The sequence below is a fragment of the Pinus tabuliformis genome, chromosome 7 (genome assembly GCF_031772625.1).
Source record: "Pinus tabuliformis cultivar Carrire ecotype Pingquan chromosome 7, CPIR1, whole genome shotgun sequence".
Taxonomy (NCBI): domain Eukaryota; kingdom Viridiplantae; phylum Streptophyta; class Pinopsida; order Pinales; family Pinaceae; genus Pinus; species Pinus tabuliformis.
The window spans coordinates 1,163,944,995-1,164,017,083 of NC_142293.1; the positions used below are offsets into that span (position 1 = coordinate 1,163,944,995).

Here is a 72,089-nt window from a genome sequence, read left to right on the forward strand (position 1 = left end):
CTGAACATTCTATGACACCAAAACTTCCAGCCATGTTAGCATTGCAACTCCCTGAAAACTCAGTGATTTTCTCAACATCATTCCCTTTGGATTGATTTACTGATGTCCTCATAGCAGGGTAAATTTTATCATCATGGTCCAATGTTGTCTTCTGAACAACCCTATTTGTCTCATGTGACCTCTCACTAATATGAGAATTAAGAGAAGGTTATTCATCTACATTCTATCCATTCACTTGTTTATCTTTATCCTCTTGTAGTCCAAAAAATATGGGTTCACCTCTATTGACCTCATGAACAGTTTGACTTTATCCAGCACCCATATATTGTTGATCTTGGAACAACATAAATCTTATTTGTGATGGGTTTGATTTAGAATATGAAGGAATTATTCGTAATGAAATTTTTGAGTGATGACCTTGAGAAAAAATAATTCCTTCAAACCTAGGATGGCTTGAATTCATGACAAGTGTTTTTCGCACAGGATTAGAAAGCACATGAGGCAATGTTTGTCAATGAATTGACTATTCATCCATATCTAGAATTTTTTCTTTGGGAATGGTCTGTTGATAAGAAAATTTTCATCGAGATGAGACACCTTCTCATGAAGCAAAGCCTATTGATAAACAACATCTTGAGGAAATTTTTCATTATAATTATGAGATGTTGAAGAGAGAAAATATATGTTATTTAGTAAGGGCTATGTACGAATGTTAATGATTTCGTACAAGGAAACACATGGGAAGAGATGGAATTGTGGAGATTCACTACAACTCTTTTCCCAATGTGACATGTGAGCATGTATGGTTATTACACAGCTATATTTTAGAACATGTGCCAATTTGGAGGAAAGACTATTTTGGATGTAGGCGCAAGAAGTGCTAATTTGGCAATCTAGTATGCACAAGATGATGTAAGGAAAGTTTATGTTGTTGAAGCAACCAAAATGTTAGAACATGTATGTCCACATGTAATTAGAAATGGTGTTAGCCACATTGTTGATGGAAATGAAGGATCTATGGAGGATGTCATGTTTCTTGAAAAGTTGATGTCATTATCTTAGAGTGGATGGTGTATTTCTGTATACATGAATCCATGTTTTGGTGATCCATAGACGTGATCAATTTTTGAAGATGGCTATAATCATGGAATCTATGTGTACACTTAGTTCTCATTATTGTTGTTGTAGTCACATGGTGGCCTTGTTGCATGCAATAGTGACATGATACATGTTGATGAATGAACTCAAGCATTGACTATAGTTTAGTTATTGATTTTGGATTATGAAGTTGATTTTGTGAATTGGAAATATTAGAAGAGAGAATTCTCAAAGCTTCAATTTATAAATTTTATATCGTCTTGTTTCTTTCACTTGTCCAATGCACTAGGGGTAAAGTTCCCCACAACCACTAAATTGGAGCCAACTATGGAATATAAGAATCATTTCTTAGCCTACATTAGTTCTCCGCACAGTACCATGTTGAGGGCTCTTGAGAGGAATCAATATATTTGGGAGTGTCCAAATGCTTGAAGAAAAGGTTTGTTCTGATTTACATGGAAAAGATTGTACACACTCTCTTTGATGTTCCTTCTTTGAAGATTCATACCAAGAGAGGCAACATCATTTAGAAATTGCAATTGAAAAGCACTCTAAGACCTAATTTGGATTGTTTTGATGTAATATGTTTTGCCAACCATCGAAGAATTTTTTTTACAAGCCTTTGTTTTTTAACTCCAAAAATATAAATTTCCAATGACATGCAACATTTTGTCACATTTTAAGTAGTAATAGCACAATTTTTTGCTCCCTTTGAATGGTTATGGAAAATAAATGGCATACTCTATTCACATTGCAATTGAAATGCACTCTAAGAACTACTTTGGATTTTTTTGAGGTAATATGGCTTGTTATCCATCGAAGGAAAACACTCTTCATTTAGAGAAGAAGAATATTTGATGACAAAAGATGACATGTTTGTTGCACGTTTAGGTAGTGGCTTAATGATAGTAATACTAGCACTTCAGGAATCTGGCATTTCGGAAGCACACAGAATGTGAGCCTTTGACTTAAGATGTCGAGCATGTTCCCTGACACTTATTTTCCACAAACTGAGTAGCTATACAACATCTAATTTCTTTTCAAACTCTTTTGTTCCTCATCCAATGGTCGTTGTATTGCCTTATTTTCCTAAACTATACTTAGACTAAGTTACAATATCAAATTACTCAATGTTTGAGAAAGTTTCCTAAGGAAACATTTTGTGACTTTTGCATATCTAGACATGTAGACCTTTGTCGACCTAGCTACAAACATCAACAACACAATATCCTATCTATTGGAAAATAAACTACCTGAATCGAGAATATTTAGACTCTCCTTCAAGCCTTCTTTGATCACAAATCATGAGTCACTCACTTCAATAATTTGATGGTTAAACCTCTCATATGCTTTGGCTTCCAAGTAGTTTCCTATCTATAAATAAGATTTTTTTCTTGTTTAAAAGAAATGATTTTCTTCTTAAAGAATCATGATTTTTTAAAATATTTTTCTCTATGATGTTTGGTGTTTTTTCGAATTATTAGAGTCAACCAAATTAATTTTCACATAAATTTGAGCAATAGAATATCAATAGTAGTCTACCTAAATAAAAAAGGGCATTTTGATGTCTAAGATTTACACACTCTTATTTTAGTCAAACATCCCCTGGGAAGTCGAGCAGTAGATTTAGGAAAAAATCATATGCATTTAGGAATTATTACTCCTTCTATAAAATGCTAGTAAATCTAATACCTTACAACATGTAACTTCCAGGGATGTTTTCCCTCCAACAACACCAAACTTTACTCACATTTTGCAAAATGGTGTGAGCTTTGTTTTATTTGATTCCTCTATCACAATATGATCGAGTATGTCAGCAATCAGATAAGAGAATCACTAAGAGACTTAGAAATTGCATAACACTAAAATAAAATAGAGGGAGAAATAGGGATGTATAAACTTCAAAGAAAACAAACAAATTAATCATTACAAAATGGGCTAGAAAGAGGAGAAATAACATTCCAATTAAGGGTTGAACATATATAGAACATAATAACTCAGACCTCTTTAATATTAGCATTAAAGAAATTTCAATATAATTGATGCATTCCAAACAACAAAAACATCCATTTCTTTCCATTTATTAGAGAAGGAAAAAATTAAAATCACCTAGCATTGCATCAAGAACATCATGCATGATAGTTTCTCTAAATTTATCCAAATCAAGATGAGTTTCAAACCTTTGTTTCATCAAAATTTCTTTCCACTAACTTTGAATGACAACCATCAAATTGTCATGCAAGAAGGTTTCCAAGCCACCTTTCTAGTAGTTGTACTATACCACGTATGGAAAACAACAACACTTTCCACATTGGAGCCTAAAATCCACATTCAGTTCCTTTCCCAACAAGCACAGTGTTAAAGAAATAATAAATCAAATGATTCAGATATTTACACATTCTTATTTGTGGCATAATCATATATACTTGTAACGATACATACTAGTTAACTTCCCTACATGTGAAAATGTATATTGTAATCTATCTGCCAACTAGAAAGTATCTACATTTATGAGTCAAAATTGGATATCTGCATCGACAAGTAGTTTTGTTAGTCACAAAATTTCACAACGTAAATGGAAAGCATTTCCAAAACATCACTTCTTACACTCCTTTGTTGTGAGTGTCTTCATAGGCTTCGTATTGAAATTGTAATCAACATGAAGATAATTCAAGTTCTTTTGGTGAAGAATAATTTCGACATATTGTAACCCTACCTACAAACTTGAATCCCAGCCTCTACCTAATCTAGTTTAGTTGTCTGGAAACTTTTGGTAGCTTGCAGGGAAAAAAACAAGTATTTATTCTTTTTATCCTTTAGAGTCTTGTGATGAATTTCATTCAACACATAACTTTTTAGGAGCTTCTAATAGCTCACACGAACCTTCATTGGATATGTGGGGGAGATGCATGACATGAAACACTCAAGAAATCAAATCCATCACCCGTGCATCACAACTAAAGATCATAAAGAACATGAATATGTGTCATGCATCATAAAAATGCATACCACTATTCCTTGTACCAATTGGAAACAAGAGGAATATATTTTTCTCGATGCATAAGACCTAGTTGCCTATTGAATTGATGTGGAGCAAACAATAATGAGATACCAGAAATTTTTGTATCTGTGTAAAGTGGTGTATGGTACAACAAAGGTTCCATACCATCTAGAACAAAAAAATAATCGTCATAATCCTTGTAATTTTTCCTCTCATGGAGATTAGTCTTATGAAAAGAAGTTGGACGAATCATAGGATCAAAATAAAATGTTGGTAAATCTATATCTTAAGTTTTTATGTACAACACCTTGGACTATGATATACAGAAATCTTAAATTTCTTATGCATGTTGTTGTAGAGATGAGGAAATGAAATTCTATACTCTGTATGAAGTGGAGAGTGGTTAATAAGATTATTAATATCATTGAAATCTTTCCACTCTTCATCACCCTTCTCCATATATTGGTAAAAAGGATCAAACTTTGGCCCTACCATTGTTAAAATAAACATGTCAGTAAAAGTTTGAACTTGATTGCAACAATAAACATTATGAGAAGAGAAAACAAAATAGATGACCAATGATTGACCCAACAATTTCCTAAGCATAGGCCTCATAATACCTAGTATGCACATGTTCAATGCTTTTGTTTTGAAAAATTACTCCATATCGAAGAGATAGAAATAGTTTTTATCAATCAAGTCATAAAGCAGTTGTCCTATGAGATAATCCAAAGTTTCCATCTTGGGAACTGATAATTGGAACCTTCTATAACTAGGCCGATTTATGAGTTTTGTTTTCAACTTTTCACTATGGGCTTGTTGACATAAAGCCATGTGTATATAGCAAAATCTTCTTCCTCATACAACTCCAACTCGATAGGTTCAAGGGGGTACACATTTAACAAATTGTCTGTATAATTTAAAGGAGGTTCCTCATCATAAAATGGTTGAAAGAACATTGTTTTAAAATGTCACTAGTCTCTTTTTACTCTACACATCATGATCCACATTATACCCCACTGCAAGCAAGCTTCCAATTAGGCACAATTATTCATCATAAGTCTAAAAAAATGAAGAACATAATCCAAATGCCAAAAGAACATGAACTTTACATGTGCCGTATATATGGGCTCAACAACCCATGGTATTTAATTAGCAAAAGTGATAGCCCGAGTTACGTGATAGAGTATGTTCATATCCTGAACCTGAATAGGAAACATTCATCAAATATAGAAAGCATAATGCATTAAATGCACTCCTCTATTGCCAAAATAGGACAGTAAATAATATAAATATACACAAGGATTATAGTTTAGCAAAAATAGATTACGATAACGCATTAAATAAGTTTAATTTTTTCTCCAAGGGCATGGGCATGTTTTCAAGAATTTTTTACACTGCATGAGGTACAAATTTAAGTGCTCCTACATAAACATGCTTGTGATGGTAATCTTTTCTGAATACATCTCTTTATGATATTTGTTCATAGTCACAAACACATATCACTGCATAATTCATAAATAGAAATGTTGCAATGGCATCAAATACCTACAACCAAAAATATATGTAACTATGTAATATCATTGACTATAGAAATCACATACACAATAATATCAAAATTCCACTTCTCAAAGAGGAAGATGAAGTAAATTCTCTTAGGCTTCCAGAAGTGTAAGATATAGCACATCCAATACATCACCTAAAAAGGCCCCATTATAGAAATGGATGACTAGTAACCTCCCATCAGCTAATTGTATTTTACGATTGTAATATAGTAGAATGAGAAGGTTATGGAAAAAGGTTTCTTTAATCCACTTGGTGCTGCCAAAATCTAAATAGAAAGTTTATTGCCATGAACTTGATGTTATGACATAATATATCTATATCTTTCTAGACATAGAGAATTTTCTTATCATGTGGTGAAAGATGAATATGCTCCACATGACACCCATAAGTGACTTGGGTAGAGTCCCCTTAAATTTTTTCACATCTACAGTAAGGTATTTAGAATAAAATTCAAGCAAGATACATCTCTAGTTAAACTCCATCTCAAGGCTGACAATAAACATAAAGCAAGTACTGGATTTGTACATCAAACAACATACCTAGTGTGAATTCAAAGCCCAATCATGTGAAGGTTCCACAAGCAAAGGTTGCCAAATATTCAAATAGGGCACAAGTAATAATTAGATGTAGTAGCTTCTTGGTAGTAGGTGGAAATCTACAAATGAGCATAAATAAATAAATAAATAACAAAAAACAAAAAAAAAAATCATTATATTTTCCAATGTAGAATGAAAATAAATACAAACCACTCTAGAACAATGAGTGGATGAATATATGATTATCTCTGCCCAGAAATATAAACCATTTGAGGTGTTATTGAAAATATCTACAAATAGTAAAGATATTTTACCCAGATCTAATGATGAATCCTAACGCAGTTGCTACTAAGAGAAACAAAAGGCATGTTCAAGCATAAGTTCCAAATGCATGGGGTGAAAGAACAGTCAAAATAAATGAAACTGGAAAGATGATAGTCCAGAACCAAATCTCTTTTCTTGAAAACAGAGAAGGCTTTGGCATGGGCTCTGCAACTATCATTTTTGTTCTAACCATCTTTCTTACAACAATGGTTGTACATCCCGCAACATAGAGTGATGTTGCCCAGCCTCCAACTATATAAATGAACACAAAAAAGATGTGAATATATCCATTTAAATAGTCTGAAGCTTACCACTATCTTAAACTTTACTAAGATATTTCCTTACAGTCTTCCAGTTATGTTATTTCATGATCCTAATTATTTATCTACCTTTTTCTAAATCTCATGCAAGGTGCATTAATGAAATTAATAGAGTAGAGTTTTTTGGATAATAAGAGAATTAAGTGACCTCACCTAATATGGTTATTATATATAGATCCAATTCCACTTACAATAGTGTAATTTTAATGTCAACTAGGCATCAAGAATCCAAACACCAAAAAAGAAATCAATGCCAAACTATCAAGTGTTGATCTAATTTCCAACTATCAAGTGTCCACCCATTAAGAGATCCTAGCATGGATGAGGATGATGGCACTCCAATTTCAGGAACCTAAACAACTTCAACTCTAAGTTCCATCTTCTTCCTCCTAATGCCCTTTTCTCTTGCGAGCATTTTCTGATTCAATGGATTGCAAAATTCATATTCTTCAACTGTCCTTCCCAAGAGCTTATTCAAGGGAAATGAAGATCTTGTGATAGACATTTATGAAGATTCATCTGTAACAAATCCTCCTCTTGCTACCATAAACTTCTTTCATTTCTTGTCCCAAGCTGCAATGTCGATAATTGGATGTAACCAAAATGCTAGAAACCAATGTGTTGTGACCACCTTTCACTACAAATGCTAAATGGAGGGTTGCTTTTACAACCACATAATTTCCCTATTTTTTCCCATTAATAATACAAAATGACACCACTGAGATAGAACTAGGAAGAGAAATTGGGGTGGAAACCTAGTGCTAAAGCCTAAATAATGTTTTTGTCACCCTTTGTCTACCATGATAGAAACTGGTGATTTTCTTTTACACTCAATTATTCAACAAGATGGGAATTTGGGTGAAATTATAGATTCAATCCTAATATACGAAGGGGATCTTCTAGATATTTTAAAATGGATACGTGAATTTAGAGAATGGAAGAAGGCCTTGGATGTATTTGAATGGATGAGAAACCATGAGGATCACAAGCCAAATGCACAAACAATTGCAGTCATGATCGAGATTTTAGGCATAGAAGCTCAATTCTCTAAAGAAACTTATTTGTTTCATAATATTCCCCTAGAAGGTTATCCTATGAATGCCTATGCCTATACCTCTTTAATTTCTACTTATTCCAAGAATTATATGTATCGATAAGTGAAATCTCTATTCAAGATAATGGAGGAAGGTTGGATCTAAACTGACTATTATCACCTACAATGTAATGCTTGATGTATATGGCAAGATGGGTAATTCTTGGAACAAAGTTGTATTACTTTTTGAGGAGATGAAAACTTGGGGAATTAGACCTAATGAATGCACCTACAATACCATTATAGCTACCTATGGCAGAGGAGAGTTGTATGAAGAAGCATCCAATATTTTCAAAAATATGAAGGAATAGGGATGTTGCTTAGGTAGAATCACATAAAATGATATTCTGAATGTCTATTGGAAATCAAGGTTCATGGAGAAAATATCGGTATTTGACAAAAATGGAGAACAAAAAAGAGTGCCAACCTGATACTTTCACCTATAATGAATTGATTTCAGCTTACTATACTGTTGGATTCTGTAATGAAGTTGTTTCTTTGGTGGATACAATGTTAAGAAAAGGAGTGGAGCTTGATGTTTTTACATACACAATCTTGATATATGCATTTAGGAAAGAAGGAAGAGAGGAGAAAGACTTGGAGTTCTTCACACAGATGAAGAATGTAGGTTGTCATCCTAATCTATGCACTTTCAATGCTATCATTACAATGTATGGAAAATTGGCGAGATTACAAAAGATGATGTTAATGCTTGATAAAATGAATCATAGTGGCTATAACCTTGATCAAGTCATGTGGAATACTATGGTAGTTGTGTGTGGTAAAAATGGTATGCATAATCATGTTGCTAGACTTTTTAAGGAAAAGAAGAAAGTTGGACATATTCTAGGTAAATACACTTATAATACCATGATTGGGGCTTATGGATGGTGTGGATCAATTAATATGGATCTAAAACATATATCCAAGTGATAAAAGAAGGATTTTTTTCCTAATTCCTCTACTTACAATGCTCGTTTTAATGCATTAGCTAGGAAAGGGTAGTGGAAGGAAGCAAAATTTGTTTTAGCAGATATGAAGGGTGGAGGTTATAAATCAAATGAAAATGCTTTTTCTTCCCTATTTCATGCTTATGGAAATGGTAATTTTATAGTGGAGTTGAAGGACCTTGCAGAAGATATATATTTGGAAGTCATTTATCCCAGTTGGATACTCCTAAAAGCACTTGTGCTTGTATTTAGCAAGTGTAATTTCTTATAGGAGAGAAAATGCCTTTATGGAGTTGAAAAGATGGGGTTTTTCCCCAGACTTAGTGACCTACAATACCATGATTGGCATCTATGTAAAGCATGGGTGCACTGATCAAGCCCTTGACATGTTAAACAACATGAAACAAAATAGGTGGGAACCAAATTTATTTACATACAACTCCTTGATAAACATGTATAATAGAGAAGGAAATTGCAGGAAATCAGAAGCTATACTAAGAGATATGTAAGTGGTTGGCGAGAAGCCAAATATCATGTCATAAAACATTGTCATCAAATCATACTGCAAATAGGGTCTTATGCAGGATGCTTCAAGGATTTTCTCAGAAATGATGGATTCAGGAATAAGTCCTTCCATTGTCACCTACAATGCCTTTGTTGCAGGTTATTCAAACCTTGTAATGTTTGAGGAGGCTATGAATGTCATCAGCTATATGAAGAAACATGGTTGCATGCCTAATGAGTGCACCTATAATGCCATTGTAGATAGTTATTGTAAGCTAGGTAGATTCCAAGTAGCATATAATTTTATTCACAAAATTATAGAAATTGATAACAATTTTGACCACAAAGAAATATGTAGACTTTCTCAATGCATAACAGAGTGTTGAAAAACCATTTTCTCTCAATCGCTCTCTTTTTTCATGCATTGAGAGCCACTTGTATATAACTAGATTTTTTGGTTCTTCAAATGTTTTTATTTGGCAAGAAGCATTGTGAGCCTTAGCGGTGCATGTCAGAATTCCAACAAATGTCGTTATATATATGTTTATGCCTACTTATACCCATTTTTTGAGGATTTTGTAAATATAGAGAATTGTCTGCAATTTTTACTTAATTTAAATATATTCATGTATCACCATGGACATGGTGATCAAAATAACCTTTGGCTTTATTACAAAAGGTTTTCAGTACCATCACCTTTGCACTCAATATTTGTTGTTAGGATTCAATCGTATTTTGTTAGAAATGTTAATTGATTCAAACCATAAATGTGAAAGAGACTCTGATTGAATGTCAATACTCTTCTTGCATCGTGTCTAAAACTAAGAGGTATAGTATAATCCATATTCTACACGCTTGGCCACCATTCCTAGTCAATAAGGTGTGAGATTAATAGAGTCAATGCATAATACAGGTACTTTGGTTAAAAGGATGCATCTTAAAGAAATTAAATTTAGTTGTTTATCAATAGGTTGTTGAAACTTGAAACAAAGCAAGGTTGTCAATACACTGTGAAGCAAGTGTTTTCTTTATCCACATTTTCTGGAATCTACATAGCTTTGTGTGCTCTTGTTGGGTGTGTGGAGTTTGCCCTTGACACATGTAGTCCTTGGTCTATATTCTTATTCTTACAATAACTATCATGTTTTAAATATTTGTTTCATTTTGAATTAACTAATTTTAAGCTTAAATTCTGGTCCATGTGGAGGTTATGACTGAGTAATCATGGAATTTGTGGTGTGGTGATTCTGAGTCCATTGTTGGTGGAGTGTATGTTGATGCAGACCCTGTTGTTGCAGGGCCTATTGGTGGGCACTTCTAGGAGAGATAACTAGGCTCTGAAAATAATTCACAAGCAACACCACCCCACTTTCATCCCTCTGACTCCTATAGTTTCTTCTATTATTACTGTTATTATGGGTCTTTTCTATATGTTGTGCTATGCCATGAGAATATGACTTACTTGAAATTTGATCCATTGGACGATTATTGGAAGCAGAAGGATCCTTCAAGGCATTCATTCCAGAATATTTATCCCTTTGCTATTATTGTGAGGACGAGGCTCAAATAGGATGGTCCTCATTCTGTGCAATACTGCTATTTTTGGATTCAGATTGTGAGACTCCAAAAACACTGAGGACTAGCTATTGTTTAGCCATGGCTCATAACCACATCAAATTCATCAACCACACCTCACACCCACATATAAACAACAAAAAGGCCAATTGTCCATAGCTCAAACCCACATCAAATCATCAAAAAAATTTGACCCAAATCACATAAGATCCACTTTTGCAATCAAACATGGCTTGAAACCATAGCAACACACGAGAAATTTGTCATTCTTGCAAACCTATAGGCGATCAAGACAGACATAACTAGTGATAGTGAAAGGATCCAATGATGTTGATGTGAAATTTAAAAAATAGGTAGTTGAAGCTATGCCAGAAAATTTATAGAAAGCAATGCACAAACCCAAAGAAGCAGGAACTCCAAAGGAAGCGACTCTAACTCTTGAGTTTGTCACTGGTCAGTGGAAGAAGTGGGATTCCGAGAATGAGAAAAGGATCCATACTAAAGATGAGGGTTGTATTAAGAAATTAATGACTTTAGTCGGTCTCCTCTGTTCACATGAAGTCCACCACAAAGAATTTGATGGGCTTCATTTATTTAAGCAAATATTTACTTGATCTATCCAACCTTGTACCAGTGGCATATCACATGAATGAGTTATACTGGATATATTTCAGTCTCCCAAACAAATTTATACAGTCTCCTGAACAATATTATAGATAGCAATAACTATCTCTGCACTTATCAATATTATGATAAGCCACTCCAAGAAGTCAAACTTTATGTTTTGCAGTATTTCCAGGAAATAGCGAACATTATGCTCTACAAACTTGAGTTTAAAGTCCAAACTACCAAACCACTGGGTTAGCTCATATTCATCTCGAAGATACTCCCAAATTTGTGCATAGTTTGCATTTTTCTAGGCAATATCTGACCTTTCAAAAAGACCAAGATTGGAATTTTCCTTTCCTACAAGTTGAAAGAGTTTCTCTTGCTTCATGGTAAATGTGCCAGTTTTTTCCATTCTTCGATTTAAATTGTAAACTCTGCCACCATACCATCAACCTGTCGAACAAAATGGTCAAGAGCAATACTTTGTCCAAGCACACTTCCAATGATACAAATTCCATCAATATCAAATCTCTTCAGAACTATATAGTCTGGACCACCTTGCATCCATGTCTCCAAAGATGGCTTCTCCACTACAACATAATCATCCTTTCTTTCCTCAGAAAGTAAACCTGAAGCATATTTTTTAGCAATTTATAAATATCCTTCTTCTTCATGATCAACAATGTTGAACAATACAATAGATCCATATTGGAAGACTACCATATAATGGCAATTGCTCCAAGACTCCCTTCTCTCTTTAGTGTCGTTCATAGGTACATGTGATGTATGGTGTTGTAAAGTGTTGTTGTACTTGAGTATGACATAGTTTTCATTTCGTGTAGTAGGGGGCATAATGTCGAAAAAATGCTCCACCTACAAGCTCTTCAAATCCACACTAGTGGAAAAGAAGAAGGCCTTGACGAGAATATATTTAGTGTGTTCTTCATGCTGGAGTCCAGTTACAGACTCGCAGATCACTTCAATGACTAATTTATTCTCTCCCTTGGAATCCAGTGGACCTCGTTTGTGGCTGGGAAATAATACGAGAACTTGACATGGCTGACCCACAAATTTTCATGCCAAGCACTGTAATTTCCCTGGCGCAAGAAATAACATCTATGGAGTTATTTTTTGGGGGCACGAATCGAACATATGTTATTGATAATGATGAATAATTTAAAGCACTTAAGCCCTTTGTTATCATGACATGTGACCAAATGCATGAGGGAGAAGGCATCAAGTGCTGGCCTCAGTCTGATACTTGCAGAGTAAGCAATCATGCCTCTAGGTTCACAATGCTAGCCTTCTCTGTTGCATATGCCCTTCAACACAAGAGGAACATGAACACAAGGACTTTGTTAGGAATGTGTTTCACAAGATACATGCCTGTGCCTGTAAGTAATTATGGGACACTGGGAGTCCGAGTGAGAGCCCCTCCCAAAGAATAGCTCTCAAATCTGGCAACCATGCGAAGCCGAAAGTGGCCTCAACCATCGACCCTTCAGATTTTTTTATCTGTGAGGCGCCGCATACTGCCAGCCTATATATATATATATATATATATATATATATATATATATATATATATATATATATATATATATATATATATATATATATATATATATATATAGATATGTATATGAAACTCGTGATTTTTTCATATGTCAATCATTCATTATGACATTTTTTAAAAGCTTTTATCAATGATGAAATTGTATTTCACTGGTAAAAATGCAAAAAACGTGCAAACTGGCGTAAATTTTTAAAACTTGTGTGTGATGGCATGGTTGCGCCCTTCCTTCTCCTTCTTCCCCATGGACAAACCTTTAAACCTATGTGTGATGGCATGGTCATGCCTTTCCTTCTCCTTCCTGCCCACACACAAACCTTTCAACCCGCGTGCGATGGCATGGCTGCACCATTCCTTCTCCTTCTTCCCCATGGACAAACCTTTCAAATGGAGGGAAATAAAAAATTTGATCCTTCCCATGCACAAACCTTTCAAATGGAGGGAAATAAACAATTATGATATTTGAAAGAAACAAATAAATAAAACCTTGAATGAAACTTAAATGAAATGCTCCTATGAAATGCTCTTGTGTTTTTCAAGGGGAATTAAATTCCAATTGAAGCTTAAATGAAATGTTCTCGTGTTTTTCAAGGGGAATTAAATTCCATTAAATAAAAGGTTGAGTCTTTTCCTTTATTTTCTTTTTTTTAATGGGAGGTATTTTTTATTATATATACTTATTAATTTATGAAAAAATTTAGGTTTTTGTGTCACCGAATATTATTTGAAGGGATTTTTGGTTGATTTATCGAAAATGAATTCTAGTGATATTAAAAGAACTTTTGTGTGGTTAAAAAGTGTAGAAAAATAGTAATGTCATTGTAATGATCAATCATCATTTCCAATTAAATGTTTGGTTTAATAAGGATAATTAATTTATAAAGATTTTTCATGATGTTTAATAAAGGGAGTCAACATGGGAGAGGTAATGCTTTGGCTCTCACATGTTTTAGAAATTTGATATCTCTTTGTCCATAAACATTAGGGGTGGAAAAATAACATAGCTTCTAGAGCTAAGTTTTTTCCAACTTAGTTATATCTTGAACCAAAAATTGGTGTTCACCTCATGGATATGATAGAAATTTGATAGCTTGTAGGGTAGTTTTGTCATGAAATAAGAAGGGTAGACATCAAAATAATCTCTCTGTGGTCAAAAGGTATAGTGAAGTAGTAATGTCATAGGATTAATGATCATTTCCAATGAAATGTTTGTTTTAGTAAGGATAACTAGTCTATGGAGATTTTCCATGATGTTCAGTAGAGGGATTCAACATGGGAAAGGTGATAGTTTGGCTGCCAAATTCTTTAGAAATTGATCTCTTTTTCCATAAACATTAGAGATGGAAAGAAATCCTAGGCTCTAGAGCCAAGTTTTTTCCAAATTAGCTATATCTTGAACCAAAAATTGTTGTTGAACTCATGGATATGATAGAAATTTTGTGGCTTGTAGGGTAGTCTCATCATGAAATAATTTTTTCACTTATTATTTAGTCATATTTTTTAATCCTAGACTAAAATAGTCATTTAAGTTAGTTTCTTTTAGTTTAGTCACTTATTAGCTAGTCATATATTTTATTGCTAGACTAAATTAGTCATTTAAGTTAGTCATTTTTAGTTTTGTCACTTAAAATTGCTCAAATTTAGTAGTAATTCACTTGAAAAAATTGTGGTGGCTAACCTTTTTATTCACCTAGTCGTTAATTTCATCGTTTCCTACTAGTGTATATTTAAGTGCAAGGTCTCAATATTTTAGGTAGTATTGGTTCAGCATGTAAATTTCCCTAACTTTTCCACTCATCCTTATTAAATATATAGTCTCTTATATTCCTAGCTCAACTAGAAACACAATTACATAAGATTAGTCTACTTCAATTGTCCCGATAGGGGGGAAGGATAATAAATATACCGAGATTTTGATGATCAGAGTTAAGCACATTCCCTGATGTTGCTCCATTGCCACCGAGCCTATTTAGTACCATGATGGAGTCACCTAAAGGAATCACAAGCATCGCTTAATTGCCACCAAGCTTATTCAATACCCTAGCGAAGTTTCTTTCTTCACCTCTCTGTGCAAGAAGTCATTCTCTTCTTCCCCCTTAATTTAATTTTCTTAAAGATATGATTGAAGAATTTATTAAACATTTGTAACATGGGTGGAAGAGAGATCCCAACATACTGAGAGTAGGCGAGGTTGGTCCTTGTTTAAGGGATTTGAAAGATAACTAAACTTAACATGCTCACTTTAAAAATTTTCTATTTTCCCTTCTCTACTTGGTTGGGTCGACATGTCAAAACTCCATTCAATAAAATGGTGAGTTATAATTGATGATATTAGTAAAGATATGAGTCTCATGTTTGGAAAAGGGATTTATATCCAAAACAGATCATATCTTTCGTCCACACATCATCAAATTTAAATATATGTAAACTCAAATAGAGAAGAGGTAACAGATAATCCAACCATTGTTTTTCATCACAATTCACTTTTCAAGTTTTTCCACATTTTATTTTGCACCAAAATAACCATCAACTTTCATGCAAAGTATTATTAAAGAAAATACACAATAAAATATGTGTCAAAACAAGGAAAGAATATCAAAGAAAAAATCAAATATAAAACTAAATTTCCAAGAAACGTGCTTAACATAAAGTAAGAAAACAACACAAATGTAGAGACTACATGGAGAGAAAATGCGGGATGAGTGTGCAAGGGAAATTAGCATGCAACTAGACCTACTCCTAACCTAAATGGATATAAGGTCAAGGCTGAGTGTAATTGGATTTCCAATGTAACCAGCGTAGTACCTGACCTGTGAACACAAAGTTAGAAGTGATTAAAACTAATATAAAATCATGTCCAATGAAAAATATAAAAACTCTAATAGATTTCATAGAGTATAGAAGGTTTTTTCCATCGCAAGAAAGATGTGCCCTATCAACTGACCTATACCTACTCACCAACTGTTATCAGGAAATCTAGTGTCTATTCAGAGCTGCTAGTCCCACTAAGACGCGTAGCTATCTTAGAAACAAATAGATTAAAGTCACTTGTTTTTCCTTTACGAGAGAGAGATGGGAATGAAGCAGAGAGGACCAACCTCAGTCTTCCGATTGGCTCCTTGCTTGTTTCCTTTCCCCTTTGACAGAATCTCGCCACTGCTTCCTTACTTGTCCAACTTCAAAGAGCACCTGTAGATTCATAGCAGCATAATACCATTAAAGCATAGATATCTTTCACTGTAAACAATATAGGACAGATATATATTGACCATATAAATGCATATAACAACACACCATTCAAAGGTACACAAGAATATGGAGGAAAACTCGAATAGCTTTATTAGTGAAAAGTCATAGAAGAGAGGATTACAACCACTTGGTCTGACCCAGCACCATCCTCCCAGATTGAAAGCCCTCTTCACCTCACACAAAGCAAGATCACCCAACAATGTCTTTAAAGAGAAACCAGTAGCACCTCTTTGCAAATTACCAAATTCCAACCTTTGGATCTCTTGGATGAGGGATCCATTTATAGATATTTGCAGGGGGGTGAGTCAGCTTCTAGGATTTTGATTAGTGTCATCTCTCTTATAGTTACTGGTTCCACATGGAGATTTTAGATCTCTTACTCATCCCTGGGCGAACTCAAAGAGGTAAATGTCAAATGAGCAGTTTCTAGAAGATTCTCTGGGTTTCCACCTAGCAAACTGCTTGTGCCATCTGTCTGCTCTCGCTCATCGAACCCTATGAAAGGTCTTTCCAGTGTGCATCGCACTTTTTGCATGTGGCAGGTGAGATGCATCGCACCTTTAGCACTGAGCAATATGTATGCTCCTCCTTTGACCAGTTCTGAGTATATTTTCATGGGAAACTTCTGGGAGGTGATGTAATCAGTTGACCTTGCTCCTTTAGGGTATGAAACAACACTTTTAGGGACTTAGAAGCCCTTGGTTTATGGAAATATGTGATTGGGGTTGCAGTGCCCAAATATGTCTATAACAGTTGCCCCTAAAGCATGAAGTCATAAATCCTTTGATGTCGGGTGAAATGCTTTATAGTGAGGATCCGAGGTTTCTCGCACTGGAAGGTGACCTGTAATAAGATACAATACAATACATTATCTTCATAATATTTTCATGATCTGGTTGAGGCGGGCATTCCCATGCTCAGCTTGATAAATTCATTTTCATGTACATAGGATAGACAATCGTCTGTGTGTAGACTGATGATTCTGGTAGAGCCATCATCCCTTAGTTTGGATCATTACCTATGCAGCAATGATGTACATTTGATGTATTTATTTTCCTAAATATATTGCAGCCCGGATGGATGAAACTAGATCCGGGGTCTTCAAAACTCGTCAATCTTCACCCAAAGTATAAATCGATCCATGTGAATAGGTATCCTAATCTTGAACATGGATAGACATCGCCTGATTACCAGCCAATGATGAAATCTGTTAACAGACGCGAGAGGAATCACCGATAATGATGATGACCCTCAAGGTACTACAATACAATTCATGTGGTGTGAATACATGAGTTGATGTCGAACACCACGCAAAATATTTTGGTTGAAGGCCATTAGTGTAGACCTGTCGCCGGAAGTGATAAACTTGCCATTGAGGCATGCAAGCTTCAAAGTACTGGAAGGGTTGTCCCTAGGTAGGCTTCCTGGATAATGACCTGATGTCGACAAGAAGTGACCCGTCGTAGGAGGGTATTAATGGATCCCACATCTACGACACAGAACGGAGAAAATTATTTTGTAGAGGTGAAAACGATCTGATGATACAACGTTCAGGGTGGCGGTCATGAAAGAATGAAGCGTGAAGGTATTGTAGCGGATGAGACACAAGCTGGGTAGGTGAATTCTCCGAGCGACTTTTGTTGAACATATTGGTGACATTGAAATGGACTGGTAGCATTAACCCCAAAAGTGGATGGTACGGTGGACCAATGGTGATATGACCGGTGAATGGAGTAACCCAACCTGACTCAATCATGGTGATGGAGTGAAAGTGTCATGTTCAAGAGCGACCTGCTACTAATAAAGTTTCTTCAAGTTTTCTTCCCAATTTTCCCCAGTGATTCCTAGCCAGTACCTCTTTATTTTTTTCAAGCTTAAGGAGGATAACATATGCTTGTTCTATAATTTGCCCTTCGGTAAAACCTGTCGCTATGTTTTAACGAGCGTAGGGACAGTGATACTCGGTCTTGTCTGAATGGACAAGTTTGTCGCTATTGTTTTAATGAGTTTAATGACAAGGATAACTCGGTCCTTTTCAATTTTAGAGAGTCTAAAAAGAGACGGAAAGAAGACTACAATATTCCTTTTTCGTAACATAATCCCTTAAGTACGAAAATGTATAAAACAATGCGAAAGGGATGACTTTTCGATAGTTTTAACGAGCCAAACAAGACAAACGCTCGATCTTTTTGTGTAATAATCCATCAGGTCCAAAAATATTAAAATCTAGAGGAGGGATAGCACTTCCAATCACTTTAACAAGATGGAGAGGCCAATCGCTCGACAATATTTTCATATTTTACGAGTCAGATGAAAAGAGCTTAAAGGAGACTCATTTTTTGACGAACGAGTGATGTTTTTAGATAGCAGCTAGTTCCAGGTAAGGTTTGGAACTTTCCAATCATGGAAGTGTAAAAAGGCAGCAAATAGGATCATTCGTTGTAGCTGTTCCTCAAAAGCAGTAAACAATCAAATGGAGGTGAATGAACGGCAACAATGGAGTGGAGGTGATGGTTAGAACATGACCAAGGCTCAAAAGCTGATGATAATGCATTCACAATGGTTATTTACAGAGGTGGGTTCATTTTTTAATGAGCTTAAACTCTGGTGGAACATATGCTCATTGCTAGGTTTAATTTTTAACAAGCTTGAACTTCATGTAAAATTGCTCGTGCCAGTCGTATAATAAGGATGTCTCATCGATAGGTTCATTTTTTAGGGAGCTTGCACCATTTGAAATTATGCTCCAACTCCTTTCATTATGTAAGCTAGGAATGACCAATCCTACGAGTTTAAAGGGTTAAGAACCTACAAACTAAGAAAATAAATGGTTGCTTTTCACTTTCACACAAAATGTTTGCATGCCCCCAGGTATACCGAAGTAGAGTTTCCCCAGGTTACCCCTCAATTTGCACACAAAACACTTGTTTTATCGAGAGAGGCCTACCTTTCCAGGTTACCCTTCAATTTGCAGACAAAACATTTATTTTATCGGGAAAGGCCTAACTTTCCAGGTTACCCTTCGATTTGCAGACAAAACATTTGTTCTATCAGGAAAGGCCTACCTTCTGACAGAGGTATCTTATTCCATTCTAATCCCATTTTCCTAAATGGACAGGTATGTCAGACCAGTCATATATCCTCTGTGGAAACCTACCCTATACCCGAGGTTTTCCTGCCGAAGCAGGCCAAGGTGCATGCCCCCTGGGTTTCAGCCTTGAACATCGAATCACTCATGCTCATCAGGTGGACGGACTGGAGATTGACGAGACATTCCTTATGCGAAAAGACCTGTTAGGGATGGAATTTTACTATTAGCTACGTGTGAACTGGGGAATGAAAGTTGGTCTATGAGCTGGACCACTCTGCCTTCATTCGGAAAACACATTACTCGAAAGAGTGAGGAGACGATGGCTCCCATGCTATAAGTGTAGTCGCGTCCTAGGAGTAGATTGTAACCTAAAGGTCCTTGGACTACCATTACATTTAGATAATTGGTTTTCCTTCTCAACGTTATAGGAAAATTTGGAAGGATCCCTAATGGCCGACTGGTTCCTTTATCAAAGCCTGTCAGATAGCGCATCTCAGGCAAAAGCTATGGCGAACCAAGCACTTTCCAAGCAGTTGAGGAAAGGATACTCATAGAAGCCCCTTCATCTATGACGGTACCAACCATGACCATTTTGTAATTTTGCACTATGATTTGAAATGGTACATTAGATGGTAAACGGGGTTTGCCTAGTAGATTCCAATTGAAGGAAATGACTAGGTTGCTTGGAGGTGGGACCGAATAAACGACCGGATACAACTATGATGAATTTCCTTCCTGTGGTAAATGAATGGGAAGACTGCCCCCATGTTCACTGGATTATGTGTTTATGAAAAAAATTTGAATGGTGTCATTCTCATTCTCTTCGGTGACTGTATCATCTGAAGGTAAATCTTTTGAAGTCAAGATGGGGTCGACTGCCGTCTCGACCTATTGACTTTGATCCGATGTGGACTCAGAGGGTCTATCTTCCATGATAGGTGCTTCAACTGACTCCAAAGGTGGGTCAATAGGATTTTCAACTAGCAATGGATTCAACAGCAGTTTATTGTACCCAGGAGGGAGTCGCTGTGGTGTTACAAGACGATTATCCAACACTCTTTTAGCATCGTCCAGGAAGGGACAACGGTGGAGGGCATGGTTTCCTTCACACAGTCTGCAGGGAAATTTAGATTTTCCTTTTTGTCTGGTGACTTCGCTTTCACTAGTTGATGGTGTACTTTCAACATGATCGTCAGAGGTTGACGACACCAAATTGTGCAAGCGGGGAGACTAGTCCCTTAGGATCCGTGGGATGCAAGGAAATCTCAGTGATAGTGGTCTCCTTTGCAGATGACACATGGAGATTTAGGTTTGGACGATGCAGTGTGTGGATTTTCGCTAGACGATGCATGGTTGCCCCTTTTTTCCATTGGCTCCTTCTTCTTCTTCTCCTTCCCCTTCTTCTTCTTCCCAGTTAATTGGATTTTAGTTTTATTGTCTTTACCAAGCGAAGAGGAAGAAGGAGAGGGAGAGACAAACAAAGTAGAAGGTTGGGGGGGAACTTTGGTATCATCTAGTTGTTGATTCGATTGTTCAGGAATCACAGTGCTTTGAATGACAGAGGTCGAGAAAGGCCATACAGGCAAGCCAATTTTCAGTCCTGGAAGGGACAATGTGGCCATATGAGGTGCACCAACATTTCCCCAAGAGGAGAAAGGACTAGGACTTCCCCCAAGGGGAAATCCTTAGTTGGTGGACTCCATTTTCTCAACCTAAGACCAATAAGGGAAAAGTGATGTTATTCTAATTAAAATAAATTTTAGACGCTTTGACACAACTTGCTTTTTCAATTTTTAAGAGTCGAGAAAAAGCTAAAGATGACTCTAGTCGCCTTCGACTTTTAATGAGCCTGAAGTGACAAGTGCTCAGATGGACCTTTTCCTTTAAGGAGTCTGAAAAGGAACGAAAGAGACTACTCTAAAAATCTAGACAGAGGGATTACCAAACCAATCACAAAATTGTAGAATACTTTTTACGGTACGACAGTCAATCTTCTGAAATGCTATGTTCAGTGCATTGCAATTGATAGGGCGGTAGACACGGCTTCCTAAGGATAAAGGATATATCCTATTGTGGTCTCCCAATATATACTCAACGGTATGTGGGAGCACAAGTCCGTACTGGGACTTATCGTCTCAAAGAGGAGGAATCACCCAACCTACGATGAAAGCGCCAGTTACCAGGCTTTACGATGCCGGAATACGTATCTAGCCTAGACTTCTAGATGTTGTGCGTTAGGTTCCAAATGATTTTTATGTTCATTAAATTTATTTTACAGTTGATCTTTCTTAAGAAATTTTCCTTTTAGGTTCACCGTGTGATGTAGATATACAATTCCTAAAATGCAACCTAAGATGCTAAATAGTCGTTTAATCTTCTTTTTGCAATGAAAATCCTAGCTACTAAGGAAAGAGAAATGAAATCCTTTCAACATAGAGCAGAGAGCACACACTAGATGCACTGTCCTAAATCAAAATAAACAAGCAGTCTAAATTCAAATGCACACGCATGTATTTGTTTTCCACTTTCTTAATGTGTGAATGAAAAAAAGAAAGCTAAATACAAATCTGAATTATCTCTTCTTTCAAAGTGACAGTACTAACAATTTTCTTTTCAAAAAACGAAAAAGAGACAAGACGACACTTCATGATTTTGAATTGAAAACTGCTTTCGACACTTGAAATACTTATAAATTCAGATAAAATACAAGAGTAACAGTGTAATCGACTATCAAAAAGAGAAGTATTCTTTTCCTTGACTGAAAACGACACTTGCGACACTTCCAGATCAAGAGATGACAGTTCGATCAAGCTGCTATTTTGTAAAAGAGAACTATAAATGGTGCACAATACATAAAAACATTCACAATTCTTTGTACAATAGAGGTTGGGTAATGCAAAGAAGGAGGTTTCAATAGTGGTCTACTGATCACAGACAGCAAAACTCCTTAATAAAACTGAAGAAAATGAAGAAAAAACCAAAATCTGGAGGCAGATCTAGTCTTGTCTGATCATCGCACCTGTAACACAGGGAAACAGGGATGCATCCCACCTACTGCACACAGGAGGTGCGACCCATCCAGATTGCCAAGGAGACAGGATGCGATGGTCAAGGAACGAGACTTTAACTTGGTTTTTGGTCACAGTTTGCAGTTTAGTTCAGGGATTTAGGCTGAGCAAATGATAGTTAGTAACTATAAAGTATAGGGCTGATCTAATGAGGTTACTCAAGCTACCTCTAGGGCACTTAGGATGTTTGCAAGTCAATTGTTCATTTCATAAACAAACCGAAGATTGACTGAAGCAGCGTTGATCTACTTTGCACTTGCATAGCAAATGCAGTTCGAAGGCTAGCTGGCTTGACTTTAGGCTCCGTCTATGGTTTATGAATCAAACAAATAGAGACAAACAATCAAACTAATCGCTCCCCAGTGGAGTCGCCATTTTGTTATCGGGAAATCTAGTGTCTATTTAGAGCTGCTATTCCCACTAAGATGGGTAGCTATCTTAGAAACAAATAGATTAAAGTCACTTGTTTTTCCTTTATGAGAGAGAGATGGGAAAAGAAGCAGAGAGTACCAACCTCAGTATTCCTCTTGGCTCCTTGCCTGTTTCCTTTCCCCTTTGACAGAATCTCGCCACTACTTCCTTACTTGTCCAACTTCAAAGAGCACCTGTAGATTCACAGCAGCATAATACCATCAAAGCATAGAGATCTTTCATTGTAAACAATATAGGATCAGATATATATTCACCAAATAAATGCATATAACAACACAACATTCAGAGATACGCATGAATATGGGGGAAAACTCAAATAGCTTTATTAGTGAAAAGTCATAGAAGAGAGGATTACAACCACTTGGTGTGACCCAGTGCCATCCTCCCAACTTGAAAGCCCTCTTCACCTCACACAAACCAAGATCACCCAACAATGTCTTCAAAGAGAAACCAGCAACACCTCTTTTCAAATTACCAATTTCCAACCTTTGGATCTCTTGGACGAGGGATCCATTTATAGATATTTGCAGTGGGGTGAGTCAACTTTAGGGATTTTTATTAGTGTCATCTCTATGATAGTTCCTGGTTCCACATGGAGATTTTAGATCTCTTACTCATCCTTGGGTGAACTCAGAGAGGTAAGTGTCAAATGAGTAGTTTCTAGAAGATTCTCTGGGTTTCCACCTAGCAAACTTCTTGTGCCATTTGTCTACTGTCGCTCATCGCACACTATGAAATGGCTTTCCAGTATGCATCGCACTTTTTGCATGTGGCAGGTGAGATGCATCACACCTTTAGCACTGGGCAGTCTGTATGGTCCTGCTTTGACCAGTTCCGAGTAGATTTTCATGGAAAACTTCTGGGAGGTGATGTAATTAGCTGACCTTGCTCCTTTAGGGTATGAAACAACACTTTTAGGGACTCAGAAGCCCTTGGTTTATGGAAATATTTGATTGGGGTTGCAGTTCCCAAATATGTCTATAACACCAACTTACCTTTTTTATTGGAACCACAATCAAGCAAACCTTCAAAATTTCTTGTAAATGTACTTGTATTTTTGGTTTACTCCTTAGAAAACATCAGAAAATATCAAATCCTATTTATAGCACAAGGGCTTTCTAAGTAAGATGCTTGCAAACAATCATAAATTGAATCATAAAATTAAAAACAATCCTCTTGAAAACCTTGAAATCCTTGAAAAAAAAGAGTTAATGGCATGGTATTATGATGAGAGTCTTGTAATGGAAAATGACATTGATCATCTCCAGAAGGCCTGCCAATATATTAAGGGCCTAACATAACCATCAACAAAGGTTGAAGTGCATCAACTTCATTAAAAGTATCCAAATAGTGAGATGATAAACCATAAATATCTATCGATACAAAATAACTATGAATTGATATATTGGTGATGGTTAATTGAAAGACAGTTGTCGAAACCATATTTATGATCAGATGTGCCAATCAATACATACAATTCTAGGCTAGTGGAAAACGTAGATATATTGGTTTGAAAAAATTTTCAAATGATTTGAACAATAGAATATTCTTCCTTGTATGTTGAATGTGACAATCCATTTCCTTGTAACTAGTTACAATCATCGGAAAAATAAAAAACGAATGCCAGTATAGAAAACACATGAAACTAGTTAAGATACAATAGGTAAGCATAAATAGAGGAATTTGACTCTTCAGATAACTTAAGAATTCATTGACATTGAAGAATATATCTAATGCCATGAAGAAAATGATTACCATTATAATATTCAACTCAAACGCTAGGAGTTTATTACTTTCTAATGTATCTAATAGGTAGGAATCCTTCATCCAATGATAATCTTTAAAATGATCATTTCATGGCTTTGTGCTTCCATCAGAGATATACATTCCAAACCTGAGTTCGATATAAGATACTTTAATGAAGATGAAACATATGAAACAAAATATTCAATCTGATCAGAACCCAAATTTTGAAAGTTAAAAGAGCTATGTCCAAAATACCGAAGACGTTTCATGAAGGAAATTGCATTTAGTGAAACCATGCAAAGGAAAGAATTTTGTGAGAAGATCCAAACATGAATTTGTTTAGGGACCTAAAGAGAGTTTCAAGAACTTGACATAACCATAAATGGAAGTTGAAGTGCCTCGATGTCTTGACAAGTCCTGGAACTTTCAAGAATCGTAGAATTGCATTTTGAATATTAAATCAAATCATCCATGGTGTGATGAAAACTACTACCAGTAATTTTAATAAGACCACTACTATTCGAATGGAATCCATCTTTATCATTAGTTTAATTAAATTTTGCATCTTCAGAAAATAGATTACATAAGTCAAAGATTCTTCTAATTGAACATCTAAGGATGGATAGATATGATGAATGTTATCAGTAACCTAAACAGAATAATTTTATTCATGAAAAATTGGAAATGATAAGGAATGGAATGGATGCTCAATGAGTGGCATTTTTTCCTTTTCATCATGGATAACCTCACAACCCTATGTTAATTCCACACGCTTCCCATTAGGCGATGAACTTGAAGAACATGGAGTATCTTCCTCACAAGTTAGGCACAAGGGATAGTGAGTTGAGGAAGAAGTTTCCATAAGAAAATCTTCTTTAACTGAATTATATCTAAATGTAAATCTTTCAAATCAAAATCTTCTTGAGGAAATAAAATATCAGTTGATGCACTTGGGCATACATCATCACATTAATCAATGGAAACATGATCATTAGAATGATGGTTGCCTAAAAATTTAGATGTATTAAGAAAATTAAATTCGTTTGATTGACTACCAAGATCAATAAATTCAGCATTATCTACTAATGAGGGGATATTATATTGACATAGAGGACTTTGAAAAAGACAAGAATGATCGAAATAACCTTCACCTTTCTACTCCTCTACCTGTAAAATGTGACTACCTTGCAGCTAATAACTGTTTAGATTAACAAACAAAGAATCAAAGGAGTTTGCAAGAGGTTGATCAAGTAGATCAAGGGGCAAGGGGTCATGTAAATGGGATGATGAAGGAGGAAAAACATCCAAACCAGATTCAATACTGAATTTATGAGTGTTAATATCATCTTGTGGAATGGAAGGATTAGTCTTCACTTTTCATTCAAATTCCCTTGAATTAGATCTCGAACAAAGAGATTGAAAACCTGATTTATATATTTCCCAATGCTAACATCTAAAGGAGGAGGATAAGGAATAAAAGGAGTGGTATATTCTTCCTCTGATACTAGAAATGTGTCAAGATTAATGAAAGTTGAGGGAGAATTATTAGCCTAGGATTCATATTCATATTTCTTCAACGATATTTGAACTAAGTGCCGAAACTTTTCTTTAAAAAAATCCAAATTTGTATCTTCTTCAGGAAGCTAACAATTCGAATTTGTATGTTCTAACATGAAATTTTTAACAGGGTGTTAGAAGGCATATATAAATGATCCAAGTGGATTTTGGTGGCCACCTACCTATCCCATTTGGACCCCCACAACTATCTCTTTACGTTTTTTCAGTTTCCTTAATTGTAGCACAATTTACTATTTTTAGCAGTTTTTCAAGTCTTGAACTTCTGGAGCCGTTTTTAGGCCCTAAATGACATTTTTTGGAAATCTAGGAGCAACACGAGTCCAAAGACTGATGTTGCTCTTCTAAAAGTTGCAGTGCTTGGATAGATCTTTCTAATGAGCTATTGTATGCATCAAAGTAAGATCGGGTGCCAAAGTTACGACCCCAGGAAGTTGATGTACCAACTTACCCAAAACGAGGCCCACAATTTGGCATTTCATCTTCTAGGGTTAGGTTTTGGGATGTTAAGGGTTTTCCATTGTTTCTCAACAATAAATAGGCCTTTGAGCCTCATTGTAACATAGTTCAAAGTCATGTAGCTGCCACATCTCTTCTCAGAGATAAGCTACCATCGCCCTAGTTGGTTTATTTCCATTACTGTTTGTAAGTGTATTTCAATATTTTACGTTAATGAAATGAAGTATTATTTCCACTACATCTCTGTGTTTATAGCTATCTCTTTAATCTGTTGCATTCGTATTTAAATTCGGATTAGTGGTATCAAAGCTATCTGCTTTTTATTTGTTTTTCTTTGCATGTCCCTAATGAGGTCGGGATATACGGAGTTAGGGCTTGAACTGGTTCAACCTTTGCAAGACTAGCCTCACAAATCATGACAACCTCAAATGGTGGATGATAAGAAAGACAAGGGGGCAGGAGATCCTATCAAAATCTTGCTCGAAGAATCCCTCGAGCGACAAAGGAATGTGATGATGGACAACTTTGTGCAGATCCTTCAGGGGTTACCCAGAGGCAACGCATCGGCTTCCAGCAGCTACTCTGGAAACGCCACGCCCTTTAAAGTACAAGTTAATTTTGAAACCCCCATATTTGAGGGTCAGATAGATGCAGATGCCATAGATAAATGGTTAAATATGTTAGAGGGCTATTTTTCTATTCATGAATTTTCGAGTTGGGAAAAGACTATTTTCGCTCTTCTCAAAGCAGCCCCCCACGTTAGGGACTAGTAGGAAACCTATTGCAAGCAGAATGATGGAAGTAAAGGCTCACTGTTCTCAGCCACACCCACTTGGAATTCCTTCAAAGATGCATACATACAGTGGACCATGCTGCGACAAGAATGGGACCAAGATGTGCTAGAGTTCACAAACATTTTTCATACCCTTCACATAGAGTTGGGGATCAAATATTCTGAGTTGCATCTAGTACTCAAATACCGCAGCTTCCTACCTAGATACATCCAAGAACAGATGGAGTTCTTGAACATCTCCTCGCTCGGCACAACGTACCGCTACGCTGTCAAAATTGAGGAAAATTTCAAACGGAAGAAAAGAGACTTTGGATCTGCGAATCTAAATACCAAAGGACAAAGACAAGGTAGGGTGACCCAAGAAAACCCATTGAAGCCGCAAGAAAAAGAATAACACCATGAAGTCGCGAAAGGACATATGAAAGTCGTGTGAGTTCCACAGGAGTCCCCCTCATAACACAAGTGAGTGTCGTACCAAGCAATCGTTGGTGGTCGAGTTAAAGGCTTCTGAATCAGATGCATGTTCTAACCCTGACTGAGAACCCGACAAGGGGAATGGCAAAGGGAAGTAGATCATTGATGCAGATCCTAGCTTCACTGTTGACACCGCCAAGATCTAGAAGAATGAGCCCGAAGATCCAGAGGAGGGGGAGCATCTTTTCCACTCATAGATGTGGGTGAAGGGTTTGTTACTATAATTCATTATCGACAGTGGCAGCCAAATAACCGCATTTCAGCAGAGGTCGTAAAGTGGTTGGGCCTACCAACTACACCACACCCACAGCCATATAGTATCGGGTGGCTTAATGAAGGATGAGATCTCAAAGTTTGCCAGTAGTGTTGCCTTCCCTACAGCATCAAGCCCTTCATAGATGAGGTATTATGTGATGTTACACCTCTGGATGTTTGTCATGTACTATTAGGCTAGCCATACTTGTGAAGGCGACATGCTGTGTGTGATTCAAGGCCTCACGTTGTTATTATTTCTTTGGGTAATTCATTATATAGGACACCAGAGGTAGCCCCAACTACTGCCACCTCTTTGATCTCTGCCAAGAAAGGCAGTAAGCTCATCTCCCAGACTAGGAAATTCATTTTCTGTCTGGTTCACTCCCAAAGTAAGGGGAAGATCGTCACCACATCCATGACCCCCGCAAAGGGTTCCTCCATGCAGCAATAGAAGCAACGGGATACAGTCATGACAGAACAAAGGAACAACTTCTCCTCAGCCACATGGGTACCACACAAGCTTCAAGTGGGCAACAAAGTCTGGTTGCATCTGCCAAAATAACACCTTACAAGAGCCCATCAAAAGCTCCAACCACGCCGACATGGTCCTTACACCATTACCAAGGCCGTGGGAAATAATGCTTTGGAGCACGGCATTCCTCCATTCCCTCGCTGGCACCAACTGTTCAATGTGTACCACCCTCAACAATGCTTCCCACCATTACTGGACACATCCGAGATTGCAGAACAGCTCACCAAGGACCGAGTTCAGCAGATGGAGGAACTCAACGCAATGGGGACCATTGCTTCCTAAGGGGGGAGGAATGATCCAAGTGGATGTTGGTGGCCACCCACCTATCCCATTTGGACCCCCACAACTATCTCTTTCAGTTTTTTTTAGTTTCCTTAATTGTAGCACAATTTACTATTTTTACCAGTTTTTCGGGTCCTAAACTTCTGGAGCCATTTCGAGGCCCTAAACAACATTTTTTGGGAAATATGGGAGCAACATCGGTCCATGGATTGATGTTTCTCTGCCCAAAGTTGTAGTGCTCGGATAGATATTTCTAACAAGCTATTGTACGTGTCAAACGAAGATCGACTGCCAAAGTTACGACCCTAGGAAGTTGATGTACAAACTTACCCAAAACAGGGCCCACAATTTGGCATTTCGTCTTCTAGGGTTGATTTTGGGATGTTAAGGGTTTTCCATTGTTTCTTAACAATAAATAGGCCTTCGAGCCTCATGGTAACATAGTTCAAAGGCATGTAGCCACCACATCTATTCTCAAAGATTAGCTACCATCGCCCTAGCTCGTTTATTTTCATTACTATTTGTAAACATATTTCAGTATTTTACATTAATGAAATGAACTATTATTTCTGCTGCATCTCTGTGTTTATGGTTATCTCTGCAATTTTTTGCGTTCCTATTTAAATTTGGATCAATAGAGCCCCTGTGACACCACCCAAATAATTTATGATAATAAATAAACCAAATGTTTAACAATAACATAAAAATAAAACTATCCACAAAGCACAGAGGTAGATAATGAACCATTCTGCAACCTTTTTCACACACTCAATAATTGTCACACTCTTTATCTTTAATTAATTTCAAACAATGCTATATTCATATGGAACATCATTCTAGATCCATCAGGACAGGATCAAATGGGGAAAACTTGGCATAATTAAACAAATTCACAATAAATAGCTAGATCTAATGGACTGCATGGAAATAAAAGGAATTTTATCCTAACCTATCTAATAAATATCACACATTTAAGAACCAACTCCTCTACTAAAATTTTTTTACCTTCTCGGTCAATTGAGTTTTTATAGGTTCCCTTACATTAGAAAACCAATCAGCTTGGGGGAACATTTGTGGGTTCATTACAGACATAATGGCACGTTAATGAGCCTGCACCCTCCCAAAAGAGACAACTATATATGTGTAGATCACACCACCAAGACAAAATGAATCAAGGTGATAACTCCACCAATCCTTCTATTATCTAATGCTTAACCCAATGTTAGAAGTGATTCCTAGGAAACATATTGTAACTATATTTATACTCTCTAACTCAAGATTCTAGTGGCTTTTTATGGCCTTGGAGAGTTTCCTTTCCAACCTATTCCAAGGCCCTAAATCCTTAATATAATATTGGTGTGATACCATAGAAATGAAAAATGTATGATAATTTTTGTGAGATAGTATCTTTTAGTGGTTGGTTTTTAGGTCATGTGTATACGTCATGAAACTCAATGACATCTTTACTATCTTCAACAAAAGAGATCAAAAATTTCAAAGTGGGAATTTTAATTTAGATGAAACCTATCTATAGGATATTTATATATTTCCAATGAAACATGAATATATTCCTCACAACTCTCTACCTTATCACTAAGATATATAGTAACAGTTAATCATAAAAAGGCTCAAGAAATCAAAGAAAAATATGAAAAAAAAACACATGCAAAATATAAGACCCCACCTAAAAGAAAGTTTCATAAAAAAAATGAATAAAAATAGTATAACATAATAAAAACAACAGGGAGATAAGAAACATGGATAGAAGGCAATACTTATCGAGAAATACCCAACCCTCCAATGTCACTCTTGGGAATAAAAACCAATAGGATTGAAAACAATTTTGCAAAAAAATCAAACCACTTATTTAAAGTGAATTGGAGGGTGTTATGATTGAGAAGAGGACTAAAAGAATTATGTCTTAATTTTTCCTAACCTAAGGCTTAGAATTATACAAGAATAACTAAGAAATTTGTGCAAAAAACCCTACAAAATCCTACAATTATTGCTCAAACGCTTTGTAATAGAGGAGATAGAGATCCACAATTATCTATAATAATCCAAACGAAGGGTTGGAAAAGATATGGTTCTCTGTCAAGACTATAAAGTAGATTTGAGGGGTTTCTATACCCTATTTTAAAGTTTTTCAAAAAATATTTTTCCAAATAAATGAACTAAATAACCATAATGATAAATAGTAATTGATAAAAATAAAAAAGGATAAATTAAATGATAAAAAAAATACCAGAAAGAGACCCACTGCAACTCCCTAGTGGAGTCGTTAGTTCCATTTAGACGAAATTTCCTATAGAGTGATAGAGTACTTTTGACACATACGTCTGTCTAGGGCATATGAAAGATGGTATTTGTGACATCTACTTAACCCAAAAATTAATGACACATTCATGCATAATAGAAGTAAATAGGAAGAAGAAAGGGAGTGTGACTTATCATGGAAAGTAGATTCTTAGTGCTTTAAGTGGTAAAGCTCCTAGAAATCTTGTCCCTTTATCTCCTTTCACCGATAACCTGCACACAAGAAATAGAAAACCACGAATCACTATATTTATATCCATTCAAACCACGTCAGCATTAGCACTATAACTAAACTAGAAACATATATTAATAATGATATAGAAAAAACAAGTTTCGGTGAGAAAAGTCTGATCATTTTACTATACCAATAGAAGTTACCAAGTTGTTCACTTTATGTTCGTTGCATTTGGCTCCCTCTCTCACCATAACTCAAAATCATTTTTTTTGTATGTTATCTCAATCAGAAGTGGATTCCCATTTCAACAACATCACATTATCTCAAGTGATTCTCCCTTTTCACCATGGAGAGAATTTCATATATAGATTGCTTTGAAAAGTGATTAGATATATATAAACACTGTGTTGACCATTATTGATATGGTCCTTACATCCTTATCTTCAACATTTGATCTTTCTTTACCTTTTCTAACCTTCTCCAATCACTTTTGGAGCCCTTGTTGCTCCAACTCCTCTTGCTAGTATTCTAGGGGCATTGTAAAGAAAAAACTAAATTTTTAGAAGGATTTCCATGGAATTGACTTATGTTGCATCCCTCATTTCAAGGTGCTTCCCTACTAGACCCAACGGGTGTAATTTTGAGTTATGATAGACCTACGGGGTGACATTTTGAGATATAAAAAAGCCATGTCGACTTATCAACATATGCGTTTGGAATATTATGTGACACCATTTCCATTACCCCAAATTTTGTAATGTAATTAAAAAAATATAATTTTGGGGTGCCCAAATTGATGCTATGATGTAAAAACATATTATGTGATGTAATTTTCTTTTTATTTATTAAAAAATCTGAACTTGAATAAATGGGACAACCAATAGACTATGATGCATTGGGGACAAGGAAAACTTGACTTAATAAGAAAAACATACCTTGAATTACTAAATATGTTAATGTGATGTTTGGAAAGATGTAGCGACAAGGTGTGTTTATAAAAATGAAAGATAAAATCTATTTAAGAAGGTTTTTCCTATTTACTTTTTGTTCTAAGCATTACTCCTTTATTCTTCTCATACACTCATTTCTTTCCCTCTCTCACTCAGAAAGTTGAACTAGCATGAGAGTTGGTGACAAATTATGTAACAAGAATTGAATGCATTCAATTCTTCGTAGAGAGAATTGAATGCTCTCTATGCCATCATATTGGAAAATACCTTTAAAAATCACTTTATTTAACCCCCTATGAATACGAACGCAATACAACTTCCCAATTTAAGAAACCACTTCTTTCAGTATCTATTGTAGGTATCCATTTTTTCATTACATTTTTTATACCCCTTTATATTTATATCCCTACTATATAACATGATGCCTCCCTTATGTCCCCACATGCATTCTACAATGCACCGTTGTTCTTTTGATATACATTGTAGATGAATATTAACTCTCCCACAATGAAAAATTACTCAACCCACACTCAAGCTCATCTCACTATGATTTGTGGCATTTAATGGTCTAAGGCACACACATATCAACCATGTTTTAGGAATATTGATTATGTGCATGTATATAAAATGACATATAAATTGATCTATATGATGATGAAAATGAATTGATGAGCTTTTATTAATACGCTTACACCAAATAAGGTGTTCAACCATAATTTTAGACGTTCCCGATGGATTTCGAAGGCAAACAGTCTAAGGCTTATGTTCCTATAAGCGTTTTAGACTAGGAACGAAACCCATAAAGCAAAATTATGAGATGGATAGGCGATGAATTTAGGTTGAAGATAATCATGAATTCTGGTTCATGAGTTCATTTTACGTATGATTCCAATGCAAGGTGTGAATGTACAATTTTTTTATAAAAGAAATGAAAATGTTGCAAGATAATCATTTCCTTAACCAAGCAATGTAACCCAATAGGTGCATGAAGGAGAAAAATAATTGGCACAAGTAACTTCGAAAATGGTTGCATGAGAAGAACACTTGAGAGATTTTACCACAAAATGATGGAGTTGTGACAACATGTAAAACATGATCATGGGAAGAAACGTTATGGACAAAGAAGAAAGGTTAGGTTTAAGTGAAGTATTGAAATGATACAAAATACTTTGGATTAGAACATGGAGCACAATTTCATAATGTAGGTCATCTCTCTATGATAAATTATTGACAGCACAAATAAATATTAGTTCACATCAATTAGAATGAAATAAATGGAGGTTCCAAGGACTACATAGAGAGGCATCAAATAGGCATTTGATGAGCCCCAAATTTGGTAACTTGTTGGGCTCATTTGGCCTAATTATCCTTGTTCAGTCCTTGTTCAATCCTTCCTTTTTCATAGCTTATGCATTATTTTTCAGTATCTTTATGTCATTTGTACGAATAAGGGTAGTCACTCTTCCTAGGTGGCTAACACATGCTCATTTTAGGTTTTTTGACACATGTTGGAGCAAAACCGAGCAATCATGGGCTAGAAGACAACCAAACTTGAGGTGAGGATTCATAGGGGGGTTGTCTATGGCATTAAATAGCCCTTCCTCGGGATCTTCACCCCCAACTCCGAGCTCCAAAGGCCACCAAAACTGGATCTAGAAGGCAGCCAAGCAGATTTTGGAAGGGGCTATCCACTCACAGTTTGGACAGCCAAGTCCCATAGATTTAGGAGGCCAGCTAGGGCCCTCGTGGTGTATAAATGTTAAGGCCTCAGCGTTCGTAAGGGACTTTTGAAACCATTGCATATTTTGCTTCAGAGGTTTAAAATAGATTGGTAGGATAATAACAGGAAAAAAGCTCCAAGAAAAGGGTCAACAACACTATCAGTTTCACCTCATCCTTATTGGATCAGGGGCTGGAATTGAAGAAACAGTGATGCCCCAACAAAAACACTAGTTTTCTTGACCATGCAATCCTTAGTGTACTGTTTTCATTTGCAAAAGTTAGTTATGGGTTCAGATCTCTGAAATGTTTCTTTGCATGATTGATGTACATGGTTTTCTTTCCAAATAAAGCTGTTGTTCATTCGTTTTATTGAAAGTTAGATTAGATTAGCTAGGACTTTGATTATTTGTAAGACTTTGTTGATTCGGTTAAATGTACGCCGTGCAGGGCATCTCTACCACTCTCTCATCCGCCTAAGCTTCATCAGAGCCAGCTGTTCCATCTCCTAGCTAGGTTCCTCGTCTCACACCTGTCCTTTTGCCCACGTAACCCTACCTTCTTGCTCCATCATTGTCTTAGTCTTCTTTAAGCCAAGTCAGCCTTCTACACCCTCTCACCACTCCATCCACCAGTCCCTGGGTCACTCTAGGCCCCTATCCTACCTCCCTATCCATTCATGCATCTCCCCTCACTCACCCATCCTCTGAAATCCACTTTTTAAACATCCTGTAGAAATTTCTGAACATCCTGTAGAACCCCTGCAGACTTCCTGTAGAAGCTCACAAATGAGGTCTCTTGATAGCCAAACTTTGTGAAACTCTCCAGAAGGGTGTTAGGGACTCCTTAGACCCTCTCTGAACCTTCCCAACCTTTTCCAAGCATTTCTCCTCCTTGATCCACCCATGCACAGTAAAAAGCCAGTTAAAAGCACATGCATGTAATTCTAATAACTTATTCAAAAATACAAAAAGATGTTTTCTTCAGGTAGAGGTAGTCTAGACACATGTATTTTACCTTCATAGAAGTAATGGCATCCCTTCCAGTAGTTGGCACTCTCTCCTTTGCATCAGTAGGACTAGCTGGTAGAATTAGGGTTTGCTAGGGTTTGCGTTACTTTTTGGCTTTCAGTTTCTTTCCGCAAGTAGATTAGCTTCCTTTGAGTTAGATTTCATCCATCAGTTAAAAAGCTTCTTATAAGAGCTCATAGAAGTTGGCTTAAGCCCCTAGCGGACTTGTGCCAGTTGATCAAGTGACAGCTGTGGAAAGAGCTAGTACTTGTGCATACAGCACTGTCGCTTCCAAGTTTGTTACGAACACCCGGGTTGATAAAAGTAAAGAAGGGAGTCCCAGGAGTTGCAGCATTATTGCTGCAATACTGGAGCCCACCATCCTTTTTGGCGCCGTTGCCGGGGAAGCATCAGAGTATTGGTGATTGTTGATTTTCTTCTATTTTCTCCTACAACCTTCTGCTAAGTAGTTTATTTCATTTCATTTCCGCAAAAGTAGAGTTGATATTTCCTGCTTTCATAGATTAGCATTTCAATTCCACAATTTCAATTCTGCAAGCGTAGATTAGCATTTCAATTTAGCAAGTGTAGACTAGCATTTAATTCCTACAATTTCATTTGAGCAAAATAGATTAGTCCTTTCGTGCTTTCATTTCAATTCTACATTTTCATTTCAGCAAGATAGTTAGTTGCAGTTCAATCTATTTTAGTTTTGCAGGTACTAGAAGAAAAAAAAAACAAAAGAAATCAAAAGTCTTTCCATTTCATGCCTTGTCAGAATAGAGATAAAACCAGAAAATTCTTACCCAACACCCCCACCACATCACTGAGTCAACCTTCTCTCTTCTCTGGTGACAGTGAGCCAAAAGAACCTATAGGTGAACTCCCTAAGATATACGAAGATCCTATAACAGAAGAAGAGTTAGAGAACACTCCATCTGAAGCCATGGTTGAAAACCAAAATGGTAGAAGAGAAGATGAGAGAATAGAAGGTGCCTTTCCCATCCGAGAAACCAATGGAGAGATGAAAATGAAAAACATAAGCCCCTTCGCTTTACCTCACTTCTATGGATTGACTACTGAAGACCCTGATACCTTCCTGTTTGAGTCTGTTGTCCTTTGTCGAACTTATGACTATGCTGAGGATGAGAAAAAGTTGAAACTCTTTCCCTCTACCCTCAAGGACACAACATTACGTTGGTTCATGGGGTTACCTGGAAACAGTATCACCACTTGGGCTCAGATGCAGCAAGCTTTCAATACCAATTACCGGGACTACTGTAGATCCAAGGAAACTAAGGGAGAAATCTTTAGGATGACCATGGGAAGCGATGAATCTTTAGAAGACTACGAGGAAAGGTTCCAGCTCAGTTATAAACGGGCCAGGTGCACACTTGACCTGGAATCCCTGAAGTTGGTTCTGCTCTGAGGAGTCCCTAAAGACCTTCTGGACACCGTTAACATGCTGGCTGGAGGAGACATCTACCAACTACCTTATGAGGACATAAATACGGTTTTTAGAAACCATTCTAGGGCGGCCCGAAAGAGAGGTAGGGGGAATCATCTTTCAGCTAGTACCACCTTCTCCAAGCATGAGTTTGCTAACTAGATGGAAGACCTCAAGAGTGAAATGAAACAGACTATTGCCATGCAACTTGATACCTTCCGAATTCAGCAAAAGAAAGAGGAAGCTGAGAGGGCTTTGGCCATTTTTTGTCCTAGATGCACGAGGAAGCATCCCAAGAATGAGTGCCCATTGCACTGAGTAGAGGTATGTTTCGTTTGTGAGGAGGACCACCCAACCAACCAATGCCCTACCTTGCCTGGATTTAAAGCCATTTATCTAGGGGCTGAGGTGGCTACTGAACCTCTCTACTTCCTCAACCAAAAGAGGCCACATGGACCCAGACCTTACCAGCAGGGGATGCAAGGGACATCCCAAGCTTATTATAACCCCAACCAATCCGCTCAAATACCTTCTTGGGGCCCCCCTGCTCATCCTTCCTGATCCACACCTCCTTCGTGGTCTTATCCATCTCCATACCATACTCAACCTCCTTCTCATTCGTTTCACTCACATGCCCAGCCACAACCTCAGTGGAATGCACCTCAACCGGGCTGGAGGCCCCAATACAACTCTCCTCTTGCCATTTTGCCTCCACCACTGGCTCAACCACAACCATTACCTCCTACTCCTCCAAGACAACCCCAAATGCCTGCTCAACCGAACTCGAACCCCAAAAATAGACATGCCCAACAGGTATATACTAGGGAGACAACATGCCCTACCTATGTTGTGGAGATCCAGGAGATCAACCTGCGATCTGGGAAGGTCCTTCCAGAGCACCAACCTCCTCCCCTAGAGGAGGAGGAAGAGAAACAGGAAAGTGAACCCCAAGCCATTCCACCCTTTCCTGAGTGACTCACTGTAACCACACAAGCCAACCCAGAAGAGAATGAGCTTCTGGGAGAACTCAAGCAGTTGTGTGTGAAAATACCACTTCTCCAGGCCATAAAAGATGTACCGATATACAACAAATTGATTAAGGAGAAGTGTTTCAGGCACCCAGGCAGGCGAAAGAGAGATGCCTCAACCATCAATGTCATAGGACAATTGTCCGATCTCATGTTGGGGCAAGTAATCTGTCCAAAGTATTTGGACCCTGGGAGTCCTGTAGTTGATGTCCACATCAATGGCACCATCATACCCCACACCTTGATTGATCTAGGGGCCGCCATTAATGTGATGACCAGGGACACCATGCTTAAGCTCAACCTTCAGAGTTCCTTAAGGAAGACCTCGACAATGCTGCAATTGGCAGACTGCTCCACCGTGACTCCCGAAGGGATTGTGGAAGATGTCTTGGTCTCTGTTGACTCCTGGGAGTACCCTGCGGACTTTTTGGTCCTTCAGCCAAAGGCAAAACTCACGGGATATCCCCTCATTTTGGGAAGGCCTTGGCTAGCTTCTGCGAATGCTTACATCAGCTGTCGAGCAGGAAGCATGACCATAAAAAATGGGCCTATGTCCAAACAGTTGGTCCTATACCCTCTTGCCCAACCTCTGCTAGAACATGACTTACCCCTCTGGTTGGAAGAAGGAGAAGAGGATGAGGTCTACTCTGCACCATTATGCACAGTAGAGGCCACCAGGGGAGGTCCTCAAACCGAGGATGATTTGATTGAGAACTTCATCCAAAATCCTCCCCTTGGTGCACTATCCTTGGAAGAGTTAGTGGAAGATACTGAAGCCAATGCTTTAGTGGACCTATGTGCGACTGATCCGACCAATCCCAGAGTTAAGAATGTGGAGTTTGGCCCTGAAATAACTTTAAAGATCAGCTCCTCTCTCTCTCCCTCTCAGGAAAAGGAGCTATGTAGCCTCTTGACCCACCATTTGGAGGCTTTTGCCTGGAGCTACAAGGAAATGAAAGGAATCCATCCCTCGGTCTGTACCCATCATATTTACATTAAGGAGGACTGCAAGCCAATCAGGCAACCTCAGAGGAGAATGAATCCAGCCCTTAAGGACATTGTTAAAGAAGAGGTGCAAAAATTGTTGGATGCAGGATTCATCTACCCCATATCGGACAGCGAATGGGTTTCCCCTCTGGTGTTGGTACCCAAGAAAAATGGGAAGTGGAGAATCTGTGTGGACTACAGAGAACTGAACAAAGCCACCAAGAAAGACCACTTCCCTCTACCTTTCATAGATCAAGTGTTGGATGGACTGGCAGGAAAGAAGTTTTTCTCATTCCTAGATGGGTTCAGCGGTATAATCAGATCCAAATCAGCTCGGAGGACCAAGATAAGACCACCTTCACTTGTCCATGGCGTACCTTTGCCTACCGAGTCCTTCCCTTTGGGCTATGCAATGCCCCTGCCACTTTCCAGAGAGCTGTATTGAGCATCTTTGCTGAGTTGGTTCATGATTCGGTGGAAATCTATATGGATGACTTTACTCCTTATGGGTCTAGCTTCCAAGAAGCCTTGTCTAACCTGGGAAAAGTTTTAAGCAAGTGCATTGAGATGAACCTGTCCCTCAGCCCTGAAAAATGTGAATTTCTGATGACTGAAGGGACTGTGTTAGGTCATACCATTTCTCGCCAAGGATTATAGGTGGATCCTAATAAAATTGCTATCATCAAAAAGGTTCCACCTCCTTAAAGGGTAAGAGATGTTCGGAGTTTCTTAGGCTTAGCGGGATATTATAGAAGATTCATTAAAGACTTTAGTAAGCTAGCCTCGCCATTGTTTGGCCTCTTAGCAAAAGATGTTGAGTTTAAATGGATGGACGACTGTCAGAGGGCTCTGAATGAATTAAAGGATAAGTTGGTGTCCACCCCAATTTTGAGAGGCCCAAACTGGGCCCTACCTTTCCACATCCACGTTGATGCCTCGAACAAAGCCATAGGGGCAGCCTTAGGACAAGTTGAAGAAAAACTTCCATATGCCATATACTTTGTCAGCAAAAACTTATCCAAGGAAAAAATGAATTATATTGTAACTGAGAAAGAGTTCTTGGCTGTGGTCCATTCCCTGAACAAGTTCCGACACTACATCACTAGCTATCAAACATTTGTACATACTGACCATGCTGCAATTAGATATTTAATGAATAAGCCTGATGTGAATGCCCGTATTATTAGATGGTTACTTTTGTTGCAGCAGTTTGATTTGACTATCGCTGACAAACCAGGTAAAGAAAATGTTGTTGCTGACTTCTTGTCTAGATTGGATTTGCCTGCAGGTGAAGAAGGAACAGTGGATGACTAGATGCCAGATGAACATCTGTTTGCTATCTCAGTACTCTCTCCGTGGTTTGCTGATATAGCAAACTATCTGGTCTCAGCATAGTTCCCTCCACATCTATCCTCAAAGGAGAAGAGCAGAATCGTGAGGAAGAGTGCCTCATTCACTTGGATCGGGGGCAACCTGTTCAAACTTGGCCCCGATCAGATCTTAAGGCATTGTGTAAGGGAGGAGGAAGTCTTTGACATCCTCCTAACCTGTCACGATGGGCCTTGTGGAGGACATTTTGCAGCCAAGAGGACTGCCTTCAAAATTCTACAGGCAGGCTACTATTGGCCCACTCTTCATCAAGATGTCAGAAGATATATCAGCCAATGTGACCGATGCCAAAGGATGGGGAAACCGACTCCAAGGGACGAAATGCCTCTCCAACCTCAAGTGACTCTTGAGCCATTTGAGAAGTGGGGTATGGATTTTGTGGGTCCTATCAACCCTCCTTCAAGGCAAAGGTCTTACATCATTGTGTGCATAGACTATCTGACAAAGTGGGCAAAAACCAAGGCAATCAAAGCAGCAACAGAAGAAAAGGTGGCTAAGTTTTTAAGAGAAAACATCTTCTACAAATTTGGCTACCTAAGAGATTTAGTCACCGATCAAGGAATCCAGTTCACCTCCAACTTAATTGAAGACTTGCTCGCTCATCACAAGATCAAGCATGGGACTTCCACCCCATATCATCCTCAAGCAAATGGGCAGGTGGAAGTCACCAATAGAGCATTAGAAGGGATTTTGACTAAGGTGGTGAGCAGCAGCAGAAAGGATTGGGAAGATCGCCTGGTTGAGGCCACTTGGGCCTACAACACCACTTGGAAGACCACAACCAGTTTCACCCCTTACGAGCTGGTCTATGGGAAGAGAGCTTTGCTGTCAATCGAGTTTGACTACAACACATTGAGGATGGCAACTCATCTGGACCTAGATCTCAGCCATGCTCAACACGAAAGGTTATTGCAGCTGAATGGGTTAGATGAACACTGAATGCAGGCCCTCCTCCACTCAGAAGTGGTTCAACTCCAGAGGAAGATATGGCATGACCAGCACCTCAATGACAAACAATTCCAGCCGGGAGATTGGGCGCTGCTGTATGATTCCAGACATAAGGATTTCAAGGGGAAGCTGAGGAAAAGATGGCTAGGACCATATGCAGTGGAGAAGTGTAATGACAATGGTTTTGTCCTTATCCAAACCATTGATCAAGAAGCCATCCCCATGCTCGTCAATGGGCATCGACTAAAGATCTACAGGAAACCTCTTTCAAGGAAAGAGTTCATCAAAACTGTGGAAAAATCAGTGTTGGTCATAGAGAAGGGTTCTACCTCTGTTTTGAGCACACCTTGAGCATCATTATATATATATATAAAAAAAATTGCAATAAAAAAAGATCCCTGGGTGAAAACCTTTCTGAGGCGCCCAAGGCAGATGGTAGGGGTGAAAACCTCATTGAGGCGCCCCTGCTGTCTCTCTGAAAAAAGAATTGGAATAAAAAGATCCTTGGGTGAAAACCTCTCTGAGGCGCCCAAGGCAGATAGTAGGGGTGAAAACCTCATTGAGGCGCCCCTGCTGTCTCTTAAAAAAAAAAAAAAAAAAAAAAAAAAAAAAAGAAAAAAGAAGAAGGAAGAAACAAAGAAAAAAAAAAGTTTAATCTCTGGAAATTGTTGCAGGTTGCAGGAACACAATGCAAAAATGAGGCCTCTCAACTCAAGGACAAGGGTCCCTACCAAGCTACCAGGAAACCTAACATACACTCCCTCCATGAACACTCATTTTTTCCAAGGTTTGGACACAATCTGGTCATGGTTTAGCCTTCTACAGGAAGCTATAGGACTTTCTATAGGAAGTTCTGTATTTCTACAGGAAACATCCTGTAGAGCGTTTGGGTGGGGCAGGATCGATTTTGGAGAAGGATTTGAAGCTTGAAGTCCGTTGAGGAGGCATGCAACCACTCTTTTCTTCCACACTCCACTTGTTTCACCTCCTTTCACCACCATTGCTGCCATCTGGTCGAATATACCTGCACAGTCATACCAGAACCCTATTTTCTCATATAAAAAAAAAATTAAGTAGGAAATAAAGCATGCAGAGGCTCGCACACTTTACCTGTCAAGGTGACCTCAGGACCCTGCACCTGCGAACGCGACTCATTTATTTCAGCATGCACCCCAGGAGGAGAAACGGCTACAGGATGTCCTACAGGAATCTTGTAGCAGCTGATCCGGCTGGAGCACATACCATGGAGACACTAGCAGCTCATGAAGTCGGTGCATGCAGCATTCACCACCAAGAAATCAGGTCTCAAGGTCTCGTAGCCAGCAGCAGCCAATGAAGAGGAGCTCCAGCACCCATGCACGAAGTAGCAACAGGCAGATCCAGCATTCCTCGTCCCGAAACCTGAAAAAACCACGTCCACGGCTGCACTAGTAAGTGCCTAACCTTATTTCATCAAATTACATAAGCTATGCTCTAAATGTGCATGACTGTGAGAATGGACGGATTGAACGATTCTGGTAGCCATTCAACTGGCCACAACAACTGGTCAGACGGCCTCGTAGGATCCGAATGGGCTTGGTTCTACCGAAAAGATGGGCAATTGACACGTGGGAAGTGTCCAGTCGGGAAGAAGCGGCAGTATGACAGGAATGGCGGTGGTGAATGCAAAGGGAAGAATTCGGTGGTCAGGGACACGCCGAGGAATGATGGCTGTGACGTCGGCCAACGGATCGACCGGGACAGCTCACCCCCGCGCCATGAATTCCGCAGCAATTCAAAATTGGCCGGTTGAATAACTTATGATACACTGCAGTCATTTACACTCACAACCGTTTTGTAGCCGAGTACGCGTCCTCCTCCTCTGCAAGTTGTTAGCCCGAGTTCTTGGTCTGTTCCAACGTACAGCGACTGCTTAAACTCGTCCAAAACCACCGTAACGTCCTTCAGAAGCCGTGCACGATTTCTACTGGAAGTTGCGCTATAGGGAGCCTGGCATTACGAAGAATATTGGACTTTTCACGACGAGGGTGGTAATTCTCGGTGAGGTAGGCCTGAACATAACTTTCCCATGCAAATAATTCAAAAGGTGGTGAATTCGACATGTTGAGGGGGTAGGGAAAATGTGAATGCAAGTCTGTCTATGAATTCAAAAGTCATTTTCTTATCGCTGCATGAAATTGTCTTCGTAGTCTGTATGTGAGATTTTCTCCAGGGTCTTGAATTAAATTCCCTCCTGTAGAAAAATTGAGACACTGTCAAGGCTCACCAGTGAAAGATTGTGAACTTTATACGACTGTGTGCATAACGGAGATGTAGCTCTGCGCTCTGTGTAGAGAGATCCCGAAGTCCTCCTTCTGTACACAAGCAGGCAAGTTTAGAACAACAAAAACATAGTTTTTTACCATGCCGGGAGGGTTCATTAGAAAAGAACCTTTGGACTCCAAGAAATTACGGGAAACCCCTGAGGTGGTGGACTTGTTTTCCCGTGCACACTGGATGTCATTCTGTGACAAGCTTCAAGGTCATGATGACGAATTACAGAAGAATTCCTAAGGTCCTTGAAGCCGAAGTCGAAGACATTGGCCATTGTCAACTTCAGAGGATTGACCCTCAGACTCACCCCATAGCTCATTAGTAGAGTAACTGATCTACCGATGGGGGTACCCTGGGATAACGAGGGGAGAAAATTGGGTTAGAAAGCTAAAAAAGAGTTCTTCTTGCGAGAGGAACAATTTTCAGAGGAAAAGAATGGAGTTCGAAGAACTAGCCTACAACCGTTCTGGAGTGAATTCAACCTCCAAATTATGAAGTATATTACGTGTGAGGGGCGATTTAGCATCGTGTATGGCTATCATTTCCGGTTGCTCACAGAACTCAGGCACCAAATGGACCTACTCTCAGAACAAAAATTGAGAATTCCTTACTTCCTCCTATAATCCATGATTGAGTGTGCCACCGAACTGAGAGAGGGGACACCAAACCAGCTAGCCCATCATGGGCTTATCAAGCTCCTCGTGGAAGATGCACTCCACACTTACACTGTCCCTCTCTCCTGGGAAATTTTTCGGAATATGTCTAAGGATGATGACATCCAAATTTTGGCCAAGGAGCTCACTTCCTCCAGCAGCGAGGAGAAGGAGCACACTCAGGCAGAGAAGAAAGCTAAAGGACAAGAAAGCCCGGGCAAAAAACCAAAGAAAGAACAGAAAGGAACACAAGAAAAAGGCCAAGCTGCCAAAACAAGGGGTGGTAAAATTACACCAACACCCAGGGAGAAAAGACTACAGAGCATGGTAGAAAGGACTGAGAAAGTCCAAGCCAGTGAGGGCACCCCTAAGGCAGCCTCAGCCAAGCTAAAGGAAAAAGCACCCTCAGCCAAGCAGGCTAAAATGGTGCCATCTGCTTCTACAGGAAACCAGAAGGCTATTTCTATAGGAAGTTTAAAAACGGCTTCTATAGGAAGCCAGAAACCAGCCACTACAGGACTTTCTACAGGAAGTCCAGAAAAAGGATAGGAGAATGAGAAATTGGCCTAAACTAGCTAGGGAGGCAGCAGCTGTACTGGCCACCCTAGGTACCTCTCCCAAGCCAAAGGAAAAGTGAAAGAGGGAGACTCCTCTGTATTTTAAAGCAAGAAGGAGTGTGATAATTAAGACTGGCATACCCCAGCCTCCATCAAAAGAGCCGATCACAATTGTGGATACCCCTAACACACCAAGGGATAGGTCCCCCTCCAAGGCATCCATTACTTATGAGCGGGGGAGACCGAAAACATCCTCATGGAGGGAAAGGATGGAGAAAGTGAACTCGGAAGCCTCTCTATAGGATGCCGAGGCTGTTCTACAGGAAACTTTCGCTAGGCTGAAAGAAACTAAGCAGATGGAGGAAAGAGTAGCCAAGTCACCACAGGAGGAGGAGGAGACTGATGTCATCATGGAACCAAGCCCCCAGCCCAACCTGGGTTCTTACTATAACTTTTTGGAGGCCGACAAAAGTATTCCTCAAAAATTCACAGTGCCACTATTTCTAGCACTAGAGGAAGAAAGAGTACGAACACACACTTGGATGAGGATCGCTAAATCCAAGGGGGTAGCAGATATAGGGCCGCTAGAGGAAAGGCTCAAGGAAACACAAAGGGAGTTGGCAAGAGTACGGCATGTGGAAAGCTCCCAACAGGCCAAGTTAAGAGAAGAGAATGAGCTGCTTAAACAGCAGCTACAGCTACAAGGACAGAGGAAAGAAGAGGACACAGCAGCCAAGGACACCACAGAAGAGCCTCAGGGAAAAGAAGGAATGCAAGCTGAACTTGGGGCACTAAACCGACAACTACAGGAAAGGGAATTGCAAGCAGGCCTAGAGATACAATCTCTAAAACATCAGATGCAAGAAAAGGAGGCACAACTGGCCTACATGGCCAGTTGGGCAATGGAAGCTCTGCAATGTAGGCAGTCGGCCAAATCCTATGGCCTATACCTCAGGGATCAGTGGCTGCAATTCCAAATCAACACATTGGAACAGAGGGGTATCTCCCAAATCCAAAACCCCCAGCAGTTCATAGATTTATTTAACAGCAGTTCATTGGAAGACAAGGCCAAGCTATCAGAGTTCTACCTTCATAATTTGGCCCTTCCAAATATAACCTCATGGGACCCCAACACAGTAGTAGGGGACATGCGGCTGATGGCAATGACCTCGTGGCTAAACCATGAAGAAAAGAGAGCGGCAGAGGTCAGAAATGTCATGAACCGAGAATTACAAGAACCACTGCTGATTAGAGCAGAGCCAGGGGACCCCATAGCATTGATATCCACCCACCAACACCTAGCAACCAACTCTCAGGCTCTGTTAGAGTACATGGATTGGCAGGCTCAGGCCATAGCACATTTTGAGGATATGGAGCGACTATTGGGGGACAATTGTGTTCATGCTTGCACCCGTAGGTGGAACACATTGTCCCACAGCCTCAAAATCAGGGAATATCACACCCCAACTAGAATGAGGGAGGCCTTGGCATGAGTGCCTCTCTACAAGAAGTCTATGCAGAACCTCCAGGCCAGCTGGATAGGCCTCAAGCTAAGTCCACCTTTGCTTTTGGGATTGTTAGAAGGAGGCACAGAAGAAGAAGAGCATAAGCAGTGGGAAGAGGTGGAAAGGAAGGCCGGATTCCATGACAGTGAGGAGGATACTACTTCAGAAGCCTGGGATGTGAGGGTGGCGATTAAAGCAATGAAAGATGAGGAGCTGGACTAGTTGCTCAGAGGATGAGCAATCCTTTTAGCAGGGGGGTGATGATGAGCCCTAAATTTGGTAACTTGTTGGGCTCATTTGGCCTAATTATCCTTGTTCAAACCTTCATTTTTCATAGCTTATGCATTATTTTTTAGTATGTTTATGTCATTTGTACGAATAAGGGTAGTCAGTCTTCCTAGGTGGCTAACACGTGCTCATTTCAGGCTTTTTGACACATGTTGGAGCAAAACCGAGCAATCATGGGTTAGAAGACAACCAAGCTTGAGGTGAGGATTTGTAGGGGGGTCATCTATGGCATTAAATAGCCCTTCCTCAGGATCTTCACCCCCAACTCCAAGCTCCAAAGGCCACCAAAACCGGATCTAGAAGGCAACCAAGCAGATTTTGGAAGGGGCTGTCTACTCACAGTTTGGACAGCCAAGTCCCATAGATTTAGGAGGCCAGCTAGGGCCCTCGTGGTGTATAAATGTTAAGGCCTCAGCCTTCATAAGGGACTTTTGAAACCATTGCATATTTTGCACTACAGTGCTGTTAGCTTTACTTTGTTCTCTTGTAGCCATTTTGGCATAACTCTTGACTTATGACTATTTTTTGATAATGAGAAGCAGTCCGATTTTATATCAACTCTGAGTTTTCTATAGGAGCCACAGCTCTCAGGGTTGGGCCCAACATGAGAGCCTACGGCTTCCTTTTTGTACTGTTACCTTTCCCTTATGCATTGTTGTTTTCCTTTTATGCATTTGAAACGTATTTCTGTTGGGCAGATTTAGTTGTGTTGGTTAAATAGGTCACTGTTTATGAATAGAATTGCTTCAGATGTTTAAAATAGATTGGTAGGATAATAACAGGAAAAAAGCTCCAAGAAAAGGGTCAACAACACTCTCAGTTTCACCTCATCCTTATTGGATCAGGGGCTGGAATTGAAGAAATAGTGCTGCCCGAACAAAAACACTAGTTTGCTTGACCATGCAATCCTTAGTGTACTGTTTTCATTTGCAAAAGTTAGTTATGGGTTCAGATCTCTGAAATGTTTCTTTGCATGATTGATGTACATGGTTTTCTTTCCAAATAAAGCTGTTGTTCATTCGTTTTATTGACAGTTAGATTAGATTAGCTAGGACTTTGATTATTTGTAAGACTTTGTTGATTTGGTTAAATGTTCACCGTGCAGGGAATCTCTACCACTCTCTCATCTGCCTAAGCTTCATCAGAGCCAGCTGTTCCATCTCCTAGCTAGGTTCCTCGTCTCACACTTATCCTTTTGCCCACGTAACCCTACCTTCTTGCTCCATTGTCTTAGCCTTCTTTAAGCCAAGTCAGCCTTCTACACCCTCTCACCACTACATCCACCAGTCCCTGGGTCACTCCAGGCCCCTATCCTACCTCCCTATCCATTCATGCATCTCCCCTCACTCACCCATCCTCTAAAATCCACTTTTTAAACATCCTGTAGAAATTTCTGAACATCCTGTAGAAATCTCTGAACATCCTGTAGAACCTCTGCAGACTTCCTGTAGAAGCTCACAAATGAGGTTTCTTGGTAGCCAAACTTTGTGAAACTCTTCGGAAGGGTGTTAGGGACTCCTTAGACCCTCTCTGAACCTTCCCAACCTTTTCCAAGCATTTCTCCTCCTTGATCCACCCATGCACAGTAAAAAGCCAGTTAAAAGCACATGCATGATAATTCTAATAACTTATTCAAAAATACAAAAAGATGTTTTTTTCAGGTAGAGGTAGTCTAGACACATGTATTTTACCTTCATAGAAGTAATTGCATCCCTTCCAGTAGTTGGCACTCTCTCCTTTGCATCAGTAGGACTAGCTGGTAGAATTAGGGTTTGCTAGGGTTTGCATTACTTTTTGGCTTTCAGTTTCTTTCCGCAAGTAGATTAGCTTCCCTTGAGTTAGCTTTCATCCATCAGTTAAAAAGCTTCTTCTAAGAGCTCATAGAAGTTGTCTTAAGGCCCTAGCGGACTTGTGCCAGCTGACCAAGTGACAGCTGCGGCAAGAGCTAGTACTTGTGCATACAGCACTGTCGCTTCCAAGTTTGTTACGAACTACCGGGTTGATAAAAGTAAAGAAGGGAGTCCTACGAGTTTCAGCATTATTGCTGCAATACTGGAGCCCACCAGCATTCACAGTCTATGTGTTGAGAACAACGTTAAAAAGAGAGTTTGTGATCACAAACTATAAATGTGTTAAAAAAATTGTCAATATGTTCCCACATCTTAGGTTCGGTAGTGGGAAAAAAAACATTCATAATAATGTGGTTATTTTCTAATAGGTACTTGGGAATAATGTTTTTTTTTTCTTTTCGTTTTTTGGATTTTGCATGTAATTCACTTACCATGAATGCATTTATCTTTGACACACATATCATAGATTTGTGCAAGTTTATATGTTTTATATGAACATAAAGAGAGATAGAGGTGAAAGAACAAATGCATACAACAACTAATGCGAGGAATGAGAAGTTTTTGAAGAATATGTTATTAAATGGGCATATGTACCAAGAGTGGTTTTAGACATGTATATTGATAACCTAGAGAACAAGACAAAAACATGAAATTTGTGATTACAAACTGCAAAAGTGTTGAATTGTTGTTAATTTGGTTCCACATTTTATTTTTGGCACTAGAAAAATATACAATTATTGAAGGACTTATATGTTGTCTAATCGAGTCTTGTGAATAAAACTTTTTTTTTGGATTTTTTGTGTCATTCAATTATTATGCATCGATCACACAAACTACATTTATTCCAAAGGTAACTATCATTTTTAATTTGTATTAAGTACCCTTTATATAAAGATAGATGTAGGAACAAATGTGCAAAACTTCTCATGTAGGAAACATGAATCATATGATGAAACTGTTATTGAATGGAAATCTATATAAATAATGGTTTTGAACATGATTGTTGGTGCTGCTCAAATAATATAATTCAATGGAAGTATATACTTTTGCATAAAACTTTGTAATATTTGGCTCTCTTCAAATGAAGTGAAGATATATTTATTTTGCAAGCATACTTAGTGGCCATATCATCTAATTTATCAACCACTAACAAAATAGATAGATTGTGCATATTATTGCACAATCAATAACACATTGGTGAACCCCATTTTAATTAGATATTGAGTTGAAGGAAATCGAGGATCACTCATTGAATGTCATGTAATTAAACTCAAGATGCTTCTAGTAGAAAGTATAATAGGATATTGATTTATTATCCTCTTTCCCTGAGATTTATTACCCTAATACCATTCCATTCTCTTCTATATGAAATATGAAAGAATAAGCCTAACAATGACAGTGTTGTCTTTTTCCTTTTTGAAGAGATTCCAGGTTCTAAGAGAAAAGTGGGCTCTCGACTATTCAAACATAATATTGTTTCCTTGCTAGGAAACTCTACAAATTATCATAATTTATATATATGGATATTTTTCTGTTGGGTTTACTAGTAGAGTGATAATAAAACTAGCCTAGATCTATCTTCACTCAAGATCTACCAAGTACCGAGAGGAATCAAATCTCATTTCAATGTAAAAAAGGTTTTCATCTCAAGATATTTGATCCCTCTCAGCACTTGGTAGATTGGGAGTTAAAATGGATCTAGGCTAGTTTAATTATTAATTATAAATATAATTATTAATTTTATGTCTTAATTTATTTTTTATTTTTTATTTTTAATTTAATTTAATTTTAATTTTTTTTTATTTTGACCAAGTCAAAATGTTAAACAAGACATTACACTACATCTCTATTATACTCAACTAGAGAGAATCTCTCAACACAAAGAAGACATCACTTTCTAAATAAAGGGTTTGTCCTCTTAGTATTTTATCCTACTTAAATAACTAGCAATTTCCCCAAAAGGTGCAAAGAAACGTCGATGGGATTATTAAAATAGTAATTAAGATATTAAAGTTATATATTACTGGGAATAATTAAAAAAATATGCATTGAGACAATTATCAAGAAAAATAAAAACACACTAACCACATTAGGAAAAGTCCTTAGAAAAGGAAAAACACTTTAACCGTATTAGGAAAAACCCTTAACAAAATTTAACTCTGAGAAGATGTCCATGATAAAAAATGAGGAAATATTTCCTTTCTATAAAAGAGGAAATGATTTTCCTTTACAATATATGAGATCCATGGACCTAGACTAATTTATCGAACTAACTAATTAACTAAAATATAAAAATAAGAGGAAAAGTGGCCTTGCCTATGCACTCAACACACCTCCCATTTCACATTGTCTGTACCATTATTGTTGTTTTTGTTGCAATGAAAGCTTTGTGTTGAGATCGATATTGTTGTTTGGCCTGATAAAGTATTTGCAATCTTCCAAACCAACCCAGCTTTAAGTCAATGTCATAATCAAATCAATTTGTCGTATATCTCCTAAACAATTGCCCATGGAGTTGACAGCCTAGGTTTTGTTTCAGTTGTTGGTCATTACCATCGCAATATTCAAAAATCCTATTCCTGTAAATGGAAACTTTGCTTCACTTGGGAGTCCAAAACAAATATTTCATCTAGATATGACCATATTCAGTTATTTTGATTATTTATTTTAATGAATGAAGAGGTGTAATAATCCATCCATGCATAATAATTAACTTTAAGTAGTAATTTGTAATTTGTGAAAAGTACCTTTCTCTGCTTTTTGTCTAAGCACTGATGTTTTCTAATCTAAAATTCATATACTTAGTAATCTATGGAAAATACCTATGGAAATCACTTCACACAAAAATTGACTTGTATGGATGTTATATCAAAGTTATTTGAGGGATTTTTGTGAACAAAACATAAAATATATTCTTCTCAATGCATACCCAATCATGGCTCTAACATATTCATATTGGTTAGAGTGAAAATGGGAAATCATACTATTTTGGCAATGAAATTACCTTATTTATCCACAAATGTCAAGCTCGGCACAAATTTCTATATATATTGGATAGAAGTTGAGGGACCCAGTGGTGGTATTTTTTTTAAGGGAGGGTCATAGATCAACAAGTTAGCCAAAGAACACAAAGAAACTCCCTTCATGGATTCATAAACAACACTCCTATATTATGTTGGGTTTCATTCGAGGTTGTAGCATATCCTCTCTACCTTTTTCCTGATAAAAATTATTTGCATATAAGGTTCATTGATGCTTTGTATGATGTTATATCTAGATCAAGTGTGATAGGGTTCTTGAAACTAAGGATAGAGAGACTTCATATGTTTAGGAGGGGATTCTAATTGACATTATGGAGGGTATATTTATTACTATGCTTTTAGATAATCTATCAAATCTATGTTGTCTTTGGAAGTATATGTATTAATAATTGTTATTAAATTCATAAAAAAAATTTAAAAAGTGTTTGTAAATGTGGGCGTGAGAAGTAGTTCATACCAAAAGAAATTATTACAATGGACTTACATGATTTAACAATAGAGTTGTCATGAACCCAAATGTAATGTGAATGACAAAGGAAATAAATCTATGAAGGGTATAACCATAGCATTTTATGGCTTTCTTAGTAAAATCATTTTCATTTTCATGCTAATTTTCTTTACCAATCGCTGCCCAGTTGCTAACACGTAAAAGCCTTCAGACCTAACCACAAAAGGATAGTAGTGAATTGACAATGGCCTTTAGGGAAAATTTCATTGTGCTAGAATGCATTTAACATAGATAAGTTGAAAGGTGAACAACATGAGCAAGCATAGGCCTTTTTTATCCACATATACCTGTACATTACCATGAGAAAGAGGCACTAAACTAAGTACGGATTGTTCGTGAAAATTTTACAAAAAACACAAATTAACGAAGCAACTATAATGCCCTCCATGAAAGATTTAGATGCAAAATGATTTACACTTTAATAATCTCTACTGACCTAATTAGTATTGAATCAATAACATACCTAACCATTATTACACTATTTATATGAAGAATCTAATTGGAGAGAGTATGGCCTTTATGCCTCATTTTAATAGTTTCCTTGAAGGATGTAGTCCCTCATTAAGAACATCATAAAACCATACATTACTATGATTAGAAAAACACTTTTGGTTCATTGAACACTAGATATAGACTCAAATTTAGCTTAGTTTTTCCTTAAAGATTAAATTTAGATAATATTGAATTTCTGAGATAGTAAACGTTATGGCTAATGTAAGTATTCTCAATTTTTGACTTGTTTTCCTGCAAAAAATTCATGTTGCATCTCTGCATAACTTCCCAACATTTAACTTAATAGAAAAATTAAAACTTACATAGGGTTCCTGCTTATATTAACAGAACAATAACTTCATTCCTAATTTTTTCATGTGACATGCCCATGAAAACTTATTCATAGTTTAGAATATGTCACTGTTTAAGAAGCTATATTAGTAATAGATATGTTCCTCCTTTACCATTTTCAATAAAGTAAGAAAGCACATCAATTTTTAGATAGCAATGATATTTTTTCAAATCTCACCATCTAACGATAATATTATTGCAACTTAAAAGAATTATGAGCATACCTTTGCTTATTTCAACCTTTCCTATTACCTAGTCCCATGCTTTGTTGAAAACTTAAATTTCATATGGATCTTTGCTATAATTGATGAGAACTGGAAACAAATTTTCTTTAAATTAAAGCTTAAGAAATTGTTGAAGGTTAATATAAAAGGAAAGAAAGAGAGAGGAAATCGTGTACAATAGAAACCATATGGAGTTTATGTGGAAACACAAAAAAATTATGCAAGATATGCAAATGTTATCTCTCACTCGAAACTTATAAACATTCATTCATAGGTTTCCAAAACATTTATTTATAAGCAAGCTAGATATCCAATATAATGGATAAACTCTTTTGGCTTGACCCTAGATGAATATAGTTGTCCAATTTGTTTCTCACCACTGAAAGATCACACACCATCTTAGGCTCTGCAGCCATATAAAACCACCCCCTTCCCAATGTTCGAGACACAGTCGCTCTATATATCTGAGCTATATTACTTCTAGTATTGTGATTAACCTTTTCTCCATTGGCATGTGATTCCCAAGCCACAAGCTCGAGTTCATTTTCATCATCATCTACTCCATCTGTGTTTCTTCTTAGCTCAGACTCAGCTGAGATTGGACTAACAAGAATTCAAGGTATTTCTGATAAACCTTTTGTATCTCCATTTCCCTCCACAAGAGAATTATATGATTTCTAAGTGTTATCAACATTCCCAAATGAAAACTCCAAATTATTGTTGTGCATGATAAAACTCCCATGTGATGAAACTTCATAACAAAACCCTTGATTGATGTCCCAGTGTCATGTTCATGGAAGTCCACATGTAATCATTTTTCAGAAGATAATTCTTGACATCTCTAACCTCATAATTTTTCCAAGAGGAAACTCAACCTTGAGTTTCATATCAATTAAAGGACATCTAGAAAGAAAAATATTTTTGCTAAAAGAGTTGACTAATGAGGATATTTACTATACAACTATATGATACATTGTTTTCAAAATCTTCTTCTTGGTTCCCACAAAAATTCCCCTTGTTGTCATTACTTTCATTGCTTATCTCTCCTTCTATCCCAGTTGTCTTCTCTTCTCTCTTGTTGTAGTGTTCTCTCTTGCTTTTTCCAAAAGCGAGACCTAGAATGTCCTCTTTTTCATTTCTTTTATTTTCCTTTTCCTTTCTTCTTCATTTTTTTTGCATGTGCATATTCTTTTACATTTTTTCTCCTTTCCTTGTGTCTTCCTCTTCCCCACCTTAAGAAGTGGATTTCATTTTTTTTTTCTTTTTTTCTTTTGCATACCTTTCACATGTCCTTGCTAGTGTGTAATAAATAATTTTCCATTGCCAATTTCCATATCCAATAAATAATTAACCACAAGCGGATCCCAATGTAATGTTTTTCCCTTAATTTAGCTTGGAATATGTATTACATGACCTTGGTATTAATTCTTTTGTCATAATGTCCATGTGTTGGCTTACTGCGCCTTGACCCAGGTTCGGAAGAGTTATTAGCCAAGCAAATCCCGCAACTACCAACCCTTTCGGCAAGAGTCCATGGAGCATGGACTGAGGTCTCGCCCAACGTAGCAAGGGAGGGTGCTGGAACCAGGTTTCCCCACCCTTGGGATGTCTTGATGTGGTTTGGAGGGGTAGCAAACTGTTCTACAGCCTCACGCCCCTCTGTACTACTAGCGGACTTTTGCTTAGATCCGCACAGGTGCACTTTCTTATTAATTAAATTGTTACAGATCTGATCTTCTTGTTGCAGTATTTAAGTAAACATTTAACATTAAAACCCAGTGCACGCAATCATAATTCTTTTAAGGACATAAACTCATATAACAAACTCATATAACAGATGCATGAACCAAAATATATTTCAAAAACAACTTATCTTGATTAATATCTTCATTTCAGTACAATCTTCTTTCTGCCCTGTGCACACAGCTGTAGGTGTCCACACACACAGCTGCGGACTCTATCAGGCCTGTGCGCACACAGCTGTGGAGCCTCTATCTACCGACTAACACCCTTGAGTCGAACTTATAGACGAAAAACACCGATTACTTTCACCAACCCAGAACACATTAGATCTAGTCCAAAAACTACTTTCTACCCTTAGAGCCTCACTCTATTTATACATTTCCATGGTCTGCAGACCATGGGCAGGCCGACTTACTTCCTATTATTCTATATTATTTTTGGGTGGACAACCCCTTGACTCGACCTATTACATTTCACGCTCTATGCATTTTAGAGATTTACAATATTATTACCCTACCTTCTAGGCTTTAAGCCCCAAAACCATTATGCAGGGCCTTTGCTACCTAACAAGACCCCAACACAATCATCGTGACTCATCTTGAGTCACTTGTTAGTGCGGCAATACACGCTGCCTAGGCTTCACGGTCCACCATCCCTATGAGTGACGCACTTTGTTTTGTTGTTCCCTCTTTGTCTCCTGCAACTCTTCTTCTAGCACTTGCTCCATTGCCTCCACTAATTCACACAACGAATGATGCACATTCTACTCTGCTCGGTTAACACAGAGCACCCCCTCATAGGATTTTAGCTCAAGTTGGGGTGCCGCATACAGGAATTCTTTGTGCCAACGCAGCAAGTTTCCAATTTCTGGTCTCCTATACACACTGTCTGTTGCAACTTGCATTGCAATTTTGTAAGACAATTATTGCTATCCGCGAGATCCCAATCTTCAAGGTGCACTAGAGACGAATCGTTAACTGCAATTCCATCATTTTTCTCTATATTTATAGTCTTTCTCTTATTATTTATGGTTCACCGACCAACCCATGGGTTAGACAGTGGCATCCAAACCAGTTTTGCTTCATGTCTAAGAATTTCGGGCACATCCCTTACCGTTGGTGCTGAACTCTACGCGGTGTCCGCGATCGTTGACACCATACTATCCAGAAAGTCCTGCATCTCCATTGGCCATATCACAACCCTTGGGCTTACTCCTTGAATGTAAATAATGAATAGTTCCATATTAGCGGAAGGCGCAATAACTTACTTTACTCAAAATCGGAGATCGTTCGGCGGGTGCCTCCTATGATTTATAAGCGTTTCGAAATTCAAATTCGTCGGTTCCCTTCTTTTGTGGTGCCATAATGTTAAGCTTGTGGTAGATCGTTCCATATATGGCTCGTACTGTGTCTCGTAATTACCCGCCATCCACTCCCTTTTGCCATAACTCAGACATCTTGTCATGAATAGTGTCAGCAATAGTCACTTCTATGCTTGTCCATGCAGCAACACAGCCCCCTATGCGCAACCACAACCCTGGTGACATACCAATTCTACGCGCCCCATGATTGTCACGCAACTTCCCTACAGACTACTTTAACTTCCCGCGCTCTCCTTCAACTGCCTAGAGTGGTGAGACTGTCCTTCGGTCGGTTAGTCATGTGGTCGGCCCACCCATGGAGAGCTTCAGGTGACTGCCATTTACTCTACCAAGGAAAGGTTATCCATTCAACTTGGCAAGCTAGACCGCGCCCCCATCTGTGACTTCTTGGACTACATAGGGTCACAACCAATGCATTTGGAGTTTTCCAAGGAATTTCCCAAACTTGCTGTCGTAGAGTAATACTAGATCATTTTCTTTGGATGTGCGCATCTTGATATGGAAATAATGTTGAGATTTTTCCCACTGATTTTGTACCTACTGATGGAATCCTGCCAGAAACCGTTCCTCATCAAGTTCTTCCAGTTGCGCGATCCTCTCTTCCAAAGCTGTGTGATCTGCCATGCCTGTCGTCACTGCTATTTGCAAACTAGATACAATTTATTCCATTGGCATGATGGCTTCCTTGCCATACACTAACTGGAAAGGTGTCTAGCTGTCAATGTCTTGCACATTGTTCGATATGCCCATAGCACAGCAGGTATGCAGAAATCCCAATCGTTCCACTGCGTATTACATACCTTTGCCAACGTAGTCTCCAAGATTTTGTTGAAAGCTTCAATGGTCCCATTTGCCTACGGATGGTATGGTGTGCTTTGTTGATGATATATTTGGAACTCCTTAGTGAGCACACTAATAGTCTCATTCAGGAAGTGCGTTCCACGGTCATTCATTAGAATTTTGGACATCCAAACTGTGTTAACACATTCTCGAACAACAATTTCGTAGCTGTAGCGGCTGTGTAGTCCTTAATTGGTTGTGCTTCCACCCATCGGGTCAAGTACTCTGTAGCAGTGATGATATAGCGTGCCCCCGTCTTTCTGGAGGTGTGATAGGCCCCACAAAATCGATTGCCCATTTCTGGAATGGTTGCAACACCATCTGTGGCTTGAGCAGCATTTCATCCCTCCGCGATGGTTTCCTAGTCTGTTGACATACGTCGCAGGCCCGACAGTATGCTTTTGAGTCTTCATGTAGAGTTGGCCACCACAGTCCTACGCGAAGAATCTTCTATGATGTGGTTTGTCCTACATAATGTCTTCCTGCATGTTCCCCATGTGCTTCAGCAAGGATCTGCCCTCGTTCAAATTCAAGTACATATCTGCATAATATTTCATCGTTGCCCATTTTGTAGAGATGCCCTGCAATGATAGTCAAGTCTACTGCTCATATCACCAATTCTTTCTTCTGCTGAATGGAATACCCCTGCGGCATAGTTCCTATGGTTAAGAAGTGGATTATATCCTCAAAATGTCCATCTATGACGCATACTGCATAGAGTTGTGCATCAGGAAGTCCCTCCTCTAGGTTTGTGGGTTCTTCGCCATTCTCAAGTCGGGACAGGTGATCTGGCCTGCTTTTAGATGCCCTGGCTTTACGATGACTTCAAAATCATATTCCTAAAACAATAACAACCATCTACAAATGCGCCCCCAAAACACAGGCTTATTCACCAGGTATTTTAGCGCAGAGTGATAAATATACATCTTAAAGTGTCCTTCGAGTACATAGTGGCAGTATTTCTGGAGCGCATATACCATCACCAACGCCTCACGCTCAGTAGTGGAGTAGTTCTTTTCAGCTTTGGATAATCGTCGACTTGCGAACGTGATCAGGTGATCAATTCCTTCCGCTCCTTCCTGTGTGAGTACTGTGCCCAATGCGATACATGATGTGTCAACATGCACATGAAATTCGATGTCCCATTTTGGAAAGATCAAAATAGGGGCTAATGCCATCTTTTCCTTGAGAGTTTCTAGACTTTTGTTACATTCCTCATTCCAACAATAAGTAGCATCCTTTTTCAACAATTGTTTCATCGATACCATGATCTGTACGTAGCCCTTGATGAACTTTCAATTGTAACCAGTGTGTCCCAGCGTGGCACATAGCTGTTTGACACTTCGCGGCGCTTGTAGATTAAGTATGACAACAATCTTTGTGGGTCTACCATCAGGCCTTGCTTGCAGACCACATGGCCGAGAAAGTTCCCAAAGGGGATGAGGAAAGTACACTTCTTTAGATTTAGCGCAATCTAGTGCTGTTAGCAAGTATCCAGCATTAACCATAAGCTAGCGGTATGTTCCTTAACTAGCCCAAATATAGTCTAATCTTCAAGATATACCTCTAAGAACTTATGTATAAATTCCTTGAATGCAACTACCATAATGCGCGCGAATATCGTCGGCATGTTCTTTAGTCCAAAGGGCATCACTGTATACTGAAAATAGCACCATTCGGTAGTGAAAGTTGTTTGACTCCTATCACCCAGCGCAATCTTGATCTGGTGGTACCCCGAGAAACCATCCGTAAAGGAGTAGGCTTCCTGTCCCCCAACATTTTCTAGTACTTCGTCTGTAAATGGCATTGGGAATGCATTGTTAACACATGCATCATTGAGCTTCTTGAGATCCACACAGATGTGAATTTGAACCTTTTCTTTTTTCTCTTGCAGAACCATAGGACTTACCCAATTAGATTCCTCCACTGGTTCAATTATGCCTGCTGCAAGCATTTTAGCCAATTCTTTGCGGACCTTTGCTTTATATTTTGGATTCAACCGATAGGGCCACTAGTTGACTGGCTTCGCATCCGGCTTTAGAGATATCTTCATCATTCCTAGGTCACCGAGGATTCCTTTTAACTCTGTGACTTTGGTTGGGAATAAATCTTTATATTCGCAAAGTAACTTGACAACCTTATCCAGTGTTGCCTCATCCCAGTAGTCCCTAAGCGTTGCATACTTCAGCTCTTCCTTTGTACCAATGTTCACTTGTTTTGCTTTTAGTGACACGGTGATGTCGGTGTCCTCGATCACTGGTCCATGCGCCTCATGATTCCCCTCTGTTTCTGGAATATTGATGTTTCTGGGATCATCCTCATCATCTTCGACCTGTATGTTGTAACATTCTAGGGCCCAACTCAACTTGTGTGACCAATCTGGTTGCACTATTTCTTCTAGTTCCAATGGTACTTTGAAAATGGTGGCCTTCACCACTTGCAACACATCGTCAACAATGTCCGTCCATTGGTCCTCAAATAGGAATGTCAATGAAAACCCTTCATGCAAGATATCCCATTCACCCGTACCATGTCGGAGTTCTATCTCAGTATACAAGTTCCTGGGGATGACATCCAGGCTATGATAAAATAACTAGACCCACTCTGGTTTAGGCTCTTCTGCATAGACTTGGATCCATCTGGTGAGGTGCATGTGCGGGTCATCACACCCATCATACTTTTCAGTTATTCGTAGTTCAAGCTTCCCAAACATTATCTGCATCATCCGCTTGTAGTTGCGCAAGTCTTCAAAGGTTCCTTCATCTGTTCCCCACCAATGTGCAAGCGTCACGTGCAATGCCCATTTCAACACATCAAACTGTTTCTACTTTGGTACCGCCCTTTCAAACTTGGTCAAGAATTCATCTACCATTGTCAGCCCATCATACATAAGTAGTTCTCAATCCTGAGCTTTTACACAATACAACAACCTAGTCATCATGTTGTAGTTTAACTTTGTTACTTCGTTCAATCGATTATGCCACCTCTCATCTTCCTCATCTAAATCTATAGTGCAGGACTTTGCATGCCCACACGATATTCTTCCCTCTGCAGTCGAATTGACCCAATCTTGATTTCGTGTACTGATCTTGTAGATACAATCTAATTCATCATCACTTCCTTCATCACGAATGGGTTCAATGTAGCACACTCCTTCAGCCGGGTCTAGTAAGAAGACTACGCGGAGTGACTTCTTCTCAAATGTCATTTTCCATTTATTTAAATTAATGACCCCATTCATATCTGTGGCCCAATCTATCCCTAACAACACAGGGTAAGGGCTACTGTCATCCACGACTTCTATTACCTCAAAGTCTGTTTGTGTGCTCATGCCTTCTATATCAACTGTGATTCCTTGTAGTCTCCCCATGGGCAGGATCTTCTGTTGGTTTTCCATCTGCAATTGAATAGGAGACCTAGTCTGGGCTTGCCCATGCACTCCCAAGTCTGCTTAGGTAGCACGTTTGCATCCGATCCTAAGTCCAGAATGATCTGATCCATCTCATAATCACCAATCTACATCGTTAATCGCATTTCTTGTCTAGTACGCGAAGCATGTCTCCCCAATTTTTGGAACACGCGAGGTTCACCTAACCCTACGCAGCTAGTTATCAACTCTTGTAATCCTTTAACCACCTTATTGTCGCAAGGTAATTTCATGCATGTATTTATAAAGGTAGTTAGCATCGAGGGATCCCTTTCCGAATCAAGTTGAGCCTTACTACCTGGGTAGAGACCTCCACGAAGCTCTTCCTAACTTTCAGACATGTCTCCATGCAAACCCCTACGTCTTCCTTGGTTAGCTTCTCCTTATCCTCCCCTATGGCCATGCCACTTCTGAGCATCATGTTCACATTGGGGTCTTCCTCGCACGGTTCGAACCTCATCATTTGGATGTTCTGCATCATCCTAGGTCGTGTTGCCCTTTTCTCACAGATCTGCGTTGTTAGTGTCGGGCAATCTATCATTTCATGATCGAATTACTTGCAGTAGGGGCACGATATTCTGGTCAAGTTGGTACAATATCATGCGTAGTGCCTTGGTCCTCTATAGTTGTAACAGATTAGCTGCCCGCAACCCCTTCCTAGCCACCTTCCTCCCCATCCTCGTCCTCGCCCTCGAAACCCATCGCGCGCTATTATTGCGGTTGGATCTTGACCTCACGCCTTAGTCTGCATCTTCTAGGCAGGTGTTCGATCCATCAATAATTCATAACTACATCAATCTCATTCATTGCAGCCCACCGATCTGAGAAAATTGCAAAATAGCTACTGGGGGGTTTGGGAAAACTTCTGCAGTAGGTGACAGTTGCCCGTGTTGTGCTTTCCTCCCACCTGACAGATTGTGCACCAGAGCGAGGGTGTTGCACTTGGCCCTGTCTGTGCCTCTGATTGGAATGACATTGGTCCCCCCATTGTTAAATAGTTTGTGAATATCAGACAATGATCCTTATCGTGGCCCTGGCCCTTACATTTCATGCACCACACCTCCTCGTGCACTTCTGGCCTGGATGCCTTCTCCTAGTTCAAACTCTACATTTCCAAGTAGAGATTTTGTATTTGCACGTGGATCTGTCAAACTCCCAACCGAGGATCCTGTATTGGAGTCTCATGTAACCTCATCACTATTTCTAATGCTTTAGCCTAGGTTGAGATCTTCCGCTATGAAAACGTTGTCCTCAGGTGTGGCATTAAAGATGCCACAAACCACGCGTGGTGATGTGCATCCGTTAGTGTCATGTTAGCCTCTTGGATCATACTCTTTAGTCTCTGATCCAGATCCCAAGGGGTTTCTCCTGGCATCATCATGATCTCCTTGAACCCTATGATCGATTGCGTCTCTGATTTCGGCCGACTAAACTCCTTTTTTAGCACATCTCGGATCTCTGCTGTTCCAGCATTGGGGTGATTACTAGAGTGCTTAATATACCAAGTCAGTGCGCGATCTTGTAGTGCACTTACTAGGGTATCCTTTTTAATATTATCATCCGTAACTTCGTGTGCTTCCCACACTTCCCTTACTATGAACCAAAATTGTTCTAGATCTTCACTTCCCACTCCTTTAAACACATTCACCATGCTAAACTTCTGGTTTGTGCGTATGTGTGCTACGGCCACCTACGAACTCATACCGCTTCTGATCCAATCAATCTTCAATCTCTTTTTTCATAAGGTTCCAAACTTCCAACATAAAAAATCCCTTAGGAAGATCTCGGTGGCAGCAACGGAGCCATTTGTTGGCTTATTGGGCCATGACCCAGGTTCAGAAGAGTTATTAGCAAAGAAAATCCCATAGCTACCAGCCCTTTCGACAACAATCTGCAGAGCACAGACTGAGGTCTCCCCCGAGGTAGCAAGGGAGGGTGCTGGCACCAGGTTTCCGCACCCTTGGGATGCCTTGATGTGGTCTGGAGGGGTCACGAACTGTTCTGTGGCCTCGCGCCACTCTATATTGCTATCGGACTTTTGCGTAGATCCACGCAGGTGCACTTTCTTATTAATGAAATTATTACAAATCTCATCTTCTTGTTATAGTCTTTAAGCAAACATTTAACAATAAAACCCAGTGTGCACAATCATAATTCTTTTAAAGACATAAACTCATATAACAAACTCATATAACAGATGCATGAACTAGAATACAATAGATCCGCAATATTTCAGAAACAACTTATCTTTATTAATATCTTCGTTTTAGTACAATCTTCTTTCTACCCTGCGCACACAGCTGCAGGGGTCCGCGCACATAGCTGCGAACTCTATCAGGCCCCTGCGCACACAACTGCGGAGCCTTTATCTACCCAATAGCATCCTTGACTCGAAATTATAGACGTAGAACACCGATTACTTTCACCAACCCATAACACATCAGATCTAGTCCAAAAACTACTTTCTACCCTTAGAGCCTCGCTTTATTTATACATTCCCATGGTCCGCAGACCATGGGCATGCCGACATACTTCCTATTATTCTATATTATTTTTGGGTAGACAACCCCTTGACTCAACCTATTACATTTCATGCTCCACGCATTTGATAGATTTACAATATTATTACCCTAACTTCTAGGCTTTAAGCCCTAAAACCGTTACACGGGGCCTCCACTACCCAACACCATGCATCATTTATTACATGGAAATTAAAGTCGGGTCCATTACAGAAGTGTCACTATGTCCTACTTTGGTAAGCATCATTTTCACCACCCACGAAAATCCCTAATACCTTTACATTTATTGAGTCATAATATGTTATCAAATAGCTGCATGTTGTTGTCTAAGAGAGGCATCTAACTTTCGACAATTGAGCTAGCGCAATTAGCTTAATGAGAAAATGAATGTGTTGGATGGATTAGTGAAGACTAAGATTTGAGAAAAAAGAATCCATCTAGTTCAATGTAACAAACCCTTGGGGAAATATTTGTAAATTAGATGTCCTAGGGAGGTAATGAGAAGAACATTTTAAAGGTCATTGATAGTTTATTCCATAAAAATTCCCCTTTTGGGTTTTCCATGATATATTTTTTTTGGATGTGTTATTGTTTCAAATGTTTATTAGGAAGAATAAAAGTGTGTAAAGCATCTATAATTTACATATTTTCACTTTTTTTCTAAGTGAACATAAGCCTATGCTAAGACTAGCCTCGATATTGAAGAAAAAAATATATTTCCCAAATATAAAATATTGTCACCAAAATTATCCAAAACTTAATCATACTTAGATAATCCATAAAATAAATAAATAAAGTTTATCCACTATAACCAACTCTTTCCCTCCATTCCTCCCCTAACAATTCCATAATTACTTTATCCAACAAACTAATTGTTAAATCAATGACATTAATATTTCCCTTATATTAAAAGTTATTTTCTTGATTTACTTTATAGGTAATGCCATGGTGATGCAAGAGCATTTAGCTCAACAATATCATTGTATTTTAGTAGACATAGGTTGTCTTTTGTTTTAAGGAAGTTGGTTTCCTAAGTGTTGAATTAATTTAATTATTTAGGCTTTTGAGTGATTTTAATGAGAATAGGATTTAATTAAAAATTGTGAGACATATTTGTAAATGTTCTCGAATGTAGGAGAACGTGAGATATTTAGGATAGTTAAGAGATTGAAAGATTTGAGAATTAATTGTAAATCTTAGATTAGGAGTTAGTTTATGATTTTGTGGTTTGGAGAGGATCCTTAGAGATAAGGAAGAGATTTTAGGATTTTGTTGAGAAGTTGATGGATCTAAACCAGGAATTGGTTGTAGAATCATTTTGTATAAATGTAAGCCAAAAAGGAAGAGAAAGGAGTTAGATAGTTGGTTAGCTAGTTAGATAATTAAGCTAGTTAGAGTGTGACTATAAGCCTACGGGCAAACTGTGAAACAAAGGCCACTAACATTGAAGATCAGGCCAAAGAGAGAGAGACTCTTATGTAAATACTTGTTTATTAATACAAACAACTCAATTATGGGTTTGCGTGTGTGTGTGGAGTAATTAAATTATAACCTGTGTGTGAACATGAGTATTTTGCGTAACAGAGGTTGAGGGCAGAGTTCGGGTAGAAATATAGAGAAGACGAATGATACAGAGAATCGTAATGGATCTTGAACCCAATTGAAGGATCAAAGTAATGTCTAGGAGTGACAGTCATTAAAGAAACACAAAGACTTAAGCTCAAGAGGGAGTTGCGCAGCAGAAAAGCGGAAGGTCCAGAACCCTGAAGAAACCCAAAACCACAAAAGAATTGAAGTAATGGCGTAAAAACCCAAGTGATGGACGAAGAAATAAAGTGTTGATGCACAGGATTCATTGGATCTAGAAGATCAATGGATGGGATTAATTCATAGACAATGGAGTAAATAGTATCACATCGTAACATATCACAGGAGTGAATGAACCAGCCTTAAGCGATTGCGATTTGTGACGTGCGACATCATTGCTAACTGTTGGATCAAGAGTTCTGATCAACAGTGGAGGATAGTCGATAAACCCTGCATTGCAAAATTTCAATTGTGAATGAACTTCGGGCCTCAAGAAAGTACAATGTGTGATATGTGATGTTTGATGCAATTGGCAATTAGATTGCATCGCAATATTCCATGGTAAATGTATTGGCCCTAAGCCATTGCAATATGCGAAAGTTTGATGTGCGATGTAGAGCGGACCTGAGAAGGTATGGAGGCAGTTTATTTGATTTGAAGTCCGATTGTGTTTATCGCATATTGGATGCGAAAGGAGTCTTAAGAATGTGATGATTCATGTGTTAAGGTTGGGAAAAAAATATATAAAAGTCATATAACAGTGGAAGGAGTGATCGCAACCCGCAGATTACAAAATTCTGAATTCATATGTTTAAGAGTCTTTGAAACCCCATGATTGTTATAATGATAAAGGCATGCATTGGTAAATGTGCAAAGGCGAGGAAAAGGCAAAAAGGTAAGTTTATGTGTGTTTTGTGAATATTTCTATTATAAAGGGATTATGACAGAGATAACACGATAGAAGGTTTATGGGTAAGTCTGTGAATAACCAAAGTTAAAGAGTGGGGTTGGTTATATATGTCTAGGCATACAGATTTGTGAATATTTGTGATGGTGTATAGAGCCCCGATGGGAAAGGGTTGATTATGGGACAATCTGGGTTAATAAACAAATCGTTTCTGCATGAGGTTTAATAAAGGGTGCCTTAAACCATTAAGTAATGAAGATTTGACTCGACAGAGAGTCAAAAATTCCTGGGGTAAAGAGACATTGCATTTTATATGCATATTGTGGGTATGCGCAGGTTTTCCTTCATCATTTTGGTATCAGAGCACAATCGTGGTTGAAACATTTGGCATTAAAGCAGAACAAAGATATTATGTGTGAAAATTTCTTTGAAAATAATTTAGAACAATGTTATGTTTTGAAGATGTCTATGCAGGCAAGAGGAGATCAGATTTTAATCTGACAAATAGTAGGCACATAGAGATGCTGTGTAGCATAACTTGTAGATGCAAGAGACAGAGGCCAATCCATTCAAGGTGCAGGAAATGGTGGAACAAGATCATGCAAAAATCTTGAAGGTGAGATGGTATGTTTTTGTTTTAATCTGATTTGAAGATTGGAGAGTTGTGGTTTTTATATTGATGCACAAGTAGTAGCATAAGAAGGTGAGAAGATTGCAGCAACCTAGATTGAGGAGTGTTCAATTGGTTCCAGAGGAAAGAACCAGGAAAAATGCTAAAAGACTGAGCTCAAAAGAAAGAAGCTTAGTGAAGCATATGTAGCAAGAAGGAGGCTTGTTACTGGATAGGTATTGTTACAACCCACAAGAATATCATAAGGGCAATTCCACAGAGGGTGCAAGTAGAATTGCTAAAGGATAAAAGAAGCTGGTAAGAGTTTCTAAGTGGAAGAAGAGGTGGTTAGAACCAAGTATTTCATTGTGATTGAAATACAATAGGACAATTGTGTTCCCAACAACTGCAAATGAGTTGAAGCCTAAAGGAGCATAGAGAAGAGTGCTGAAAAGAGGTTCCAAAGATAGAGAACCAAGTGCTTGCCAAAAGACCGAGTACAGAGGAAAGGTTGGTGAGGTAAGTGGCAGCAGGGAGGACTTGTTGTTGCAGAGGCTTTAATGCAGCTCATAGTGAGTGAGTGAGGAGCTCATGAAAATAGAGATGGAGAAGAAGATGACTATTGATAGTCATAGTGGAGGTTCTGAGGAAGACCACATCAGAAGAAAAGTGAAGAAGGAGGATGCCAAGGAAAATGGAAAGAGGATGAGTCAAGAGGAAATTAACAAGGAAATTCCAGAAATGAAAGAACAACTCGATGTGTTAACAATGTTGCTAGAGGAAAACCAGAGATTAGGTTGGGTATTAAAGAAGAAGCCAATGAACTCGCATAAGTTACAGAGAAGGCTACAATAGAGGCAAGTAAAGTGGCTGATGGAAAAATCTAGAGAAGCTGAGTTGAAAATGGAAGTTTCCATTTGTGAACCAGAGCAGGGTGAAGTTCTGGGTGAAGATGAAGACTTGAAGACTGAAACTTCGAGCAAGACCAAAGAGTCGCATGATTTTAAATCTGAAAATTTGTGTATGTTTGTAGGTGAAACATGTGAAGGATGAAAATTTACTGATACTGACATAAAGAAGGAAGAAGATAGGAAAAACCTAAATTTTGTTCTAAAACAAGAAGTAGAAAAGGATATCAAGCAATCAAGTAAAGGACTTGATGAGATTGAGGAGAAAACCATCGAAATATTCTTGAGTCATGTAAAGGACTTGGAATAGCAGGAGGAATTGGTGATTGAATCATTAGATGGGATCATGAGGTCTTGTGGTTTTACAACTGACAAGTTATGCGTGAATACAGGTATTGCAGAAGACAAACCATTTTATGGAACTGTCTTGAATGAAGCTGAAATTTGGAAAGTAAAGTATGATGATGACTACCTTTCCAATGATGATCAAGTTGAGTTATTACAGTAGAAGGAGTTCATAAATTCCATGCTTAGTGGAGGAAAGATCTTTAGTAGGGATGAGATAGTTATGCCTTATGATAAGGAATTTGCTATTGGAAAGTACAATGAGGTACTGATTTTCTTAAATGACCAAAGGGAGAGTGATGGACAGACATCTAAAACTATCACTAAGATGGAGGATTAGAATTTTATTCTAATTAATAAGGAAGAAGTAGCATCAACAAGAAGTTATACTTGTGAAAGGGAAAAAGGTAGTGAGGATTATACAGAGCTTTTAGGAGAAATTTCAAGTGAGATAGCAGATTTGTGGCAAGAGTTAAGTCTTTTGGAGAAAAAGATCAGAAAACTAAAAAGTAAGTGTTTAGGTTGTAAAATCAAAACTGGATGAGAATGAAGAAGTTCACTATAGTGGACAAGGACAAAAATACATCATTGAAAAAAATGGTGTGGAGGAGAGACTAGCTAACAGTCTCGTGAATTTTACTGAGAATTCAAAACAACATATTGATGTGCTAACAAAGGAGGAAGAATTAGAGCAACAAGCTGAACTGTTGCCAAAGGAAGAAAAGGCGCAAAAGCCTTGTGATATTTATTTTAACAATTGTTTTATGATTACAGGTTTAGTTGTAGATGTTGGAGAAAATTTGGCACAGATGAGTAGCCAAATAAAAATGAAAGAAGAAGATTTTGTGGAAGTGCTAAATCCATGGAACAGAGATGTGCAATTGCTAGAGAGTGTGTTGGACAACTAGGATTCAATACAGAAAGAGATAAACATGAAAGAGGGTAAGGATGAAAGGGAGGCAGAACAAGTAAAAATAAGCAAAGAAAAAGTAAGCGTAGGAGAAAGAGTAAAGGATAAAATTCGACAACTTCAAAGAGTAGAACAACAGTTTGAAGAGTTAGTAGACAACAACAACAACCTCAAACAAAGAGAAAGAGGTAGAGGTAAGTGGCAGAGTATGGACCAGTCCAAGGATGTGCTGGAAATGGAGATCGAAGAATTATGGCAGTTGATGATGAAACAATTCATATGGAGGAAATTAATAGTAGCACGGAGGATGATCAATAAGAATTTGAGCATGATTGACAAAGAGAGGAAGATGAAACATATGACATCAGACATATAATAGCAGCAAAGGTGCAAGGCATTCGGGCAGTTACAAACTAAAGTTTGGGACCCTAAAGGTTTTTTATCAACATATGAACCCACATGGTGAGGGGATCATGAATGTTTTCTACTTTGGGATTCTGATGCAAGAGCATTCAGCTCAACAATATCATTGTATTTTCGTAGACATAGGGGGTCTTGTGTTTTAAGGAACTTGGTTTCCTAAGTGTTGAATTGATGTAATTATTTAAGCTTTTGAGTGGTTTTAATGAGAATAGGATTTAATTAAGAATTGTGAGACATATTTTTAAATATTCTCGAAAGTAAGAGAACATGAAATATTTAGGATATTTAAGAGATTAAAAGATTTGAAAATTAGTTGTAAATCTTAGATTAGGAGTTAGTTCATGATTTTGTGGATTGGAGAGGATCCTCAAAGATAAGGAAGAGATTTTAGGATTTTGTTGAGAAGCTTATGGATCTAAACCAGGAATTGGTTGTGGAATCCTTTTGTATAATGTAAACCAAAAAGGAAGAAAAAAGAGTTAGATAATTGGTTAGCTGGTTAGATAATTAAGCTAGTTAGAGTGTGACTGTAAGCCTACGGGCAGATTGTGAAACAGAGGCCATTAACATTAGAAGATGAGGCCAAAGAGAGAGAGACTCTTATGTAAATACTTGTTTATTAATACAAACAACTCAATTCTGGGTTTGTATGTGTGTGTGGAGTAATTCAATTATAATCTTTGTGTGAACTTGAGCATTCTGCGTAATAGAGGTTGTAGGCAGAGTTCGAGCAGAAATACAGAGAAGACGAATGATACAGAGGATCGTAATGGATCTTGAACCCAATTGAATGATCAAAGTAATGTCCAGGAGTGATAATGATTAAAGAAACACATAGAGTTAAGCTCAAGAGGGAGTTGCACAGTAGAACAGCGGAAGGACTAGAACCCTGAAGAAACCCAAAACCATAGAAGAACTAAAAGAATGGTGTAAAAACCCAAATAAAATGATGGACGAAGAAATAAAGTGTTGATGCACAGGAGTCGTTGGATCTAGAAGATCAACAAACAGGATTAAGTCGCAGAGAATGGAGCAAATAGTATCACATCGCAAGATATCATAGGAGTGAATGAACCAGCCTTAAGCAATTACGATTTTTGACGTGCGACATCATTGCTGACCGTTGGATCAAGTGTTCTGATCCACGGTGGAGGATTGTTGATAAACCCCGCATCACAACATGTCAATTGTGAACGAACTTCGAGCCTCAAGCAAGTGTGCTGTGCGATATGTGATGTCGATGTGATCACTAATTAGATCGTGTCGTAATATTCCATGTTAAATTTATCGGCCCTAAGCCATTGCGATATGCAAAAGTGCGATGTGCGATGTAGAGTGGACCTAAGAAGGTATGGATATGGTTTATTTAATTTGAAGTCCGGTTGCGTTAATCGCATATTGGATGCGAAAGGAGTCTTAAGAATGCGATGAGTCATGTGTTAAAGTCGGGAAACAAATATATAAAAGTTGTAGAACGGTGGAAGGAGTGATCGCATCTCGTAGATTAGGAAATTTTGAATGCATATGTTTAAGAGTCTTTGAAACCCCACGATTGCGATAGCGATAAAGGAATGCATTGGTAAATGTGCAGAGTTGAGGAAAAGGCTTAAAGGTAAGTTTACGTGTGTTTTGTGAATATTTCTATTATAAAGGAATTATAATAGAAATAGCACGATAGAAGGTTTATGTGGTAAGTCCGTGAATAGCCAAAGTTAAAGAGTGGGGTTGGTTATATATGTGCGGACATAAAGATTTGTGAATATTCATGATAGTGTATAGAGTCCCGATGGGAAATGGTTAATGAAGGGACAGTCTCTGTTAATAAACAAATCGTTTCTGCATGAAGTTTAATAAAGGGGGCCTTAAACCATTAAGTAATGAAGATTTGACTCGGCAGAGAGTTGGAAATTCCTGGGACAAACAGACATTGCATTTTATATGCATACTGTGAATATGCGCAGGTTTTCCCACGTTGCATGGTATACCTTCACTAACATAAACATAGGTATTGGCATGTTTCACTTCATAAATATTTTATTATTGTTATGTAGTTAAATTCGATATAGATTATAAGATGAAAAGGTTTGATGCTATATACGATTAATAGGAAAGCATTGAGAGGTAATTACTTTATCCAACAAACTAATTGTGAAATTAAAGACATTAATATTTCCATGATATTAAAAGGTATTTCGTTGATTCACTTTATAGGTAATACCATGGTATACCTTCACTAACATAAGCATAAACATATGTATTGGCGTGTTTCACTTCATAAATATCTTATTATTGTTATGTAGTTAAGTTCGATATAAATTATAAGATGAAAAAGTTGCTATGTACGATTAATAGGAAAGCGTTGAGAGGTATTGAGTCAAATCGTTTTTTAACCTGAGTTGGATGAAAAATACGAGTAGAATTACTTGGGGACGATTTATAAGTTGAATTAAAAGTAAGAGGAGAATTATTTATGAATGATTTCTCAAGTTTTATAGTATTTTTTTATTATTCGTATTTTTTTTTAATTTAAAATATATAACTATCAAAAAAGTTTATTAAATATGTTATAGAAAATGATATTATATATATTTATATCGCAAAGTTTTTATTTAATTAACATATATTATAACAATGATATCTATATGATATTTAAAATATATTTAATTTTACCAGATATTAATAAAAAATTAAAAAAATTCATTTTATTCACCTCTCTTTTCAATATATATTTATAATAAAAACAATCATAAAAATACAATGACTATTTTAAATAGATATCCTATAATTTTTAAAAAATATTATTTTATATACCTTGTGATACTTATAAACTCAAGCACTCTGCATTTACCAAAATACCTAGAATATGTTTCTCTAAAAACCCCCTTTATAAAGATATCGATGAATAAATTTAAAATAACAACATATATTCTTTGAGTTATATATATATATATATAGATATATCATCTTCAAGAACGATAGTCGAGATGCATCAATAATAGGTAATTAATAAATAAATAATATGTAATAAATTAATTAATTTTATGATAATTATTAAATATTTTAAATCATAACGTTTTATTTATTAATTATATATTATTAATTTTTTTTATTTTTTGGAACACTAGGATATTTTCATATTTATCTTGATAATAAACCACATAGTAATTAGTTTCAAACATAAAAAAGAAAAAAACTAATTATGTAATTAATCTTCAAAATACAACCTTTAGTAACTTAACAAACAATATATATAACTATAATTAAATATACAATAATAAATCAATTTGAAAAATACATAGTTACATGGTATTACTCTGAGGCATTGGAGAGCACATACCTGAAGCTCCCCCGCTCCTAGGAGCTTGGGAGCTTATCGGAAATGCTCCAAAACCGTGTGGAGCTTCAACGGGTACTTTGGAGCTTTCTAGGAGCTTCACTTCAACCTATTTTTGACGTTTTGGGAGCTTCACTACAATGAATAAGTGAAAACTTAGGTGTATTTGATGTTGTCAACTTGGGTGATGCTTAAACTAATGGAATTCTGCGAAGGGAAGGGTATGTAGGTAGGTTTAGATTTGGATATGGGTCTCGAACTAAGAGAAACAACATGTTTATGGAAAACCCTTCTATCCA

General features: G+C 38.1%; 1 pseudogene; it reads right to left on the minus strand.

Annotated features, from left to right (window-relative positions):
- Positions 1-11,655: 11,655 nt before the first annotated feature.
- LOC149251615 (protein RETARDED ROOT GROWTH-LIKE pseudogene) lies at positions 11,656-56,145 on the minus strand (annotated as a pseudogene).
- Positions 56,146-72,089: the final 15,944 nt, after the last annotated feature.